General features: G+C 46.0%; 1 protein-coding gene across 1 annotated transcript; it reads left to right on the top strand.

Moving 5' to 3' along the window:
- The first annotated feature begins 32,284 nt into the window (after positions 1-32,284).
- Positions 32,285-40,779, top strand: PRSS23 (serine protease 23). Its single transcript, XM_063325324.1, has 2 exons — positions 32,285-32,457; positions 37,605-40,779. Exon 2 carries the CDS (start codon positions 37,618-37,620, stop codon positions 38,734-38,736), a length of 1,119 nt encoding a protein of 372 aa, XP_063181394.1. The 5' UTR covers positions 32,285-32,457; positions 37,605-37,617; the 3' UTR covers positions 38,737-40,779.
- The last annotated feature ends 31,082 nt before the right edge of the window (positions 40,780-71,861 follow it).

Genomic DNA, 71,861 nt, shown 5'->3' with positions numbered 1-71,861 from the left:
CTGGGTTTTGCCTCGGTAAGATAACTTGTCAGAAGCAGACTTCCTTATTTATTCCCCTGAAGATTTTCCTAATGTTAGGTAAGAATTAAGGACAGATCTTTTTTATCCCACTGAAGAAAACAAATCTTTAACAGTGATTGTGCCACTGCTTCCAAACACTGGAACTCATTGTAAATTAGGCCTAGGATTAATCTCTCGGTCTGTATCTACACGCATTTGCCTGGGCCACCAACTCCTACCAGGTGGAACCTGAATTTTGAGTCACACAGTCCCATGACACCAACAGCTACCAGCGATTCTCCTTTAGTTCAGTGTCTGCTTTCTCTGAAGGAGAGCTCTGAGACACGTGTTCGTTCATGCAGTAAAATTTTAAGTACCTGTAGCTTGAAGGCACCGTCTGTTCTAAGAAGTGAGCTCCTAAGAGACTTGAGGATGAAGGAAGCAGCAGATACTGAGACTGCAGTTTACCAGCCTGTTTCCTGGGGCAGCCACTGATAAGGAGCAAGGTCCTTGCATGGTTTAAACCCCAAGACGTGATTTCCACAGAGGCAAACAGCTTTGGCAGAACCATCGAAAATCACAGAATCACAGAATGGCAGGGGTTGGAAGGGCCCTCTGGAGAGAATCACCCAGACGGTCTGGAGCAGGGTCACCCACAGCAGGTGGCACAGGAACGCGTCCAGGTGGGGTTGGAATGTCTCCAGAGACGGAGACTCCACCACCTCTCTGGGCAGCCTGTGCCAGGGCTCTGCCACCCTCACAGCAAAGAAGTTCCTCCTCATGTTTAGGTGGAACTTCCTATGCTCAAGTTTGTGCCCGTTACCTCTTGTCCTGTCCCCGGGCACCACTGAAAAGAGCCTGGCCCCATCCTCCTGACACCCACCCTTGAAGTATTTATAAGTGTTGATAAGGTCCCCCCTCAGCCGTCTTTTTTCCAGACTGAAGAGACCCAAATCCCTCAGCCTTTCTTCTTCAGAGAGGTGTTCCAGTCCCCTCAGCATCTTGGTAGCCCTTTGCTGTCCCCTCCCCAGCAGTTCCCTGTCCCTCTTGAACTGGGGAGCCCAGAACTCAAGCCCGATCATCGATTGTTTTCCTTGCCTCTACTTTTCTCCACACCTTGCTCCTTCCCACTGTTTCCTACTACTCCAACGTGAGTATCTGAATACACCACGGACCAGCAAACACACTGAGTCTGAGCCTATTTCCTCGAGAAATGCAGGTGATGCCTATTGAGAAAGGGCACAGCAACAGGAGCGCGGTGACAGATGGCAGGACGAAGGCATGGAGAGGGAAAAGAAAAAGGTACACGGAGTAGTTTCTATGCATTGCCCTGATGGATCCAATAGAAACACCTAAAAGGAGTAGGGTATGGAAAGTGCTGAGATAAAGAACCAGCGTGAGCGAGTGCACAAAGAGCAATTAATTGAGATTTATCAAGTAGCTTCATCCTAGTGCCAGGGGAAGGGCAGGGGAAGGGAACGATAGATGAAGATAATGGTTTTGGTACGGGCTCTGTCACATCGGCATCCTTGTGCAGAGGGCAAAGTAGGTGGTTTCATGCTGTGGGACAGAACCGTGGCTTTGAGCTTTGGGGGTCGGGGGGAACTCGGGGGCTGCCCCTTCAGGCAGCCGACTGACAGCTGAGGAGGGCAACGAACGGGCTGCCTTACTGCAGCTCAATGAAACGCAGCCGAGCTGCTGCACGTGCCAGCATATGACAACTTCACCTGTCACATCCGCAAGGCAAAATGTGTTCACTGACCCTAACGTGAGGGCGGACCCTTTCCAAGGCACTACGAGGGGAGTTTCAGCAAACGCACGTTGATCAGCTATTCAGACAGCCGTGAAACAAGGCTGAGCTGCATCTTACCTGGGAGATGGCAAAGTCGCAGTGACCGTGTTGCTTCTATTCACATAATCATATAAACCACCACGGTTTTGGTTTTGACACTGACAATCTACAGTCAGTGATTTCCCCATGTATTCCATGGGCTTTCCTTGTAACACACACTGAGTAACTTCCCAAAATAATTTTTCCTTCCTTCTTTGGACCCTATATTAATAAAAAATATGAATATTATAAAAATGCCATGGGAACAAGGGAGAGAGACTGTGTTTCATACCTACAGCTACGCTTTTTGTGTTTGCTGCGAGCCCAGATCACAACGTATCCCTCGGGTATTATAAAACTTGGCGTGTAGATAAATCATAACCCCCTTAGGTGGAGGAGGAGTTAGGGACTGTAAACCTTTCCCTTTATGGCCTGTGCTCTGAGTAGTTTAGAAACCTCCCCTGTTTTTGTGCTCCAGGCAGATATTTGAGTTCAACCGAGCCGTTCCAGCAGAGGTTTCCTGGCGTTCGTGTCCCCTGTGCAATCCTAATCCACCTCAACACGAGGAGGAACTTCTGTGCTGTGAGGGTGGCAGAGCCCTGGCACAGGCTGCCCAGAGAGGTGGGGGAGTCTCCGTCTCTGGAGACATCCCAACCCCGCCTGGAGGCGTTCCTGTGCCACCTGCTGTGGGTGACCCTGCTCTGGCAGGGGGTGGGACTGGGTGATCTCCAGAGGGCCCTTCCCACCCTATGGTTCTATGATCCCCTCCGTTCCGGTGTCACCACGCAAGCAGGCGTTGGCGTTGCTGGTCTGCTGCAGCACCACTCACCCGCTCTGTTAGGAAGGGACTAGTGAAAGTGTGTGGGACCCCACTGAGGCACGAAAGTCCTCTGCGAGATTATCTTTATATTACCCGTGTCCCGGTGAGGTTGTCCAAAGCGTGCCCCTTGGCCTGTTAGTGAGGGAGATGTTGACCATCAGCACAGAAGGTTTCAAGCCTGTGCAACACCTTGGAAAAGCTGTTAGACTCAGAGCCCCGCCCTGGTTTAAGCAAACCACCTTCTGCTCCCTGTGATAATTGTCTAATTTCTCCCCCATTGTTCTAGCATTAGAGAACCACGGAGCCTGCTTTCGACACCAGCTGAAATTGTCCAGAGCTCACACATTTTTTATAAAACCATTTTCAACAACAAGTCTCTTCCCATAAAAAGCAGTTAAGTGTCACTCGTCCTTCTTTACTACATTCGTTCAGATTACGATGCAGAAGTAATTTTAAAAATGACTATTGCTTTGTCCCTGAATTTAGGGAAGCACCAAAGGGGCAGGAGACCCAGTGGCCCCCTACGCATCCTTCTCACGGCCGAGTCAAGCCTTCCGTTTACACAGCATCGTCTGGTGTCAAAAAAAGGCTCTAGCATTCTGTCTTCTGTTTTTAAGATCCTCATTTACTCAAAAACCAGTGGGTCTCAGTTCAAACTGGGCTGTTGGATACAAAAGTAATCGTGGCCAAATGCAATAGAAGACGTGTGAACTTCACACACACAGGGATGTTTGGCCTATGTACGTGTAAATAGTGCGTCTGAGGCATATGTGTGCTTAAATAGTGGGTTTGTGTGCCCTGAATCCTGTGCCCTTGAATGAACTTTCCCTGGGAGCAAAAGTGTAGGGTTTTTTATTTGTACTCATAATTTTTTTTTCCCATAAAAATATTTTAATGATTTAAGTCCCATAAGCCCAAAAGCTCCAGATGCAGATTTTAGTTGTTTGTCATAAGAACTATCCAACATAAAAAATGACCATCCTTTGAGCCAGAATGAGTTTGCACAATGCTTAATGTTCAAGTGAAGCAGAAGAGGTTTTCATTATAGTGAAATAAGTCCTTATAAAAGCGTCATTTGTGAAGCTCTAAAACCAGCAGTGGTAAATTAAGATTTTTTTGCCATCTGAAATGCTTTAAAAGGAGCTAGGTCTGTAGAAGGTGAACTCCAGTTCCCACCAAAGGCAGCAATAACCTTCCAATTGATCTCAGTGGTGCTTAGATTTTACACAGAGATACAGCTTTTAGCTTTTTCACCTTTTGACTTTCTGCAGTCTTGAATTATCACCGTCTTGTCGGTGACTCTTTTGGGAAGAGCTATGGACCTACCATACATTGACCAAACTCTCCTGCAGGGGTAAGTCAATAAAAGAGTCAGACACGTTTTTCCTAATTAATCCTAAGAGAGCAGTGAAACTGAGCACTGATTTTCCTAATTAATCCCAAGAGAGCAGTGAAAGTGAGCACTGATTTTCCCAGAGGGCCACACAAGACATTGCTCGCTTGCCTGTGACTGTTGCTAGATCAAGGCAAGACATGGATCTACCTGTCTGGCCTCGTATTTCTTCTACTGGGAGCATCCAGGTACTTTGTCAGGGCCTGGATGTGGGTGCAACGGAGGAACACAACGGAATTGCATGTATATATGGAAATTTATGTGTGTACTTCAGAACAAACTGGAATTGTACTGATTTCAGGAGGCAAAATTCACTGTAATCTCCCTAGGAATAGGATTCGGATGCATCTCTTACCGCTCTTTCTCCCAAACGTACCTATCTCTACGTGTTTGTGGACAGTACTTGCAGAAGGACCTTCCAGAGGGAGCAGACAGTTTGAGGTCAGAACATCCTCTTCTCACCTATATATAAGACAGTGTCATCAGTTACCCAGTTCTTTTTCAAACTGCTTGTCTTTCACTCTTTGTTAATGATTTTCCCATAAGAAACACTGTTTGCTTCTGGAATTACTTGGATGATGCCCACTTAATTGCCTTTTGTCCTTTTCACCTTGGGATGAACTCAGATATGAAGAGTGTTTTACCTAAAAGGGAGAGTTCTTGCAGTCTTCAGTTAAATATTTACTTATGCCGTTTTTGGTTTGCCTTGTCCTTGGTATTCCCATGTCCTTTGAGACATCAATAGCAATTCCCACTGACTCTGTAGGCACTTCGCTCCTCAAGCAGAGTTACTCAATACTGTTTTGGACACGTTTTCTGCTCCCTGACTGCAAATATTTTCATATTTGTGTTACAAAGGCCAACAGAGACCTCGTGGACAATTTCTTCCTGTTCTTAGAAAAGTACATTGGGTCCAGACTGGACTGCAGGAGCAGGCTGGGAGTATTAACCTATATAACTCAGAGTGATTAAGAACTGACTGAACGAAGGACCGAGGTCACCCTTCCCTCGTCAAAGCACATTTGCTGAATGTCAGAAAAACGAAGAGCAGCGCTGAGCTACTTTGATACCTCTCGGCTTTTCATAAGAGGAAGCAATGGAGAAGGAAGGGAAACCAGGGGAACACCACGGACCTGAAATACAAGAGACCTGAGATCAGACTCGAGATGACGTGTGGATGTGGCTCGGCACTGAAGACGCTGCCCCTCGTACTCTCCGTAGCAGCACGTTAGTTACTTAGACTGCCCGTTTTCTGAGCAGGGAGCGTTTTGAGGCTGTGGAAAGGAAGAAGGCAGTATGCTGAATGGGGAATTTCCCCAGCCTTGTGGTTAGGGGACGCCCTCAACACCCACGGTGTCTCTGCTGAAAGGCCTTCTCACAGCAGGGACTCGCTCTCCAGCTGCTGTTACCTTTGGTGACTGCTCCAAGTACCATCTTGTTCATTTTTATGAAACTGTTCTTTCTTCAGCTCTTTTACTTCCCACATTATGTTAAATAAAGAAATTGTTTAAGGCTCAGACAGAATTGTTTGAGCCAGCTTGGAGTATAATAGGTTGTACAAAGTGGGAGTAGTTACAAAAGGCCGGAGTGACTAAGGCAGCCCCTGGTGAGGACACCACTCACCTGGAATGTGGGTGAATTCAGGCAGAGAAGGAGTTTCAACGGGAGCTTCTCTCCTGCCCCAGCTGAGTGATGCTAAGGGATTACACGCACAGCAGGTGAAACACAGGCACTTCCCAGATGTCCTGTCCTGGCTGGATTGTGCACCAGACCAAGCAGGTAGATACGCTCTGAGCCCTGGGCAGAAGAGAGGAACGCCCATCCTGAGGGTCCCCTCAGAACCTCGTCTTTACTAAAGACCCCTAGTGATGCGGTGGTGGCAGGCTGTAGGAGCCTTTATTCGGACATCAAAATATTTCTTCTTAAGCATTAATGAGGACTTTTCCTTTGTTCTTAGGCAGCGGCTCACATGGCTCCGAGGCTGCCAGTGGCTCTCCAGTATTGGACTTCTGTACCTAAATAAGAATTTTGGTGCTTGAAGTCCATTACAAACCTAAATTTTAATGTCTGCAGTCCAGAAAGCCATTTCTGTGTACTCTAGCTTGTACGTGTAGCTGAACAGAGAAGCTTTTCCGTGTTTCCCTCCCTTTCCCAATGAGGATCCCTCCCTCTCCATGTGGTTGTAGCTGGACGCTCGGGATCTCCGCATGGGCTGGAATTCAGTAGGAACTGCTGGCTCAGGCAGCTTTCTGCCAGAGTCTTCACCTCCCCAAATGATTTAGCATTACCAGAATTGCTCGTGGCGAAAGGTAACGCCCATGCTTTCCGGAGTGCAATGTGTATCCTTTCTGCTTGTCCCTTGTCTAGCACTGACGTTTGTGTGGCACGCATACAACTCTGAAACAAAACAGAAATATGACAGAATTGTCTGGAAGGTGTTTATGAATTTCTTCCTGTGCATTAAGTACAACATTTCTACCAAACTCAGCCGTGCATGTTTTTATCTCAATATTTGATCTCACAGACCGCAGTGATGCTGATTTGCCTTTTTGCCTTTTACGGACTGATCAATCAGTCCACTGACCCCTAGGTATCCTTCTGCCCAGCCCGTGCCCACTGATTTCGGGGTTCAGTGGCCTTCGACAGCTGAAACAAGAGAGAATAAAGAATGCTGGCAAGAAGAAGAGTCCTCAAGTCAATCCTTTCCGGCATCCAAACTCTTTACACAAGTGGCACGCAGGAGCGAAGAGGTGTTCTTTGCCTCTCTGAAAATATCTGTGTCAATCCGAAGACGTGCGTAGGGTGGTGGCTGGCCTGGGCAATCCAAACCCTCCCATTTGGTTACTCATGTAAAAGCACCTCAGGTTAGAAGTTATTTGTGTTTACCTTGAAGATAACTGATCAGATTGAAGCCAAGCTGTCTTGAACAAGCCTTGAACACGCCCACGGGCAGGGAAAGGTATTTGGGAGGGACAGTGCTAAGCCTTCTTCACACGCATTTAATCTTAGGTGGCTGATAAAGTTTGGAAGTGTGGTGAAAACCTCTGGACACAGTCTGTGCTTCGACACAGCACCAAGCCCTTTGTGGAAATGTTGTGCTCTTCCCCTGAGGGGGATCAGGCTACTGTCTACATACTTCGGGCTTGCTTCAAAAGGTACCCAGCGATGCTTTTCACCGTTTGCTCAACTGGTCCACGGAGCTTGTTATTGAAAGGTTCCGCTGGCTACGCCTGTACTACTACATGCAACAGACCCGTGGCTGTTGCCTGGCGTGAAGCCAAAGGGCACGTTATGATTCATATCCACATGACTAAACTCTTTTCCCCCTAAAAACAGGGTGGCCACACCCAGCCTGCCTGTTGGGAATGGTCCCAAGAATGGGCTGTTCTCTACACCGCGCTCAGGTGTTGTCTGCTAGCCGACGCTAATCCACGTCGAGGGACCATGAAACGATATAGACAAGCGTGCGCCAGTGTTAGAGCCGGTGTCATGGCCCTGTTTAATTTACTAGTCTAGACATAGCCATTCAGATCAAGAGTTTAGCAGGGTCCTTGAAAGGGCCATTGCATTTATATGGCTAATAAGAATATCCAGAGGAACAGGAAAAATTATTTTGAAAGCAAACCCCAAAGCCAGATCTGCTGTTTTGGCAGTGATAAAGTACCAAGTTCCTCTGGGAACAGAATACGCAGAACTTCTTCTTAAGGGGTTTCTGGTATCCTCCCCAGCCACATCTGGTGCTGCGGGTTCTTGGGAAGAGGATGCTGGACACGATGGCCCTCTGCCCACGCCGCTGTGGCAGTCCTGGTGCTAACTGCCATGTGGCGTTACACTTTTGGTAAGAGGTATGAAAAGACTGTGGAAATACCTCTCAGGACCTCCGATTTCCTTGACTTGGTCCCTGATCTGAACAGGGCAACGCTCGGGGCTGGAAGCTGACGGCTGGCTTTTGCCCGGTGCTGCATCCGGATGAGCGGGTCTGCGCGCTGAACGAAGCTGTGCTGCTGCACACCCGGGCTGGGACAGTGACACAACCCGGGGTTTGGTTCGTGAGGCAGTTTTACTGCCTGGAATCTCTATACTCGTGGGAAGTATACTGCTAAATTGTGTCTAAGTTGTGTCATGATTTTTGAACTGAATTCTTCAGCTGATCTCCAGCTTAAGCTTTTTCTTATGTTTTCTTATTTAAATCTAAATAAACAAAGATATTTAGTCACTCCCATGCACACACACCATGGCTTGCCTCCCGGGTCCCCTCTCTTACCTTCGGGATGCAACTCAGGGTCTTGTTCCAAACATGGCTGTGGTGTGATGAGTTGGAGAGTTTTAACGACTTCCACTTGAGGTTCCTTTTGTGAAAGTCCATGAGAAGCAGCGGCTGAAGAAGAAAAGGCCGAAGCAGCTGTGTGGGAATAGCACCCCGGGCAGACCCAGCCAGCAGAGACACTTCCTAGCAGCCACCCCACGCGATTGCCCTGGCTGGAAATACCCACAGATTACGGGAAGTTCAGAGTAGCTGCGAACAACATCTGCACCGTCTTTCCTGAAGGCAGAATCTGGGGCACAGACATAGCCGTTATGTGAAAAAATAGTGAAGCCTGAGCGAAGAACCGGGCTTAGCGACCCCCCCGGAGTCCCAGTGGTGCCTGGAGCAGGACCCCAGGGATTCGCATGCCTGGTTGGGCCCCCAGCTCGCGCCATGGTACGGGCACAACGTCTCTCAGTGTGGGAATAACACGGATTGCCTAATCCCAATGGGAGACCCTGGGACAAAATGACTCAGACAAATGACTGCAGATATTTTATGTGCAGTCTCCGTTCGCATCAAAGATACAAAGATATCCTGGATAATACATCCCTGTGCCCCCTTCGTTATAAAGGCAGGTTTCATGTATGAAGTGAAATGCGAAGCCACATCCTGTATCTCAGCCCGACTGCAAATTCCCACCAGAAAAAGGGCTGTGGCAATGCAGAATCAGACCCAGGCAAAATCTTAAAGCAGTTTCTCGCTGTTCTTTCTTATGGGTGACGCTCGATGCGTTACTGAGGCTTAGCACAAAGCCTGGCCAGCACTTAAGCCCCTCAGCAGGATGCTTAAGTGGCGTCTGGGCTTTGTGCTGGGTCCCTGCACTAGCGGGAATTTTTACCAGTGGGGAGAAGGGTTGCTTTGTCCATATTGAAAAGTCCACAGCCAGCCTTCTCTGTAGTATGTCTCTTAATTTAGTTCTGATTTAATCCTTTGCATTGAGGGGATGCTGGTTGCCCTAAAGGAATAAAAGCTGCCATCCTGAGGCATGTGCCTTTTACTATCCGTGCAGTCCAAATAGTTACATTCAAATCAAACCAAAGCACTTAAAGAGCCAAGTCTAGAGCCGTTTTTCTTAACCGGCATGTAAAGTTTTAGCTCCTTTTGTTAATATTTTAAGGCAAGTTAAAAGCAGTATTTTAAACGCCGCGGATTAAGCACAGTAGCCTCAGACGCGTGAATACTCTCACACCTCTTACTTCGTATGATCTGCCTGAGCTCTAAGTGTAACCGCAAGCCTTTGAAGGTGGCACCAAATCCTTATAAGCTGCAATAGCTGTATTAGGTATGGTTCATCATGGAAATATTAAGGTATTTAAATAGGTGGCCACTTACGATGCTAAGTGTACCTTCACTGTGGACTGTATACACAGGTTTCCCTTCATTTCTATTCTGCAGCCACTAGCAGCTGCTTTTTGGATGCTAGGACATGAGATGCTGGCCACGTTGCCTTTGCATAGTGGGTTTCTAGTGAAAGACTCAAGGATTTGGGTGTACAATAGCTGACAAGTAAAAAGAGGAGCTGAAAAGCTCTGAAAAACTGTCCGCTGGAATATAAAACCAAAGTTTTGGTTTGGTGGCTTGGTAAATATTCCAGGAACTACCCTTCCCTCTATGGCATTAGGGAAGCAATCCTCCCTCGTTTTCCCCGTCTCCTTGCGGAGGCGGATGTATCTGGGACTCATTAGGGGGTGGTTACAGCAGTGGGAACAGAAGAGCTCAGATTCTAGTCGGGAGGCACTGTGGTCTCCCGGGTCAGGCAGGGGGCTGCGGCCCAGACATCCTGACCTGCATTCCCGGCTTTGTCACGCTGGCTCACGGGCAGGCTAAGGACAAGTCCCGGTACCCAGATATACCTCGTATGTTCGGTCTCCATAGTGCTCTCCAGCTGTGTGCAGAGGCTGGGAGATGCTTCGGTGAGAAGCACTATAAATGCAAAGATGCTGGCGTACGGGCGATGAGGGAGAGGCATTTTACTGAGCAGACCTACAGATATCATGATTGGGAAGAGAAAGGTGGAAACACCAGTCAGTAACTAGTCAAGGCAACACCCCTCAGAAGAGCACGATGTGGAGCCCTGACCCAGGTGACCAGTAACAGCTGAGAACATGAGCAAGCCAGCCTTGGAAGGTCCCAAGTCCAGGGCCGCGAGCAAGGGATTAATCACTGAGCGTAAATCCATAAATAAACAGCTGCTTTCTGAGAGTGCTGAGCACCAAAAGGAGGTTCTCTTGAGTTCCTTTGAAGTATTTAGCTTATATAGACTTACCTGCTCAACGTAGATGTTGGGCCATCCCTCCTTTCCAATGAGCAGGATCCTCACATGGCTACAGGATGGAAAAAGTTCATAGAATCATTTAGGTTGGAAAAGACCCTTGGGATCATCGAGTCCAACCATCAACCCCACTCTACAAAGTTCTCCCCTACACCATATCCCCCAACCCCACATCTAAACGAGTCTTAAACACATCCAGGGATGGTGACTCCACCACCTCCCTGGGCAGCCTGTTCCAGTGTCTGACCACTCTTTCTGGGAAGAATTTTTTCCTAATGTCCAGCCTAACGACAGAGTTAACGCTGTCCCTCACATAGCCGTGTTGTCCCACCACATCTCAGCTAACTTCAGACAGTTACCTCATACGTCTAAGGCTACGCCTCCACTAATAAATTAAACAGGCCAAGGAGTGTTATGGGGCACAGGGACTCGAACTGCTGCTGCACCATCAGAAGGGCCCCTGCCGTCGGTGTGGGGGAGGGTACTAGCCTTGTCCCAACAGTCTCTGGTCGTGACCTGGGAGCCCACCAGGCTAGGACCGCTCCCAGTCGGTGGTCCCTGCAGAGACACCTTGATTAGGAGAGCAGGCAAGTTTACTTGTCTGGATGGCGGCTTCATGGTGCCAACCGGCCTCGGGGCCAGAGCTTGGACGCGTTTAACTTACTAATGCAGACCAAGTCTAAGATCTGGAAAGATAAAGACACTTGCAGAGTCTGAGTCAGCCCACCCAGGATCTGAATTACTCCTGGAGGTGTCTGTCTGTCTCTCTGCACCGGACACTTAGGTGTTAGCTCCCTCGGCAGCTGCCTCGGCGTACAGCCAGGGCAGGGGAACCTGGGCACAGGAGGGTAGCCAAGGTGTATGGGATTAGACCGGGGGAATGTGTTTTCCCTTGTACTTTGCTGGATGATAAATTAATTAAATGATTGGTATTGTTTTTAACACTCCTATCCTAGTTCTCCCATCACTGTAACAATAGTATTTAGTGCTTTGACAGCTAATCTGGGTGTTTTGGAATAAGAATTTAATACTTTGCATCCACCCAGAGTCACGGAATGCTTTATCAATTGCAATTAATTGCTATAATGTTCTCAAGAGAACTCTGAGCAGTAGCATCCCTGTTTGATGAATGTGTAAACTGAGGTACGGAGAGCCGAAAGGACTTTTTGTCCTTTTTTTCCCCCATATAGCTAGTGAGAGATGAAGATGGAAGCGCAGCCCCTGGGCTCGGTTCCGACTCTTCCAAACCTGCCAGCCGAGGAAGTGTCTCCCTTTGTTGTAGTGAAGTTCTGCACGCCGTTTCATTTTACAGACTGTTAGCCCAGAATAATGGGAAGCGGGTACCCTGATGGATGGCAGGAAGCCTTTCTAATTTGTCAAAGTACAATTAATAGCTGGCTAGCTCAAGCCCAGCTCTCTGTCAGTAAATACAGTTTGGGCCAGAGTCACTTAAAGGTTCCTGTCCTTGTGTCTCCAGCTGGCAGGGCCACCTGCAGCTCAGTCTGGAAGCTGAATCCCCAAGCGCAGAAGCGATCCTGGTCCTGCAGAGCCTTCTTAGAAAAGATATCCCAGGCCTCCAAGCCCACGAGCCTTTTACATCTGGTCAGAATAAAGGCAGAGAGACAGTCAGCAAAGGGCGAGGCCTGATTTGTGTTTTTGAATGGACTTTTGTTGTCCTCAAGCTCTTCTCTGAGGTGAATGTTCTTGCCAGACATTATCAGCTTCAGTGGTTTGGCTGGGATTTTTGCTCCAGATTCTTTTGTCCTGTTGACTTTTGGATCAACTCTGCACTGGCTCTGTTTTGAAAGTTGCTTTACCCTTATTAATGTTTAACTTAAACAAGTATTAAATCTTAAGTCTAACATGGAAATGTTTTAGTCTCTGGACAGTTCCTTCCCTTGCTGCTTTGGAGCTGTGCATGAGTACAGCTTCACTTGGCAGGGTTTCTTCTCTTTGGTGCTGGTCTCATGACACTGTTATTACTGCTGCTTTAACGCAGTGGAAAACAAACAAAAAACCCCCCACTATGGTATTGTAGGCGATACTGTGGGCTCCTGTGAGTCAGAGCAGCCCAAGGTGGGGGGACAGAAGCCTGAAACTCATTTATTTCATACCATATTCATCCAATCTGCACGGAGGGTGTTTTGCGGCTGGGGACTTGATAGTAGATCTGGAGGCCAGGAAGGATCTAGATCTATGAGGAAGGAAAATGTCCCTTACTGTTGTCACATACCCCTTTGCAAGTCATCAGCCATTGTCTGGGCGTCAGATGCCAATTCTAATAGGAATGGGAGAGACAAACAGATGTTAGGTGTGTCAGGACAGTTATCCCCATGAAGAGTAACTTAACTCCCCGTGTTGGTATCTACTTTGTGGAGACTTTCCGGGGAAACCACGGACAGGCTTGCTGCTGTTTCCACTGCCCTGAGTTGCCCTCAAGATCTCATAGAGGGGCTTCTAAAGGCTCAACGCCCTGAAGAGCACGAGTCTACCACTTTCCTTTTCTGATGCTACTTTGTCCCATATCCTCCCTTTGTCTGTACCATCCTCTGCAGAAGACTGATATATAGTGGAGTTAAAAGCCACCTTGTCAAGGTCCTTGGTGGCTCCCCCTAATTATAGAATCATAGAATATCTCAAGTCGGAAGGGACCCATAATCAGTGAGAACAGAAACAGTTACAGTTCTCAGACAACAGACTTTGGTTAAAAATTCTGCCAGCCTTGATGGCAGCAGAGGTTGGACCCACACCGGGCTGTGACCGTCCCCTCCTTACCTCTGAGAGATTCAGACTGCTGTGTTTCCACGTAGTGCAACCTCTGCATGGTCTCTCCGGTCCCAGTTTGTAGAGGATGTCTGTGAGCACCTTACGGACCGTGCTCGCTCTATTCGAACTCGCACTCTCCACCATGCACCTTTAGTAGCCCAACTGCATGGACTTTGGTCTTCTCCTCGTCTCCTGCTCCTTAGGCAGTTCTGGACCCATCGCAGAACAGTGGAAATAGGAGCTAAGGCCTTTCCAAGTGGCTACGATCCTCATTCCATCCATATTTTTCCTGTGGAAAAGGCTTTTAGAGAAAGAATGACTAATTTAATCTTTATTTCCGGCACACCCACCAACAAACAACACTTTATTTGGGGCAAATAACATCTAATAATAATGGTTGTCTTCTGTCTGGTAGTTTTAGGTCCCCTGCCTTTGCTCCTGCAGGTGAGGGTGCCATCGACTCGCGTTGCTTCAACTCACTCCCCTGCTGTGTCTCCACTGGGACACATTTTGAAGGAAATGCCGTTGTGCTCAGCGAGGGAAAGGCAAAGCAGCCTGGGAGTGAGGAGAGGAGCTCCACACGTTAATCTCAGGATATTGTCTTGCTTTTCTAACTCCCTGTACAGCCCCAGCAGAAAGCTCTGCCTTTGTAGAAAGCCATCCTTCCTAGCGTCTGAGTGAGCTCTCTAGACCTTCCTACTTGGTCCTGTACAGCATGACCTACCTGCCCATCCACGTTCATGGCAGAGTCTTCTTAGATACCGCACCTAAAGCACATCAAGCCCATTAAGCCATAGGTAATCGAGGCTGCTGACTGCCTTGCGGGGCAGAAACGCAGTGCACGTGCCTAATGTCTACCTTGACACGGACCTGGGGGACAATCGAAGGTCCCGGAGCTGTGCTTCCCCTCTTAGCCCTCTCCAGAGCAGTGAGCGTGCTGCTCGTGGCCTGATGATGCTGAGGCTCTCTGGGTTCTCCCAGCCCTCTTCCATCCAGGGTCTGGGTGGATATGCTCATGGTTTTCAACAAGCTTGCAATTTATAGTGTGACATTCTCGAGGCATTTAATAAAACTAATACTTCAAGCACGCTCTGCTTAGTGCTGAACAACTGTCAGCCAGGTTTGTGCTCAGCAGAGCAACTACTCAAAGAGCACTGGTAGAGCTGTTAAGGTCGGGGAGTGACGGGTAAGTATCCAACTGCTACTGTCAAAGCAGGGCAGATAAGTACATTGCACTTAGATGGGAATTTGTCTGAGGTTCATAACTGAACAGCTTTGTCTTACAAAAGGATTTCAGGGTCTTCAGGGAGCATGGGCGGTTTGGTCTTCAGATTTATATCCCCCACTCTTCTGGCAGTACACGTGCCATAATACACAACAGGACGTTTGCCTGCTGTTTAGTCAAATAAAAGTCACTTTCTTTGATGACTGAGAGGGTCTCTTGGAGCCTGTCTGCTCCCTCCTGACTTCTGCTGCTGCTGCTTACGGGAGAGATCTCAGCCCGAGGGTAACTCTGGCATCTCTGCCCGGTTTCATAAAGCGGAGCCAGAAGCCAGCGGTATGAGTAAGGCAGGATCCCGTGTGACTGTGTAACCACTGCTTTCCATGGGAAGATATTTCTCACATTAGAAAGTCCAGCGAGTGGGTGGGGGGAAATCTATAGCAGTGATTTGGCTTGGGACTGTGGAAAAGATATGTGATGCGAGCTAAACTGCTGGCCTCTCTCACCTTTACTTGGCGTGGAAAAACTGCCGCCTCTTTCCAGCTCACAACTGGCAAGGGCTGCACCTACTAAAAGGTGCTGTAGTCCTGGGTTCCTCGTTGTGATTTGTATTTTAATACATGTAAAAGCTCAGAAACTCTGGCTTTTTCCTGCCTCTAAATAGAGAGACTGGGCAGAATCATTCCTCCAACAGAGTCGCCTGGAAAATGAGGAGGAAGTTCACTTGGCGAAGCGGAGGGGTGGTAAGTGGAACTGTGCACATGGCTCCCGGCTCCGTCCCGCTTGCTGAGATAACTTGCCAGCCTCCCTCCTCAATGACAATGTATTCCATTTCCCTCCCCACGACATGTGAAGTTTAAATTAATCAGAGCAGCAAACAGAGACAGAATCGCTATTGACTGATTTTGGCTGGAAGTACGTTTTCTGATTTCCAACCAAATTTTTCATGGAGGTTAAGACCGTTTTATGACACAACCGTGTCTCCCTGCTTTTATGAGAGTACAGCTGGATTCTACAAAACGGGTGTGAGTCCATGCTCCTAAAGTTTTCGTCTATATTAAAATAATAAAGGGAGTAGATATAAGGGCAATTTTTCTCCCTTTCTGTGAAACAGATGCTATTAGATCTAGCTGAAACCTCAAGTTTCCATTCCACAAGAAGTGCCAACATTTTAATACCAGTTCTATTATGTTAAGAGCAAAGAATGCAACTCTGACTTTAGCTTTTCGGAGTATTAGTATAACGTAACATAGAACAAAATATGCTTGGAGACAACAAGTTGTTGTCAAATGAAAAATTAGTCAAAGGAGTCAAGACCAAAATATCACCAAAGTCAGCACTGTTACAGAGGAAGCTTTCTATGTAGATGGAACAGGAAAAATATGCTGTTAGAATATTTTCAGGCAGTCATAGATGCTTTAACTATAGTTGCATTATGATATAGGTATATCATAATCTAATCTCTTTTTCTGGTGAAATCCAGATAGCAAGTCAAACTGTCCTTTCGTTTGCTCTTATACAGTGTCAACACAGTTTAGTGAGAGCTGCAGCTAATTTATATGTATATATGTGTGTGCTTGGTACAATCCATCAAAACGTGGATAAAAGCTTTCCACAGTGATACGTCTCCAGGAACAGTGTGAGAAGACTTCCAGAAAGAAAGTCTCCAGCTTTGAGGAGAAGAGGATGGAGGAATAAGCTGTCTTTTGGCAACGAGGATTTACCTAGGGGTGAGTGTGGAGGCAGCTGCTCTCCTCATTGGCACTGCCACAGCTCCTCTTCATCTCTGGATGAGACAAGCTGTCCCTCTGCTTCCCCGCTGGCTATTAGTCCCGCGGATGCCTCCACCCTTGCCTTGTGTTGTAGTGGGTTCGCAGGGATCTCTACACAGGGCACGGAACCAGCTGAGCTGCCAGGTTTTGAATCACCTGCTTTCACCAGAGGGATATTTTCAGGCCGCCTGGCCCAGAGTAGAGAATGTATCCCCCGAGCAAGAGAAATGCTGACATTTTAGACTGGTTGGCACGAGCCCCTGCCTGGCCACCGGCTCCTTGTCCTTCAGACATTCAAGCTCACCTGTGATTTGGATTTGATTGCTGTATCCCAGCAACTCCTTTTTGCCTGCCTGAGTGCCAGCTGCTCCCTGCACTGCACTGCACCCCGAGGGACTCGGTCAAATTGCATCAATCACCTGCATGTAACTTGGTCCTAATTCCCTTCTGGCACTGTTGTGCATCCTGCCTAGTTTGCGTGGCCTCTTTTCTCCATGCAAAAACCTGTACCTGTTGTGGGAAGCCCAGAGATGGCAAAAATAAGGGATCAGCACAGTTACCTACACAAATCTCATTCCATCATTTGCTTATTGCCATTCCCTTTCTTCTGCTGGAGACAGAAGCAGTGCCTGATTCCACTGAGGGTCTGAAATTCGCTGCATTCAGCTTTTTTGAAAAAATATCTTTTTTTTTTTTTTTTTGGACAAAACTACTATCCCCTTGGCCACCAAGGGACCTCTAAGTGAAAAACACTTTGCCAATCTGCAGTCATTCCCAGTTAAGCGCCAAAGGACCTCTTCCTTGGAAATCATTGGAAAACTGCAGAATTAAGGTGGCATCTCAGTCGTCTGCTTCAAACTGCAGAAGGCTCTTTCTGACGGCGTCTAGCAGGACTGGCATCCAAATAATGAGGAGGTTGCAGGAACCACCCAAAGCAATAAGCATGGTACTACATACTTCCTCTCCATTGCATTTAAACCAAAGCAATTAGCTGCTTCTGTCACTGGAAATTAGTTTTCACCTGTTTTAAATGAATATCATTGAATAGGCAAAGAGATTGGTCAGAATCACTTCTGACACATTTTAAGAAAAAGCTTAAATGTAAGCTTTCAAAATTTCACTTGGCATTTTGTTACGTTACGGCTTTGATAGCAGTATCTCTTCAAATAACACTTTGCAAAGCAGCTTTCAAAGTGAATTTCTACTCCGGGTTACTCTTTGCTGGAACAATGGAGAATGATACTGCCCACAGCTGGGCACGGAAATGATCACGGGCTTCTGGGCAGCACAGGGAAACGTCCCCTCTTCTGATGGCTCCAGGGGGAAAAGCCAGAGGGAGACACAGAGGGCTGGAGAAGACAAAATGTCATACCTGAAATGAAGTTGTAGCGAGGTGGGGGTTGGTCTCTTCTCTCAAGGAACAGGCAATAGGACAAGAGGAAATGGCCACAAGTTGCACCAGGGGAGGTTTAGGATGGATATTAGGAAAAATTTCTTCACAGAAGGGGTTATCAAACATTGGAACAGGCTGCCCAGGGAAGTGGTGGAATCACCATCCCTGGAGGTATGTAAAAGCCGGGCAGACGTGGTGCTGGGGGACATGGTTTAGTGGTGGTTTTTGTCAGTTAGGTTGATGGTTGGACTCGATGATCTGAAAGGTCCCTTCCAACTTAGGCAATTCTATGATTCCATGATTTCAGGGACAGTCCAGTTAAGGTTGAAGTGACTTAGGGACATCGGTGCAGGTGACTTGGAGGTGTCAGTGCAGGTTTAACTCCCTCTGCTTAGCCCACTCCTGTGCCTCAGGATCCTCTATCCCAGACCATCCCTTTACGAGACTCGCAGCTTTAATTTTTTGCTGTGGCTGCTCCTTAACAGGCTTTTAGGCTTCTAATACTTCACAGTAGTAAAACTCATACTTCTAGTGCAGAAAACCCGCCCTGCTTCCACTCTTATCATTTAACCAATGGCAGTTTCTTAGGTTGCCCTGTTTTCCTCTATAAATGCAATGCTTGCAAGAAGCAACTGAATGTGAGTCTACCAAAATAAATATTGGCATTCCCAGGCACAAGTGATTTTTCAGCAGAGGATGTCAGGAACTTGTCTTCTTGGCAGTGTCTTTGTAATTCCAGTTTTATCACTAATTTCGGCAAATGACCAGGAGGGGAAAAAAAAGAGTTATCTAGGAGAATGCAGAGGGAATAAACTGTGAAAAAGGAAAACGGACAATGTAGGCTGGCCTCTTGATGAGAGATCTGTGAAGCTGAAGAATAATCCTCCATGGCAAATGTCTCATGGAGAATTGGAGAGAAATTTAGTTTGCAAGAGACCTCTGGAGATATCTAGACATCCTGCACGCTGGAGCTCTCCTCGGCACTGAGAATTCTTGCCTTCTTCTCTATACGTCCTAAAAAGTGCGTACGCATGTATTGCAGCTCCATCTGAGCGCACCTATGCCCTCCAGCCAGGCAACCATCCCCCACACCTCTGTAACTGCACTGATGGTGTCGCTCCGCAGCTGCACAGGCCTCACGTTCCTCCTGTTTCTTTCCCAGACGGCATGTTAGTGTGCAGGAGTTCCCCAGGACGTCCTCTGCCTCCAGGGAGCGTGAGGGCCTCCCTCAGTGCCCTGTCTCCTTTGTGATTCCATCTCCATCCACAGAAGAACGTACTTCAAAACCTTCCTCAGTGGGTTAGAAAAGACGGCCAGAGGAGCATTTTTCCAGGGCCAGACAGTGACACATGGAGCTTCTCCCTTTTGTTCAAATCAAGTCCAAGGCAGCAGCAACCAGAGTTACTGCCAAATAACTGTTACTTACAACTGTAATCTAAATCCAGTCTTCCAACAGCACCACTTTTTGTCATGTTTATCAGCTGTCTCAGCAGAAGACAAGGCCAAGGGAGTGAGGAAGACCAGAGGGTGCCCTCACTGCAGCACAGAGAATGGCGCCACGTGCTACGGGCGCCGGTTGCTGGTGCCCCAGAGGTCCTTCTGATGCTCCATCACACCACCGACGCCAGAGGGAAATCACAGAGGTTGTCACCTAAACTGAGAGTCTCTTTTTAATTCCCACACTGGATGATCTCAGTCAAACTATGAAATTAATTAACCACCTGGAGAAAACAAACAGCTCCTCAGATAACTTTTGAAAAGAGAATTGGTTTAACCTCAGAAGCTGATGTTTTCTAGCTCTGTATTTCTTTTGCTTTCTGTCCCGCAAACATTTCCCAGAAGAAATAAAATCAGCTCCACAAATGTATTTCTCTCTCCTCAAGCGCATTGGAGACAAATTAAAAGTTATGTCCTTCACCAAATGTCACATGGGATCTCTGTCAGTCTCCTGAAACTCCTGTTAGGAATATGGAATATGAAAGAATATGAAATTCAAAGGTGAATAAGTACTAAGGTTAGGGATGTCGCTGAGAAACCTAATTAAATGAGAGTAATAGTGCCTACTGGATAGCAGTGTTCAGGCGATGTTGGCTTTATTCCAGGTTGTGCCACTAACAGGGTGTGCAAACATAGGCATAGACTGTTTTTTTCTATTTTGATTGCAAAACAAGGCGAGAAAGTATATTTTATTTTTCTTTTTTATAAGGCATAGCACAGCACAGTTACAAACTGAGTTAGGACATGTGGGTTCTGGAGAAACACAAATAATATATCTAGCAATACAATACAACACTATTCTTAATCAGACAGAGCTCCCATTTGTTTCAATGAGAATATTGCCTGCAGGATCGGGTCGTCAGGTCCTAATTAAGGCTCAGTCAGCTGTCAGCTCTCCCTGTCGAGTTCAGTACGGGGGACGCAACTTCATTGCACCCTCCTTCTGCCACTCGCCTACCCTCACAACACAACCTCCGTATTCACATTCAGAACAAGAGCGTTCGCGATGCACTGATTTAATTCTGACCAGGCCTGGCATTCCCCTGGCTTTGTTAACGTCTGCGCTCGCTTCGGTGCCGTCCTTTATTGTAAGCCTAATAAGTACATAAAGGCTGAGGAATGGGGATCCGGGCAGACTCACAGCAATGAGCTTCGAGGAGCTTGTTTGCCCGGGCAGACAGACTGGGTAAACAATTAGCTCCAGCTCAAACGCTCAGGTCCCGTAGAAGAACTGGATGCTTGGCACTGGCCACTCTCCATGGCATTCAAAATTTGGCTTTTCTCCAATCAAATATTTAAACATTTGTGATCGTTTGTCCAGCCCCACAGGCTCAGTTAGGAATTTCTGCTGCATTCTGGTTTTGTAAATGGAGATACAGTGATTATTTACCAAGAACTTAGACAAAAAATGTGCTTAGCTTTACAGCAAGGGTAAAAGAGAGTTTGTTTGAAAGTCACATAATGGAACAGGCCAGCAGCATAATGCTATAAGCAATGTACGCTTAGACAAAGTATGACTTGGAGCGTTGCTGTCACAGACCCTTCTGTGTTCATTGCTGGTAGCAAACAGCTGGCTTTTAATGAAACATAATAGAGAATTTGTTATTTTAAAACTGCCTTTCCACGTATAGCCATGCCTGTCGCAGTACAATGGAGAATTGTATCCTTATTCCTTCATGCTGGCAATGCAGGAAATATTTAAGAAGTGCTTGTTAAGTATTTATTTTAAAATATGTTCATGGTATGTGTCCAAATCAGTAAAGTTAGTATACTCGGAGTCATGCCACATGTGTGGTACCTTTTGTATCAGGACATCATGTTTGTTATAACCCTTGCCTTCCATAGTTTCAGATTGCTACAGTAAAAGATGCATAGTGTTATCTAAGTCGATCTCCTGTATATCACAAACTCCTTCGTTTCACCCTATTTCACTTTATCCAACCCATCTCTTCAGTTAGAGTAAGGAACTTACTCAAGTTCTCAGGAAGTTAACCTGCTGTATGCTGCAGGTCTGACAACCCAGCTTCAACATGGTAAATAAATAAATAAATAAATAAATAGAATCTGGTAAACAATGGATGAAAAATTCCAGGGAAATATTTTTTTTTGTAGGACACTTGAAGAAAATGGGGAAAAAAGGTTGCTTCTTTTCATTGTTTTTCACATGTCTGGGAATAGAATCAAGCCGTTCTTGTACAAAACCACTAAACTTGCTCTTAATTGTTTTCATCAGCCGTATATGCACAAGAAGTTTAGAACGGAATGGAGGGTATGGGGTGGATCGCTGTGGTTGGCTCAACCTGTGAGGCTGTACACGGTCCCATGAAGAACTCACAATCTGTTCAAAGGCAGCGGATGGTCCTTGATGGATATTCTGCAGGAGAGAGGCTTTACTGGACTTAAGAGGTGAATCTAAGGCTCAGCTTTGGATTTGGTCCTTCTTCGAGCAGGAGGTTGGACTGGAAGGCCACCAGAGGCAACCTAAATTATTCTATGGTTCTCTAAATAGATTTAGTGACTGCTGATGGTCTAAATGAATCCTAATGACAGGTCATCTCATGTACTACTGAGAGCAGAGACCTCAGCAGGGAGATGCTTAGAAGAATGTTCAGGGGATCTGGAAGAACTGGTAAATGCTAGGCAGAAGCTAGGTAAGTGCAAGGTAAATAGTTCAAGTTAAAGCTTTGAGAAACGTTGGCCTGCTTTTCCTCGGGAAATGGGACAGTTTAGGTGGCCTCCAAATCAAGAGAAAGGCATATAGACTTCTCTGGGATCAGGCTGGGGCGTTAAGCTGATAGAAAAAGAGCAGAGTGAAAAGGTAGAAAAAAAGCACGCACATTAGCACAAATTTAAAACATCATGAAAGAAATCAGTAAAGCAACCAAGAGACTTGCAAAGAAGAAAATAACTAATTTTCCTTAAGCTAATACTCAGTCTGGAAAATAGGCAAGAGGAATCTGCCTGCTCATTAATAAACATCAATTCGACCTAACTGATAACTACTGAATTTAGTGGTAGGATTTCTGTGATCAAACAGTTTAAATCACTTGTTATAACTAAGCCAGCAAGCAGTTATCTCAAACTAGCAGAAATTATATGTCAAAAATGGCATCACCTCTTTCTGTCACTGATAAGGGAAACCATTGATCTCAAATGTTTTTGAACCACAGGATAAATACCTACTTAAAACATCTCTCTGCAATGTATAGAGAAAGTGACTTAGTCTGAATGATGTATCCTGGATTTCCCACAGTGACAGTGGGACTTTCTGAAAATGACATACAACAGTTTCCTAGACCAAAAATCGACATGGAGAATATATATTAGCCTTGCCAGCTAACAGAGGTATCATTGCAGGAGTTAAATATTATTGCTTACAGCTGTTACTAAAATTAGACATTTTAAAATCAGGAGTTTTCAAAAACTTGTCAGGAAGGTCTCTTGTCCATTACCGTCAATTTTGAATTAGTCCTAAAGCAGAAGGGGAACTATTAAGGTCTGCAAGAAAGTGGAGGTGACACGAGCATTTGAATAGGATATATGGAATTACCCGGATAACTGTGAGCTTTTCTATTTGATTCCAATCTCAGATCACATAATCAGACTGATGATATATTTCACAAAGGATTAAAGTAATATAATTAAGATTTATGGAAGCAGATTTTCTCAAAGAATAATACTGCTCTTGATGAAATTATAAGTTTTAGAATAAGAGCAATTGTATTGATACAGTATACTTAGACTTCTAAGGCCTTTGACCATAACGCATGTCGATAAACAGCTGAAGTATGAATAGAAATAACTAGCCAATGATGAACTAAAGGCCGTAATGCATACCTCCACTGTGATGAATTTTAGCTCAAGACTGACTGTTCTTTCAAATGTCTTTCTGGCTCAAACGAGATCGGCGCAGGGGCCGAGCGCAGTGCTGAGAGGGGCTCAGTGCAGATGCACTGATCAGGGGCAGAGAAGTCCGGCGGGCAGTGCAGGTTGTTAGGCCAGGTCGCAGTGCTTCCTTCCGGCTATAAAACCCTCTTCGTGTGGGTAACTTGCCCATCAAGTGAAGACAGACCAAGCGTGTCGCAGCACCTAAGGTACAGCAAAAGCTGGTACTTCTGCCTGGGGTCTTTCCTCATGGCCCAGGTCCACTACTCCAAACAATAGTTATGTGGGATCCTCCTACTAATACCCAAGGATGAGGGCAGTGTCAGGACCTTTCCTTCTCCCGAGACTGGCTGAACTACCGTTGGAGAAGCACCTGTGTAGATTTCTAGGTCAAGTGCACTGCTCACTCCTCCCTCCTGTCCCAGGAAATATTCTGCTAAGGTGGCCGTGGAAGGATAACATGGAGTTATATGGGATGCATCTCAGACATGCTGTCTTCGGCTGTTGCCAAATGTAGGCTAAATCATAGAATCATAGAATCATAGAATCATAGAATTGTTGAGGTTGGAAGGGACCTTTAAGATCATCGAGTCCAACCTTTAGCCTACCCTGACAAGAGCCACTTCTAAACCATGTCCCTAAGTGCCCCATCTACCCTTTTTTTTAAACACCTCCAGGGATGGTGAATCCACCACCTCCCTGGGCAGCCTATTCCAATGTTTAATAACCCTTTCAGTGAAAAAATGTTTCCTAATATCCAATCTAAACCTCCCCTGACATAACTTGAACCCGTTTCCTCTCGTCCTATCACTTGTCACCAGGGAGAAGATGTCAGCCCCCATCTCTCTACAACCTCCTTTCAGGTAGTTGTAGAGGGTGATAAGGTCTCCCCTCAGCCTCCTCTTCTCCAGGCTAAACAACCCCAGCTCCCTCAGTCGTTCTTCATAAGGTTTGTCCTCCAGACCCCTCACCAGCTTCGTAGCCCTTCTCTGGACACGCTCCAACACCTCACTGTCCCTCTTGTAGCGAGGGGCCCAAAACTGAACGCAGTACTCGAGGTGGGGCCTCACCAGTGCCGAGTACAGGGGGATGATCACTTCCCTAGTCCGGCTCACCACACTATTCCTGATACAGGCCAGGATGCTGTTGGCCTTCTTGGCCACCTGGGCACACTGCTGGCTCATATTCAGCCGGCTATCAACCAACACTCCCAAGTCCTTTTCTGTCAGGCTGCTTTCGAGCTGCTCTGCCCCAATCCTGTAGCGCTGCATGGGGTTGGTGTGACCCAAGTGCAGGACCCGGCACTTGGCCTTGTTGAACCTCATACCATTGGTCTCAGCCCATCGGTCCAGCCTGTCTGCTGGACAAGCTTGTCTTGGACAAGCCTGCTTGTCTTAGTGCATATTTTCAATGAGGATGAGAAAGTTCTGTTAAATTCTAAATTTTATTTACAGGTCTGATGCATCGCTCAGCTTCTGGTGCGGTGTTGAGGTCCTAGACTCAGGTCCATAGTCACTATATCTTTATCTGATTCAGCTTGTGCGAGGCTGTATACATGTCATTAAAAATCAAATTTTTCCACTTAAGTCTCTCTCCTTGGTACAGAAGGGATCCCAACTTAGCTGAAAGAGGGCAGATTGAGTGCGTAGCTTTGACACTTCAGAAACAGGCTTTTTCACTCAGTACGTTTAAGAAAGGAAATATTTACAGACCACCAGTAAGTATGTGGTACGTAGTATGGAGCAGCACGGGGCTATTTTTAGACATTCGTCTTTGAGTTTTGAACAGCACTTAAAGGCACACTGTGTCAGAAATAAGTTATAAGAAATCCAGACTTGCTATAAATATTCCTTATGGGATGTGTCTCTGCAAGACACATCATCAAATGTTTTTTGTTATCTTCTAGGCTTTGAACTGTAGATGGTAGTAATTAGTGCCAGGAAAGACCTATTAGATTACCTAAACTGCTACATGGTATTCAGGATTGTTCCCTTTCCTAATGTTTTGCCTCACACAGTTTATATATCCTTAAGGAGGGGGAAAATCCCCTGGGATACTATTTCACAGCCAGTTCACACAGTCAGAAATTTTTCTGGTGACATTTAGCCCAAATATATCTTCTCTTATCTCATCGCATTATACTCTTGTCATTATACTCTTTAGTGCCATGTGAAATAATTCCTCCTTAGGGTCCTATATACTCTACACTGCAAGCGTAGACTGTTAGATTCATCATATGATAAACTATACAAGTTTTCTTTATTTACCTTTAATCATTTTGGTTGGTTTTTTTTTCTTTTCTTAATGACCTCCAATTTGTCTACGTTTCACATGGAGCTAGGCAGCCATAACTAAATACAGTCACAGCTGAGAAGCATAAAATCGCTATTATTACCTTGCAAATGAAAGATGTCATCTGCCACAAGAGAAGGAAAAGGATCATAGGTTAGTGAAACAGGTTGCCGATTTGGGACAAAAATCATCGCTGTTTTCATAGCTGGATAGACTAGATCTGAAAAACAAGCCAAGCTCTTGACAAGATGTGAACAAGAGCTGCTGAAGAGCAACTCTCTGATGAGGAGCACTTAACTCTGAATGGTGTGTTTCCATCTAACTTTAAAAGCCAAATGTCCTCTCCACATGAGCTGTCTAGGCTGCCTCTATTGACGCCCAAGGGAAAACAATTCCAGACTGCAGTTCATTCCATAATAAATGCAGCACCTAACATGGGTGGGATGGATTGCCCTCTGGAGACACCTCCTCTCCTCTGACTTAAAGATGGCCTTCCTTAGGCTGCTGGCTTAATTTTGATGTGGCTAAAATTAGCTGCGGTTAATCATCTTGTTTACTTGTTTCCAAGCTAATCATAACTGACCTCTCCTGGTTCTAATATGACTCTTCTTCGCGTTTCAGACCAGAGGCCCCTATCAGAGAGTCCCATGTGCTGGCTGTGATGGCTAAAGAGCCCTCCTGTATGCCCTGGACCTCTACGTTCATTCCCCTTAGGAGCACTGATTCACATGTGGACTCACAGAAATTCTACCAGCAAAGGTTCATTTGACTGAGAAATGAAGGCAGAACCGCTTATTAAAATAGTCCCAATCCCTGCCTCATTTTCCTTTTTCTTTGTCTCAATAAGCTGGGGAGATACACCTGCTTTAGGTGTCCCCATAGGCCCTACATCCATTGCAGGATGGTCTTGCCAAGAACACCACCTTCAACCCTTCCTCTCCCTGAGGGAAGTTTTACCTGCATAGGCTCTGCCTGTGCTGCCAGATGGAGCGTGGCTAGATCATAGTCTGAAATATGATGTGGTCCCTCATTTTTGAGTCACACCGCTAACTTCAGGGTGCCTTCATGCTGGGTGCAACATGACCAGGCATCAAACTAAGTCTGACATCAAACTCAAGCATCTTTTTGGAAATCCTACCAACTCTTGCTGTACAAGAGGACTAAGAAAGGCCCTTCCCAGCACCAGCCACGCAGCATCATTGCAAAGGCTGACGGGCAGGTGGTAAAGGTTGGAGCTCACCTGCTCTGCAGGCATGGGCTGACATAACCTTCTCCTCCCTGAGACAACCGCAGGGAGAACCTTCTCCTTTGCCGTGTGCATTGAACACAGGCTTCTCTTTAAACAAGCTGGGCACGAGGTGAGGATGATCTCCAACAGGAGCTGAAAAGCAGGCTATTCATACCCTCAACGATCTTCTCACTATACAGTAGCTTCATGGGCACATACGGCACTGATAAAGTGTTATAGCTCACCATTCTTAGATGAGCACATGGCGGATTCAAAACCGCCAGACGGAGCAGTGAAACCGACAGCAGAATCTAAACCTAGCAGAGTGAAAACAAAAATGGTAGTGATGAATGTCATCCAGTTTTGCATAACACTGAAGATTCCCATTTTCAGGAAATCCCTGAAGTTCTCAGGGAGTGCAGTTGCAGTGGATGTTTTATTTTTCAGGTGCTATTTTGAGATTACTTCACTGTATTGATATGCTGTTTACCCAAATGGTGAAGATGCAGTGTCTTACAAGAATCTCAGTCTCGTTGGAGCAAATCCAGATGCCTGTTTTATTTCAACAAGTTTTCACTATCATGAAATTAAAGGGCCACTGTTAGTTTAAATATCCCTGTCAGAAAAGTTTTCAGTAATATGAATAGCAGTAATTCCCGAGATCTCTATGGATAAGAGCATATATAGTAAATATGTAGCTGTGAATTTTGAATCAAGCTGAATTCAAAATGTTTTTCCTTATTTTCTTCTTTCTATGCTATGATATCTTTCTATGATAGTTTGATCAAAACTTTCTACATAATATACTCTATTTCAAGCAGGTATTTAGAGAATCCCACGCCCTGTCTGACAGACACAGATAATCCCAATAAGCCTTTCAATTGAGAATTCTAGGGGAAAAAACCAATTCAGTCCAATCTTTCCTCTTGTGTTTCCCATATAGTAGTAGATTACTATTTCAATAATTTCAGAAACTTTCTGTACAGCTTGGGTTGTCTCAGGCAAAGCTCTTTAGTTGCACAGTTACGTCTGCAGGTGGGACTGTGCAGTAGAAACCTTTCCTTGTTAGGATGAATTGCAACTACGTGCTCAAACACCCCTGTTCACCCAGGAAGAAGATGGACAGGCTGAATGGGATTCACTTCACGTAACTGTAGGCATCAAAAAGTTAGATTTAACCTCTCCTAACAGACGATGGAAGGAAATGAGTGCTTTTAAGGAATGATTGCCTGGCCTATCTTATATCCTGTTTTGGGATGTAATAAATCTCCTCCTGAGGTATCCCCTAAACGCCTGCAAAAGGAACCTAGAGTGGTCATACTTAGCTTTTAGTTGTCTTTATTTGGGCAGAGGAATCCTCTCAAAGGCTAAAGCCCTCCACCCTGCTCCACTGCGTCACACTTGCTGATGACAAGATTTTTGCCGACAGCAGAAGGACATTGTATACATCCAGCTGTCAGTTTTCCCACTTGGCAATCTTTCCATAAACCAAACAACTCAGATTCCCAGTCCTCGCATGCTTCCTTTAGGAGCTGACAGCAAAAGCATCTTGCTTCTGCAAACTAGGAATAAGTGCCTCCCCCCCGGCCTTGCATCCACAGTCTTGGAAAACCTGAGAAAAAGAGTTCATTCTCTCTAAGTAGTGTCATCTTGTGGTGCAACCTATCTGAGGCAAACGTCTGGCCATCCCCTCCCCGTCATCACAGCACCCAGTCATGGCACAGTCACCACTCTATTTATCATTGGGACACTGCACTGAGATAGAACGTGCTCTCACGCTCATTGCGCAGACCGGGAACCGAGGCAGCAGAGCCTTCCTGAAGTCCTGCTATGAAGTAGCGGCAGAGATGAGGATAGGACTTGCTTCTCCAAAGCCCCAGTCTGCATCATCCTTGCCTTCAAAACAGACTGTTTTCAAAGGGATAGAGAGTGCTTTCACCTTCAACTTCTTCCTCCCGCAGTTAGAAAGAGGTTTGGGAAACAGGGCACTTGTGAGCAGGGGTCTCTGTCCCAGGGAAGGGGGAAGGAGCCTGCGGAGTAGCTGCCATTCCAGTGGGGAACTCCAAGGCTTTTCTGCTGCATTACATCAGCAGCGAGCAATGGGAGGACTCATTTGAGCCAACTGTGGGTTGTCATTCCTCCTTCCAGACTCAGTGGCCTCTGAAATCACTCCATTGTCTGCGGCGGAATCTGGCGCAGGCCCATAATGCCAGGTTACTTCACTTCCCTGCAGAATAAAAGATTTCTTCAACCATGAGAAATTATCTCCTGACAGTGCCATTCATTAGGGCTCCCACCTGTAGACTGTTTCATTTTCAGCTTACTCGCAAGGTGCTGAAAAGTCAGCCTGTGTGTTATCACTTGACAATATAGTACAGCTCAGTTCACCCTTACGTATGTTGTCACTTGCTGCTCTTTGCCTCAACAATGGCTCACAGTAACACTCAAATCTTGGGCTTCACTCGCTTTTTAAAAAACCTAATGCAGCCCGAGTTCACCAGAGCTCTTGTTTCTTAAGAATTATACACATAGGGAAAAAAAATACATCTGTAATTGCTATCTTTGTCCTCTTTTGAATTAGAAAGTTAAACCATTAGATTTTTTCTATAGGTGCTGGGGAGAACTGGACAGTGATTCATTTTTTCTGCAGGCAGGCATTAAGACAGGCCAGGAGAACTGCCTTTTCTGAGCTTTGGGTTCAATGTATGCCCTAAAAATAATAAAAATCTAGAAGTTTTTTTGGCAACCAAATGCCTTGTAGCTAAATTTCAAACTAAACATTCTTCTCCACTCCTTTTGGCATGAAAGAAGTTTTGCCCGACACTTTCTTTAAGGTTCCATTCTCAGGAGGGGTCCTGCAGACACCAAGCCTTGTGGCTCCTATTCATCTCTCTGTGTTGTACGGAGAGGCACGTAATGTCTTATGATCTGTGTAACTGAAATACCGTGGAGTGGTAGCTGTAGACCAGCTCCCCGGGGTGGCAGGTGCTGTACAAACGTAACACAAAAAGAATATGATCCTTTTCCCGAATCAGAAGCAGAGAGACAGCAGTTAGTCACGGGAAGACAGAGTCACAGCAAGAAACCATCGGAAGTGTGGTGGGATGTCTCTATCTATGGACACTTTTTTTGGATGGGGTGCCTTCATCTTTTCTAGCACTGACTTCCAGCTGCTGCTCCAGATGAGGAAGGTCTGTGGTCCTGTATTGTACCATGGATAGCCCAGGGTAGCTCAGACCCCTGCAGTTAAGTGAGATAAATCCCGCCATGTGTATCTCTGCTCCCCTATCTGCTGTAAACATTTCTATCAGTGGCGTATCTTCAACGATTGTGTCTATTTGAATTTGTGTCTGGAGATCAAACAGTCCCCCTTCAGTCAGTCAGAATTTACGCACAGTCACTGTAAATAAAAAATTGGGGAAAACATACAAAGAAGGAAACAATTATGCCAATATTTATTCCTTCTTCCCACTGAGACTCTTGAAAACAGCTGTGTGATGCAGGAAGGCTGATACATCTGAGATAAAGCTGGAAAATGACATATAGAGACCTGTTCAGTGGAGGGTTTGCAGTCATCTAGAAGCGACTGCAGGGCAATCTGTACTTTGTCAGGAGAGTAAAAGTGATCAAGAGGCCTTGTTTGGTGTGGTGACCTACAACAGTCAGGAAGGCCTGTGCGAGGAAAGCTGGGAAGGCCCTGGAGCACACATGGCAGTTGTGACCGAAGAGGCTGTATGCCCATGGAAAGCAAGAGCCCACCTGGACCACTGCTGCAGCCCTGACTCCCTCCCACTACGTAAGCAAACGTCACAATGCTTTCACCTCCTATAAGACATGGCCCACCTCCTCCATCCATGCAAAACAACAGAGGTGGCAGGGCAAAGCTTCCTGAGCAGTGGGACTGCGTATATAATCAGGAGGCAAGTTCAGATAAGAAAGGGATCTGTGATTAGTACGCTATTGTTAATGGAGTCTTACTTGTTAGCTGCCTACTGATACTCCAGGTGTCTTCTTCACTGTTGCATGATCATTTCCTGGTGGCCCAAGAACTGATGTCACCAGCCCTTGCTTCCCCCTGACAGCAGCTGTATTCCCTAGCTGTATTTCTGTTGGAGATCATCGAATCATAGAATAGTTAGAGTCGGAAGGAACCTTAAAGACAATCTACTTCCAACCCCCCTGCCCTGGGCAGGGACACCTCCCACCAGCCCAGGCTGCTCCCAGCCCCGTCCAGCCTGGCCTTGAACCCCTCCAGGGATGGGGCAGCCACAGCTTCTCTGGGCAACCTGGGCCAGTGCCTCACTGCCTCAAATAAACCCAAAAGCTGTGTAAACCCTGGGTATGGAGACAAAAACCTGCCATATCCTTCTGGAGAACCATTGCAGATATAGGTAGTTGTAGGAATTTCACGCCTGGTCCTTCATCCCTTTCCTTGAATTCATCAGCTTCAGAGCTCCCCTTGGTCTCTCCTGCTTCCTGCCTGTGGCTTCTGGTGGGATCCTGCATCTTTCATAGTTGAGAAAGACTTGTCTGAGTAGTTATAATTTTTGTAGCACTTGCTTTTTCCAAGCATCTGTTAAAACCTTTCCACAGACCCAAATGGGGTTGGTCGTAGGCCCAAGTAGACACAAATTAGAAAAATCACGTCTAAGAATGTAAGATCCTGTGACATCTCAGCTCCTTGTAGGGTGCTTGCGTGGGGCAGAGCTTTCGCCATGCTTCAAGCTCTCTTAGTCCTTTGTAAGGGTAACAGCAGGGTGAAGAGGTCAGCAGAAGGCAGCAAATAAATCGATTCCTGTGAAATTTATATTTCCTTTCTGGGGTAATGGTGATCAGCTGGGAATTTTTGGCAAAACCTGTTGTGGATTTTTCTTGTGGAGTTAAAACACATTGCAGGGTTTTTGCCTTCTTGGCTCTGTTTTCCTCTTTTCTTGCCAGATATCATTATAAGGATTCAAGAAGGATGAGTAATTAAAACCCATGCAAAGAATGTGTCTGACAATTAAATCCAAAATATCTGCCAGATGAGGCAACATCGGGGACAGACCGCAGAGCTCCTGGAGCGTGTGCCCTGTGATGGCAGGAGGGACCCCGGGGGTTCACCCCACGCCTGGGGACCCTCCGAGAAGGGACCTGCCACACCGGGGACGCAGGAGCTTATGCCCTGTGATGGCAGGAGGGACCCCGGGGGTTCACCCCACGCCTGGGGACCCTCCGAGAGGGGACCTGCCATGCTGGGGACCCAGATGTTGTGGACAAAGAGCCTGCGGAGGTGCCACCACTGCACCCCTCACCTCCCGCCCAGCCCTGAGGTGAGGGGTTGGCGTCCCCTGAGCTGCCCTCCGTGCCGGGACACCACGAATAACAACAAGGATGAGGAAAAAAACATAGGGTTTCCCTCAGGAAATAAACGAAAACAGCAGTATAAGAGGGAAAAAATGGGGTGACGCCCCGCAGGGTGCGCTGGGGCGGCGGCGGGCCCGGGGAGGCCTGCGCGGAGGGACGCCCTGCCCCCGGCCTCGCCCGGCGCGGCCCCCCGCAGCGGTGCGACGGGCAGAGGGGGCCGGCGCCGCCGGCAGCGCTGCGGGGCGGAACGGGGCCGGGCGGCCCCGGCGGCGGAGCCACCTGCGGGAGGCGCCGCTCCGCCCCGCTCCGCCCCGCTCGGAGCGCGCCTCTGAGGGAAGGCGGCCGGCGGGAGGCAGGAAAGGAGGGAGGGATGGGACCGGTCCCGCCACCTGCCTGACGGCTCCCGGAGACGCCGCCGCCGCGGGGAGCTGGTACGTGCCGGGAGGGTGCCGCGGGGTGCGGGTCACCCCCCCGGGGGGACAAAGGGGCGGCGGGGAGGGTAGCGAGGGTCGTTCTCGCCCCTCGGTGCCCCGGGGCCAGCGCTTCACCTGCCGGCGGGCGCGGAGCCGGGGGGAGCCCCGGCGGTGCGGGGGCAGCGGGCGGCGGGAGCCGCTGTCCCGGCTCGGGGCCGAGCCCTCCTCGCAGAGCTTAATTTTTAACCCGGCTGGCATCAACGGGAGCGCACCCGGCGCCGCCGCTCCGGCGGCCGGCGAACAAAAGGGATAAGGCGGCTTCTCCCCGCCGGCCGGGGCGGCCAGCACCGCCGCTGGCTGGGGTCGGTGGCTAACTTGGAAAGGGTGAGGAAACAGCTGATTAAAAAAAAAAAAAAAAAAAATTCGTCTTTGCTGCGACTTGGGAGTCGTTCGGAAGTAGGTCTCCGGTTGAGCCGCTGCGGTGCTATGCTTTGGTTCATCACCGTGACTAAGAGCATCGGTATTTTGGGGGTTTTCTTTAAGAAATCCATCACCCGGTCTCCTCCGGGAGGCGGTTGCCGGAGGCTGCGGCGGCTGTTCGCCTCCTGCCCCCGGCGGCGCCGGGTGAGGTCCCGCCGCGGCCCCGGCTCTCGGGGCGGCCCCGGGGCTGAGCATCCCCCGGCGCTGCGGTGGCCCTGGGGATGCAGCTCCTGGCTTGCAGCTTCTCCTCGCTTGCAGCTTGCCCGCTTCTCTTCAAGTTGGCCATCGCTGTCTGTCTGTTAGTTTGCTCTTCAGTGGAACCGAAGCCTCTTTGCATCCAGGGAGAGAGAAAGAGGGAAGAGGGCGAAAGGAGGCAGTACAATTATTCTGTAGGAATTGGACTAAGTGGTAAACACATAATGTGATCCCTTTCCTCTCCGTGTGTCACTGACACATGTGTCAAAATACGCACTGTGCCCGTTGTATATGTTAACGGTCGCCCTTGGCCTGTCGGTATCAAAGTTCGCTTCAGGTTTTCTGAGACATCTCCTCTTACAGCGCTCAGCCCAGCGGGTACGGCAGTGTGACCCCCGCAGCATCGCGGGCAGGCTAATAGAGATGTCAGATTTCAGTGGCAGTGAGGCTTCTGTAATTCTTAAAGCGCGACTCAATTATTTTTGCTGTGTTTTAACAAGTTCTGTGACTAAGGAAAGCAGCCGAGGTATTTTGGCACGGCAGTGATTTAGTTCACCTTTATAATTTGGGTTGAGGCAGGTTTTTCGCTCTTACTCTCTTGGTTCAATTTCTTTTTTTTTTTTTTTTTCCGTGTTTTTTTTCTGGTTTCCAGCACTGTGGAAAAACTTTCTTCATTTCAAAATGTAATGGAGACGGTGCGCTTCACGGGCTTTCATACTGCATGTTCCAAGATTTATTGTTATTTAACCGTCTATTACAAGAACCGCCCCAGAAGTAGTGAACTCCTCCAGAAAAATTACTTGCTTATTAGAAAATGATTCATGTCCGTCCTGAACAAGGCAGTTCTCTTTCACCAACTTGTATCCCAAGGCGTGAATGCCCAGAGCAGGCAGGGAAATGTGTCTGTAAAGTGTTTTAGCGGCGTGGGGAGCCCCGGGGTAGCTGTCACTGTTTCCATTCTCTAAACAATTTTAATGCCATTAGCAAGTGTGATTATGTACAAACCGCTTTCTAGGGGGTTCCTAGGCTGGATATCAGAGCTGGGCTTTGTACTGAGTCGAAGGGTGGATTGAGTTTATGACACAGTTTAAATAGAAACAGAAGAGCAGTACTACAGTAGAGCAGCACGTCGTAATTCATTCACTATCGGTTTGGGATAGCCGTTCAGGGAAGCACTTGCTTCTTACCAGTTTGTTCAATTTGAGAACATCTTGCAGGGTCACCCAGGAATAAATAGCTGAACATAGAGAGTGGTAACCCTGGGGTTTTTTGCAGCTTTTTGGTTTGGTTTTAAACAAAAAGGAAAAGAGAAAGGAAAAGGAAAGAAGAGGCAAACCGGTAGGTCTCTCTTTAAATTTAGATTACTTTTTAAATTCCGTAATTTTTTTGCTTAACCATTTTATTTTTTGAAGAGGAAGGTTCTACACCTTCCTCTACATTTGGTGCAAAGAGGTACTACGTCCTAATTCGGCATCTGGTTAATAAGATGTACTAATTCTATTTATTGCAGCCCAGAACTGATTTAGTACCAGTTATGTCTCCAGATAAGACAAAATTACAAAGACGTCAATAAATGCCTTGGTTTGTGAGGAGCACTGTTTAGCTTCTGTGATCAGCTGTAAACTCACAACTGTATTTTATTGTTAGGTTTTAATAACATTTTAAATAGAAAAGTTCGGTAACTGATGAAAAGGGTTTTTTATCCCATATATCTGCAATGTGATCACAGCACAGAGGCAGCAGGGGAGGGGTGCGGGAAAGCTCGCGCAGAGGCATGGAGTAAGTCCTGCTTTGCTGTACTAGAGCACAGCGCAGACACAGATAACCATCTTCTGGAGCCTTTTTTGGGGGCCAGCTCGACTCCCAGCTCCTGTCTTGTTCTCGTCATCGGGCGGCTGCCCTCTGCTGTCTGAAACTGCCTTGGGAAGCGTTGGCGTTGCTGCAGTGGTGACGGCAGGGAGATGAAGGAGGGCAGGTTGGAGGGAGAGGTAATTTCCCTTCTCAGCCCTGGTGATGCTCTCGGAGGAAGCAGGGAAGCTGTTGGGCACGGAGTCCCTTCATCAGGTCGCAGCGCTGACAGGCAGGAGGCAATCTTGCAGCTTGTGCAAGTAACTACTAACAAGACGCTTCTAATTTTCCCCTGCCAGAGAAATAAACCAGCCAAAGGCCAGCACTGGGTCTGTTCGCATGAATGATTTTTGGATCCAAGAAGTGGCATAAGTGGTGCAATTTAGGCAGAGATTCCATCAACCAGGAAAGCTTCAAATGTAATTTGTGGGAATAACGTTGGTGTGAAGCAGATGAGAGCAGACTGCTCATAAATACGTGCTCTTAATGACGGGATCTGCTCTCTGATGCACAGCATAACTGTAATTCAGTCTGTTCTCAGCTTCTAACTGGGAGACCAGTAAACATTTCTGCGTACAGTCCTCACTGTCACGAGTAGGGCAGTTAAGAGCTATATTATATATATATGTATAAAAATTATGCTAGTGTATATTGTCTTTGTGGGGTTGGAGTGATAACATTTGTCCCTTTTACTTTCTTTTTCTGTGTTTTCCTAATCACTGTTATACAAGGAGTATATTTGATATACAGCAAGTGATGCCTGATAGCTTGCAAAGCCTAGTCACATCAAATATTAATCTCTGCTGTGGCAGGAGCCAGAGGAGCCGGTGGTTTTCCTTGAATACATAAGCAGGTCTTTTCCAATTTTGGGACATGCAAAATTACGCAATTCTGATTCGTGTTTAAAATGGCCTGTGTTTTCCAGCATGACTTGCCCGTTAGGTATAAAGCAATATATTCTAAAGAGCTTAAGCCTTCTAGGAATAATACGTCCCTTTAAAGATGTGCTGTTTGTTAATGAAAAAATTACCAGCAGAATGGTCACTTCTGGAAGAGTCAATACCTTTCTCTGTGGGCATCAGCAACATCAGCTCTGTTCATCTGTGTCTGTTTTTTGGAATGGAAATGTTTTGATATCCTGCATGAGTCAATTGATATTTTGAACATTGTGTGCTTTAATTATAGCCTTTGTTCCCAAAGAGGATGCTACCAACAACGGAAGAACCCAGGCCCAATATTTGAGTTGGACACCTTTGGACTTTAGCAGTCTGTAGCTTCCGAGGTCTTTTTCAGTGCAGCTTAGGGATGGAGTATTCCTACAAAAAGCATTAGAGAGAAGGATTTTTCTTTTTTATTCTTAGGTAGCTGTGGTCATCTCCTGCGTGATTTGCTTTGATTTACTCATTTGAGGTATTTCAGGAATGATCCTGCCGTTGTGATCAGTTTAACCTCAGCAGGGATTTAAATATGTGTAAGCTCAACATAATTGTGAAGTTTTGTTTGAATAATCTTTGTGTGAGGGAGATCCCGCCTGCCTTCTTGCCCAGGGCGCAATGCCTCCTGCAGTGATTCAGCTGTATGGCTAATTTTCAAATAAACTGAAGTTACACGTTTTCTTGACACAGCACTAGTGCATGCTGTTCTCTGCAGTCTGAGACACTCTGCCTGTGGTTCATAAACACATTTACAGTCCCATTTGCCTCCCTGTGCTCAGAGGAGGTTGGTTTGCATTTCTAATTATTCGAGTTTATAAAGGAGTAAGCCAGTATGTTAACTGAAAATTCCCTCAAGAATTGTAAACTTACTTCATTAGCTGTGTTCATTGTGTAATCATGTCACCCTTTCTCATGTAAGCTTAGGGGAGAGCAAATGCTACGTGGAGCAGAGACCCTCCTCTGGTAGAACTCATGCCAAGGGAAGCAAGTCTCCCGTGCAGTCACGTTCAGCAACCCAGCTCCTGTTCAGGTTACCTTCTTTGTCCACCCGCCTGTTCCTACCATCCACTTGATGTCTCTGGCAAAAACAGCAAATGGTGTGAGGTCATTTAAGGACCTCCCTCAGTGGAGTAAGAGAGTAGATGGGAGCTTTCAGACAATGCTGTAATCCAGATAAAGACAGACCCATTTACTCATTGCAGGAGCTATGGTTTATGAAGTGTGGCTGCCCCATCCCTGGAGGGGTTCAAGGCCAGGCTGGATGGGGCTTTGAGCAACCTGGTCTAGTGGGAGGTGTCCCTGCCCAGGGCAGGGGGTTGGAACTAGATGGTTTTTAAGGTCCCTTCTAACCCGAACCATTCTGTGATTCTACGAATGCAGGAATTTACGATGACTCGGAATTTTCTTTACACCGTGGGAAGGCAAATACCATAACTTTCCACCAATGTCAGCTGGGAGTTGGTTGCTCAGCACACCTAAGGGTTAAATGCTCTGTGTTTCAGCGTTAACCTGGGACTACTTGTTTCAAGGTACAGGTTAAGGCATTAGTTTAACATTGAGAAACTGAAGCACTTAATGATAGTTGACTCCATTCAAATCGCTTGACCCTTATTATATATACTTGGTTAGTATTTATCTACCTTAGCAAGGCAGATTAATGTTGCAAGATGTTTGGGTGAGTAACTGGACTTCTTTTGCTTTCCACAGACCGGCATTCAGAATGGCAGGCTTGTCCACTTTAATCCTCCTTTTGTGTGCTGCTAAAGATGTGATGCCCTCCAGTTCTCACTGGAAGCCAACATGGCCATCGTACAGAGTTCCAGTTATCCTGCCACGGTCTACCCTTAACTTGGACAAACCGCAGTTTGATGCTGAAGCCAGACTGGAAGTGGTATCTCCCTGTGGCCCAGAGTGCCACAAAAGTTCTCCGCTGCCAACTTACGAAGAAGTGAAGAACTACCTGTCCTATGAAACCTTGTACGCTAATGGTAGCCTCACTGAAACTGAAGTGGGCATATATATTCTGAGCAACAGTGGTGATGGGTCTCAAGGCAAATCTCGAACTAAGAGGCAGATCTATGGCTATGACAGCAGGTTTAGCATTTTTGGGAAAGACTTCTTATTGAATTACCCATTCTCCACGTCGGTGAAGCTATCTACAGGTTGCACGGGGACGCTAGTGGCTGAAAAGCATGTTCTTACTGCTGCTCATTGTATCCATGATGGCAAGAGTTACGTCAAAGGAGCTCAGAAACTGCGGGTGGGGTTCCTAAAGCCCAAACTGAAAGATGGCAGCAAAGGGGCCAATATCACCAACTCAGCAATGCCTGAGAAAATGAAATTCCAGTGGATCCGAGTGAAACGGACACACGTCCCCAAAGGATGGATCAAAGGCAATGCCAATGACATTGGCATGGATTATGACTATGCCCTGCTGGAGCTCAAGAAGCCTCATAAAAGAAAGTTTATGAAGATAGGTGTGAGCCCACCAGCACGACACTTGCCTGGAGGGAGGATTCACTTCTCTGGTTACGACAATGATCGTCCGGGAAACCTGGTTTACCGTTTCTGTGATGTCAAAGATGAAACGTATGACCTGTTGTACCAGCAGTGTGATGCCCAGCCAGGTGCGAGTGGATCTGGCGTGTACGTGAGGATGTGGAAGAGGCAGAATCACAAATGGGAGCGTAAAATTATCGGAATATTTTCAGGCCATCAGTGGGTGGACATGAATGGCACCCCACAGGATTTCAATGTAGCTGTTCGTATCACACCCCTCAAATACGCACAGATCTGTTATTGGATCAAAGGCAACTACCTTGACTGCAGGGAAGGATAAAGACAATGAAACTCCTAGAAAGCACTTATGACTGGTTTTAATTACTCATCTGAGGAAAGGCTAGACTTCTGCTGCAAATAGATGCGATCTTGTAACACCGGGATGTAATACATAGCGTTTCAAGCAAGCCACTTTGTTCTCAGGACAGGGGCTGTGTGCTGCTGTCATTACAGCTTGAAACTGGGGAGAAAGGAACGTCTGCAGGGTGGGGAAGGAGCAGGTGGACTTGCTGAATTTGCAGCTGAGCAACTGAAGATTAATTAGGGGCGGATCAGTAAACAGTACGAAATCAGAACCGTCTCCAAAGAATCTTATAAAAGGGACGCTGTTGACTATCTCATGCCTACAATGTTTGTTTTAATAAATCCTAGGATTAGTAGAAATGCTTTGATGTGAACTTTTAAAAGAAAATATTTCTATGCTGTTGGGGGCTGAAGAGGGGCATTTAATGGTGTTTGCAACCCAAACATTACAGCTTTGTGTTCCTGCATGAAAAAGGGAGTGTGAAAAGGGCAAGGCATGCTCTGTGGGAGATGAATGCCACACAAATAGCGTGAAGGGTAAATAACTGCATAACACTTCTAACCTTCTTTCGGTCTGAGCGATTTGAGACTTTACTAGTAACATAGTTAAGAAAAATGCTTTTTGAGCAAACAGGCCTTGATGTTGCAAGGACTTGACTGTGAAGATGATGCTGGTCGTATGAGCAGTGCCATTGCATCCTGCTTTGGGAAACAATTGGGCTTAAATCTTTATAGCATCTGGGGCATAGCCTTACACCTAGCAGGATCCCTGTGGATATACTCTTGTAGAAAATGTATGGGGACAGAGGCTTGTTTTCTGTTATGACCTACTTAGATCTTTTAAGAAAAATCTCATGTGAGCAACTCAGATTTTCAGAGGGGAAGCCTGTCTTGGGTTCTTGCTGGCCATCTGAATTGCTGCCTGCAAAGCAGGTAAAGGGGAGAGCAGGACAAGGAGTCAACTGAGTTTCCTCCCTTTTTGTTGAAGATCCACGCTGTTCTACCTAAAAATGCACCAGGTAGAGGGACCCTAGATTTTTAAGTGTCTCTCTGTCGTATCCCTTTGACAGTGTAATTTGTATGGCATCTTGACTTCAGTTTCTTGTGTTGTTTGGGGTAGGAATCCTCCCCCCCATCAAATTGTTGAGTTACAAATAATTCGTGGCAAATGCACAGTTCAGTAATTCTGCAGCTGTAATAGAGCCACATTGTAGGGTGCAGTCTGAGTTTGCTCTGAAGTGATGCTCTGCTGTCTCTTACAGATAAGTGACTTACATTTTTACTGTAGCAGGACTGTAGTTGGAAACAAGAACTGTCTTTTATAGGTAAAATCAGTCCAGCCAAATACTTGTAGCTCAGCAAACAGCATCGGGAAGTCAGCGTGGTCTGTACAAACAGGGTTTCTCAGGTGGATTGTGCCACTCTCTTGCAGCAACATGGTTAAGTACATGCTGCCATGCCAATATTATTTTCTTAAGTGGGAGGATAGACACTGGTTTCAGTTCCAGTTTCTCTTCCATCCATCTCACTGTCTCCTGAAGCTTACCGAGTTGCCCATGGCTCTTGGTGTTGTGGGGCAAATGCAAGTCCCTGGTGTGAAGTGGCAGAGCTGGGAAGGAATGAATCCAAGCAGAGGTTCCCTGTGCTATACAAGGAAAATGTTAATTCAGCTAAGCCTTTTTTACACTCTACTAATTACTATGGCATTTGTAAACATATGCCTGATGGTGCTTTATCTTTGTGATGGCTTTGGCTCTAGTTCTGAAAAACATTTTTTGCTAGAGCTGCCTATGATTATTATTTTTATAGGTGCAGCGTACAAAAACATGGACCCTCTTGTGGGCTTTTGGTGCACTCAGATACAAGCAGTTACTAATGCTTTGAAATATGAATAATCAAAATATGTATCTGATGGTCTTTTTCTGCCTTTTATTTTAATTTTCTTTACTTTATGGCTGTTATCTGGAGCACTTTTGTTTGAATGTATCACAGTGAATAAAGAAAAGTTATGGAATTTCAATGCAGACATTCTTGTATTTTTACTGTGCTTGGGTTGCACTTTCAGTCTCGTTTCAGTTACTTATTTGGAAGGACGTTCAGATACAGAACAGATGCATTGATATCCTCAATGCTCTTTATTCTCCTTCAGTTTTCTTTTGTCCCCACGTCTTATAGAAGTTGGTGTGTCTTTTTCAGTAGGCTTAATTACTCAGTGTCTTTGGACAGTAATAATCAATCTTAGCTTTCATGTAATTGTTGCCGTTCCAGAGCCAGTCATGAGCCCAGATTAGTTAAAACTGAAAATGACCTATTAGACTAAAGAGTCACATTTTTTTATTAACTTTAGGGTCAATGACCTATGGAGGAATTTGAACCAGTCAGTATAACATCATAAATCAGGTCCATCTTCTTTTTCTTTTAGTTGATGCAGTCAGAAAAAAGTTCCTCTGAAGCCAACAGTGAGACCTACGTTTTTTTGAGGAGCACTGGAGTGCAGAAATGTTCTGCGTTTTGATTTGGGAATTGCTGTCCATATACCCTTCCTGGTTTATGGATGTGCACGCTACATCACGTGGGCTTGAGAACATCAGTCCTGGCTTGCGGGCCATATTTCCCATCCACTGGTCCTATGTTCTCGACTGCTTTGTTGGACGGTAGACTGAGATCTTTTATTCTCTCAAGGTGACTGGCAGAGTGGAGTCGTGTAGAGGGCAAACGAGTTAGAGTAATTTGAGCAAGTTGTTGGTTTTTTTTTTTTTTTTAAAAATACGTATGCAGCAAGTTTAATGTAATCAGCGGTGGGAGAGTCTCTTTTTACTGTACACCCTATGCAAACAGTCCAGATTGCTTTTGGAAAGAAAAGCAAATCTCAGATAACGTGGGCAGAATTGTTGTGCTAAAGCTCAGCATTGTTTCGCCTGCACCCACCTGAGTTGGTGGTAATTTTGCCGACGTATTCATTCAGAGCGGGGCTGGGCCATTGCTGGGCGGGTTTGGAAACTGCATTCGGAGTCTATGTATGTGCTTTGGTGCTGCAAAGAGGGCTTTTTAAACCAGACCTTTAAACCATGAGAAAGACGGCCATGCAGCCAACATAGTTCATCGAGGAGACACGAGTAACTAAACTATATACAGGCACAACACTAGAAATTTCATTGTCCGGCTGATCATGAATGCTGAGAGTCTGCAGAGCTGAATCGAGTGCCTCATTATTCTCCTGTCTTAAGGCAGAACAGCAGATGGGTACAGAGGGGCTGTTTCAGTTGTGAATGGAAAGGATTACAGTCTTCTACTCCTGCATCTTTAAGAGGTTGACGTAAGAAAAATTCTAGTTAATATGATATGACTCCCTCGGAGAATAGTGCTGGAGAGGGAAACGGAGGTCTCGAGAAAGCACAGACCATGCCGGGCTCCTCCAGAGCACACAGTGAATTTAGCCTGCTGAAGACTGCGGAATACCATCAAGTTTCGTTCTCAGAGGAAAGGTATTTTCCTTGCATCTGTAATTGTTTTGCAGCTGAATTCCCAGGCCTGCCTGTTTAGAGGGCAGCCCTCGTCTTAAAACGTTGCGCGCTGAACTCCGAGCAAGTATAATACATGCTTGAAATTCTTTTCCGTGTTTCCACTTAATCTGCCATTTGTTAGCGCGTTTTGGTAGCGTGCCAACGCAATATGCACAGGCCTGGAGACAAGAAGTTTTCAAAGAGTGGATCAAGTATGATGGGTGGGCAAAAAGCTTCTTTGGTTCCCTGGAGCAAAAAGGAAGCGCGGACAGAGAAGAGCAGCGAAGAGTGAAAGGGGCAAGACGAGTTGTATCACAGGAGAGCAAGAGTCCTAGGGAATGGGCTGCTGCGTATATACGCGCATGGATGGATGTGCATGTCCGTAGGGTTTTTGTGAATAGTACTGTTAATTTCCATTCCCTGTTCTACTAGGGACAGAAGAAAAACTTATGAGATGAAGTAAATTAAGCCTCTTAAAATGAGCGCATAAAACCAAATCTGAAGCCAGTGTGCAGCACGCATGAGAAGTTTAGGCTGTGAGTTATCTATAGGTACACAGGAAAAGCATAAATCAGTGACATTAGAATTAGGAACCTGATCTTTTCCACCCAGAAGATGTTTTTTCCTGTCTCACATACTGACTATTAGGTTGCGTGTGCATCGTGCCTGCTGTTAAAGGTAGCGTGGGCTTTTATAGGTAAATGATTAAACAAGAGAAGAGAAAAGAAACATCTTAGCATGCCCCAAACGCTATTAGCAACACTGATTATTCCCAGGATAAAATTATCGGTGGTGCTTTGGGTGTGGATTGATTTTGAACTAAATGAGAATAGGCTGAGTCATGAAGCAGGCTCATACTGCTTTTTTATCTAAAGATCTCGAACAGTAATTAAGTGATTGTGGCTCAAGGGGAGACAATGAACGTTCATCTGCAAACTTTTTATGGACAATGTTTATTTCTCTTACAATAAATTCCATTTGAAAGATAAGTATGCATCAGCAGAGATCTACAAGAAGTTAAACACTTCTGTTGCTTCACGAAGCAAATGATCATGATATAAAGTACTCCGTTTACATAGCACGTATAATGGAAGTATCTGATACATGTCAACTGACATTTGCTCATTTGCACTCGTTTCAGTTTTGGAAATCACTGTTCATGCCAATTCGGTGAGTAGAGAGTATTTTTCTGGCGAGCCTGGCCAACTCCAATACAAAGAGCGTGTTCATGGAATATTGACGTGCGATGGGAGTATGAACATTGTTAGCTCTTATTGGAGTGACAGCAGTAATAAGGTATAATAAATTTTTCCATCTTATCCTAAAAAATGACCTATAACTATTTTAAGCCACATAATCATGATTTGGTGATTTGTCACAGGTTACACACGTGAAGATTTTTTTAAATTATTTTTTTTTTGCATCTCCTTACCTGTGAAGCCAGATGTATTTACTGCTATGGGCAGGGCAGAAGAGGGCAAAAACGTTCACATTTGCAAAAGTTCATTAAAGGCTTCTCTAACATAAAGTCCCACTTCTGAGCTGAAGTTGAACTGTATTTGCCATCATACAGAAAGCGGTGTGTTTAAATGGGGTAGTTTAGATGAGTTTAAGCCTGAGCTAGCTAGAAAACAATTCCTTTTTGGTATTTTCCCACCATCTGCATCCTTCTTTTTCTGTTCCTGGCCATCCTTGGAAAAGAAAACTTCCCATGGTGAAAAAGAGTGGACATCCTTAAAAATGAGGAGATAAGGTGCACTTCGGAAAACCTCTTCAACTGGTATTTTTGTGCTTTGCTGCTGCAAAGAGGGTGCCTACCCAATGGCTTGGCTGGTCTCGGCGTTCTGGGACAGGCAGACGGCACCTGCTCTGGTTTTGGCTGAAAATTTCCATCTGGGTCAAAGAAACTTTTCTGATAAAAACTTTTTTGAAATCAGGATGTTTCAACAAAGTTTCGGTTTCTGTGAATTACTATACAAGGTTATTTTTCTAATGAGTTCCCAATCAGACCCTGGTTCAGAGAACTTGTCCTGTGGTGGTGTTCTGGTCCCCATGGGAAGGATGCTTCGAAGATGATATTATGGCTTATAGAATCATAGACTCATCTAGGTTGGAAGGGGTCTTTAAGGTCATCGAGCCCAACCATTAACATAACACTGACAAAACCCACCACTAAACCATGTCCCCCAGCACCACATCTACACATCTTTTAAATACCACCAGGGATGGTGATTCCACCACTGCCCTGGGCAGCCCGTTCCAATGTTTGATAATCCTTTTGGTGAAGAAATTTTTCCTAATATCCATCCTAAACCTCCCCTGGCACAACTTGAGGCCATTTCCTCTCATCCTGTCACTTTTTACCTGGGAGAAGAGGCCAACCCCCCTTGCTACAACCTCCTTTCAGGTAGTTGTAGAGAGCGAGAAGGTCTCAACAGCATTCACCAAATTCTCTTGTCCAAAAGTCATGTTTTACCTGAATTTATTGCAGTTTGGTTCATTCTGAATGGAGCACAGAGGGGCTTGTTTCGTTGTTGGTAGGGAAAAGAGCATGTGAGAGGTAAGCACCACTGCAGAGTAGGGTCAACTGGCCGTGGGACCAGAGGCTACAGAAACAGGTGGAACAACAGGGGTTTTCTATCCTCTGGATCTCACAAAAGCTTCACTCAGCAAAGAAGCGTGGGGTGGAAGAAAATGTCACACTGGGCTTCATCCCGCACCCACCAAAGTTTGCTATTGTCTTGGGTGGGAGCAGGATCCGTGCGCAAAGGGATCTGCCACATGGCTTAAATGTCACCAGGCGTGTGGGAGCACTTCTCTTCAGCCAGCCCTTCTGAGCGACCATTGTGGCAATGAAAGGGCAGGAAAAGCTTTCCCAGAGCATGTGGGTGGGGGAAAGGCAACCCTTCATGCTGGGAAGGCACCAGATGTGCGGGTAACTGAAACCTCTTTTCTCTGAAATAAAGGCTTGGGCCGAGTGAGCTCCGCAGGTGGAAGGAGAGCAGCTTTGCTCGGCAGGACTCCTCCCCATGCCCAGAGATGTCTCTGGCCGCAGCCGAGCGGGAGGGGGATTGCCACACTCTCACCTTTATGGATGAACCACTCAATACCTGCCTCCTGCTTCCTGTGGGGATTAATTATTTAACAGGAAGAAGAATAAAAAATAAGACAATAATCTGAAAGAAGCTGTGAGATGCGTTCGATTCATCGTACCAATGAAGTAACTGTTTACAAATGGGTACCCAGAAATACTCATATTTTTTCTAAGTACCGGTGGCCACTGCTGTTGTTGCCAGTGATAAAAAGATTAACTGGACCTGAGCTTGTAGGTACTGTGGAGACATCCGCATTAGAAACTCACGTTTCCCAGGCTTCACTGTAAAAACAGACTTTCTGTCTCCTTGTTTCCACCAGACCTCATTCAGGAAACACAATCCCCTTTTAAGTGCATGATCTTAAGCTTTGTATAATGAAATATCTTGAGGGTATTTCTCAGTAATCGGCTCCCTGAGTTCTTCCTGTGAGATATTCTGCCGCTCTTCCCAGCTTTGTGTCATCCGTGAATTTCATTAATGTGATCCTCCTTCTTGTGCAAATGTTGCTGGGGAATATATTTAGTTAAGACTGGCTAAGAGTGATGCTTGAGAAGCTGTGCTCGTAACCTCCCTCTACCCTCATGGTTCCCCTTTCAGCACCTTTTGTCTCTGCTTCAGCCAGACCCTTGGGCTAATAATTCCCTACATGGCTCCGTTTCAATTGCTTTGCTGAAATCCAGTTAGAGGAGGTCCACCAAAACCAATTATTATAAATTAAACCGTTGCTTGAGCAATGCTAAGAATCTGCAATAAGTTATGTGCAAAATAGATGGCCTATTTCATCGCGCTTGCTTTAATCTTTATTTTAATGTTCACCAGAAATAAAAACTTCAATTAAGGTTACAGTTTTGGGGTATGGCTTTTTGTGTAATATTATCAAAATAATTGGGGGTCTTATGGGACAAAATCTCAAAGTTGTCTTGGGTTCAAGCTTGTGAAAAAGTTGTGTACATTCATTTGTATTAAGCACTAATCCGGACCATAAACTCTGTCTTGGTTCTCTTTCTTCATAGAGCTGATTGTTTAGAAGCTGATAAACCACAGATAAAGCCTAAGGACAGAAGTGTGGTTTTTTAGTTCTCTATAGCTGCCTTATTTGCATTGATACTAATCCGAGAAGTCGCAAGATCTTCATCATCATCATGACGATAAAACAGCTCATTCTTTTGATGTCAGATAAAACACTATTTTGATGTGATTCTGAAGCCAAGAATCATAACATCTGCTGTCATAATATCTCCCTCTACACTTGAAAGGGCTGTGAGACATCTGGAAATAGAAGAATCTTTTCTTTTGACCCATAAAAAAATAGCGTCGCCCTCTTTTTCCTCCCCATTTTGACTCTTGCAATCTGGAAAGATTACAAAAACAGTCTGTGAAGTCAGTTTATGGAAGGCTTTAGCAGAAATCCTCTGTTTGAGGTATGAAATATTTTGCATATTTGAATGAAAGAGTTAAATCCGGAAACAAAGTTAGGAATATTGTCAGCACTAGGTCATGCAATCCCCCACTACTTCGGAGCCGCCACTGGTGGGAGGGGCACGGTTCCCTGCATCACCACCTTGCCTCTGCCACGGCCTCGGAGGGGTCTCCAGCACCAGGGGTGACCTGGCGTGGGCTGGGGGCTGCCAGGACACCGATTTCCCCCACCGCAGGGCAGCAGGGAGAAGTCCTGGGTAGCCCTGGCTGTTTGGCACCCAGCTGGGATTTGTGGTTTCCGGAACCATCATGGTGTAACTGCTAAGGTCGTGTACCCATCTGACCTGAGAAAATCCTGTTTGATCGCTCTTAGGTTCGACCAAGGTACTTCCATATCTCCTTCTTGGGTTATTGCGGTTTGGGTTTTGGCTTTGATTTGCTCATCTCTGTTGTTAGCTGTTCCCAAATTGCCGTAATTATGTCTTCCCTTGTGATACAGGGAGAATTGCAGCCTCTGGACTGATGTGCAGGGAGACTTCTGGCTACGTCTGTACCAAGCACCGGCCCCTTCACTCTAGTTGCTTGCTTTCAAGTGCCTTATTTTTCCAGAGATCCTGGTGCTGAAGGGACAAGCCGTAGGAAGCCACATGCCCAGCAACCCGCGCTTGCTTTTGTGAAAGACCTGTAGGTTGAAGGTGAATTGGGAACAGGCTGCAGGATTTAATGAACTATTTCACATGATCCCTCTGAATGTAATACATATGGCGGCTTCAGGTCTCGCAACACTTCACAGGAGACCAAGTACAACTCTTTAATGAACACGGAAATCAAAGTCTGCAACTTCTGAGTTCTGCGTGTATTTTTGCTGCTTAGAGCATGGTACGTGCCTGCGAAATGTTCTTACCAAGTCAGAATATAGTAAAAGAGAAAGCATGGCTTGCTTTGATCTTGGGGGTTCTTGCACTACTTGCCACTGAAGGTTTACATTTGTTCTTCATGCACTGTATGCAATTTGTTTGGCTTTCAATAAAAATGACAGACAGAATTAATAACAGCCCTGATATCTCATCAGGAGATGCATTCCAAAAATATCTGTCTATCTACGCAGCGAGTGTATGAAAGCCTATATAGGATCCTTGTCAATAAAATTCTTCTGCTTCAGGCAGAGAGACTTTTCATTAGTTTGGGAAAATACTTTCCTCATTACGACGCCTTACTTTCATGCATCCAGAGAGATATTGAAGGTAACTGATTATTTCTAAAGAATAAACCTTTTACACTACTACTGCCTAAGTTTGCCTTTTGTTTATTAAAAAAAAACATTAAAAGAATGTTCTTTGTGGCACAGAATGAGAATATGTTGTAAAGCTCTGGGACACCCTGGAGAAAGCACGTGGTGGTGTTTTAATTAGGAAGTTTTATCAATGTACATCAACCTCGAATTAAAGCCACGTGGGCCAAGAGGATGCTCACATTTCTGAACTTTGGAACAGTTGGGAGATTGCAAACTTAAACTGTTCTGCAGGGATCCATCTGGTACCCACACTGGCCATCAGCACACGTGGACCGTGGTCTTACAGCACAGACACTCCACCATTTGAGCTAAATCAGAAACTGCATCACTAGGTGGTTGGGTTTTTGCGGGTGGGCCAGCTGTGTATCCAGGGATGGGAGTTGTCTTTGTCCTTATACTTCTCAGACACTTCCTGCCAACGTAGGAATGGTTAAACTTAGGACTCGCAGATCCCAATCTCTGCCCTAACGAACAGAAATTCCTGTGTATATTTTCCTGCCAAGTTTTATCTTGTATGCTGCGCTCCTCTTTCTTCCTCATCACTACCATCTGGTGCTGGAGACATTCCACTTTGCGTTGTCTAAACTGGTTATCAGAGAGTTAATGAGTACCTGGGTAATACGGGAGGGAGACGTGCTCCATCCTTCCCGCACGTCCTGTTTAGTCAGTGGGATTTCCCCCTCTCCTCAGCTTTATTTGTGATGCAGTAAAAATAGATCAGCAGAGTTCTGTGCAGTATTGCAAGCTGAGTTTACCTTTAATCAAACTATGTGGTCTTTTTACAAAATCAGTGACAAAGCTGCTATTAAATACCTTTGAAGTTCTTCATAGCCTCCAACCTCAAATGCTCTAGCAAAACAGATCCATTAAAGCTTTTAGCTAAGAGATAAAGAAGGTGAGTAATAGGAGCTTGGAAACAAAGCTGGCTCCATTTCTTTTGGAGTGTTGAACAACTCTTCAAATACCAATGGGCATGAGCAAGCCCAGCCTAGGAAGGGAAGGAAGATAAGAACATGTTTGGATGCAATCCATTCTCAAGAAGACGCAAATGATGAGGGAGGAAGCAACCTCCTCACAAACAAAATCATAGTTTTGTGTCATCCACCAGCTGTGTGTGGGCTGGGTACCAGCAAGTTGAAAACAAGACCCCAGTCTCTTAAACTGCATGGGATTCATGTCTTGCAGGATCCAGTTGCTAGACTATGTCTATCCACAAGGTGACAGGTGGTGTTCAACCCTTCCTCTTGACTGATGACTGCCCAAACACCAAGAGCTTTTTCTGCTAAGGTCAAAGTCAAGAGGTGTCTATAAAAGTGCTAGACCAAGAGACTGGCAAGAGCAGGCCTCTGCCTGGCGACAGCCTGTCTAGCGTAGGGAGAAGCTGATCTATAAAACAGCAAAAAGCCCAGAAAAAAGAAAGCATTAGAGATTAAAATCATGAAGTCACGGTATGCAGGTTTGCTGTGAATGTGCCAAACCAGAACCCTTCTCCAGCCCTGCCCCATTTTAGTGGGAAATACTCCTCCCTGCCTATATGAAACATTAACTGCAGCTGCAAGTTCCTTGGAGAAGACAAGGAATACAATACAAAAGCTTCTTCTCCCAGGCTCACTCACCAGGCTTCTCAGTCCAGTCCCCATCTCCTTCCACAACCAGTTACCTCTGTGCTGGCTTTTCTTCCTCTTTTTAAGCCCACCCCTTCACCTGGGCTGGTTCCTATCACTAGGGGTCTGAGTTGGCTCGCACAGAGATAGGAGAGGAGGATATCCTGCCCGTGTGTTCCCGTCTTCAGCCTATATGTCACCTCTGCATTGACTCCACATCTCTATTTTTGACTACCTGTCTCGAACCAGAGCCCCCAAGTCACGGTCTCACATGAAAATTTAGATCCTTCTGAACTTCTCTGTCACTTCTTCCTAATCCCAAATTTCCAGCTGCCTGACAATCCTTTCCCTTTTCCTACTCTTATTTTAAACATTTTCACATTGAATTGAAATGCTTCTTTCTTGGTGCTCCTGGGAGTCTGGGTCACCCAGAGCAGAGCAGATACCAAGTCCCAACCCTCGGTTCCAGCACCAGCCACAGCTCTTCATCGTTGGGAAAGTCAATGTTTGTCCCTGTCGTCTTCAGCTGGAGCAGTCATAGAGTTCTGGTGGATTGGATGCCTTTGCAGTCAGGGTAGCGCCAGGCTCTGGTTCTCACCACACTGTCAGGAGTGTAAATGGTTTGAGCACATGGGAAAAAATGAAAGGTTTGAGCATGTGCAATAAAGGACAAACTCTTCAAAGACGGTAGCTATTTGCACAGAAGAAGCTTCTGTAGAGCAAATATAAGTTGTTTGTTTGTTGTTGGGTTTTTTTGTTCCTGAGAGCTTAGAGATTGGTCAGATTTAGGCAGACTTTTAGAAATCAATAAGAGAAATATGACTGCTGCAAACCCCTGGTCTGCTAAAATATAAGCTCTTTCAAATCCAGCAGCACTAGAACAGCATCTTTTTTACCCAAAATGTTGCTAGCTTTTTCTTTTAACCTGTGCAACAATTTCTTTCATCTCCTTGTTTCAACCCAGGAATGAGCGAAGTTTCCAAGAGTATGTCAGCAGAAAGCTGAACATCAGGAACATCACTATCTTACAGCTTGAGTTTGCCGAGATCTTAGAACCTTTAACCGGTATCTCGTAAAGGACAGTAGGAGGGAGCCTCAGTAACAGGCAGAGTCACTGAGCGGAGACACGTGTAGTTGAGAGCTGACAGGAGTTAGGGAGCAGAGGATCTGAGACAGGAGAGCTCTAGAGCTCTAGAGCCGCTCAAAGCATTTTGAAGGCAATACCAGGAAGAGCTGCATACGCAGTTGGATAACTGGAGAAGAAGGGGTCTGAAGGCAGCAAAGAAAAAACGGACAAAAAAGATGGACTGGACATCTGTTTCTTCATTACGGGAATTGTGGTTCAGCTACAGGCAGAAGTGGGTGGAAACCCCCTTTCCACCTCCCCAGTGAAGGAGAAAAGCTCTAGTAGAAGAGGAGAGAAAATCGGCACGGAGGAGGACGGGCATACATGAAGGGAAAAGAAAGGCAAGATGATTGTTTTCCCTGGGAAATACGGTGTTTTAGTTGAGTTAGAAGAGAAATTAACTGTAAACTTTAATAACTGAATGATATCACTACAAAGAAATTCTATAAACCATTTTCACCCTATTGTACAACTTCATCTAACCTACGGCAGAAGATGACAGCTCAAACAGCTGTAGAGCTTTCTGTCAAGATTCAAATGTAAATATCTGAAGCTAAATAATCTGGACAGATGTGATTTCAGATAGATTTGGTGTGGTGTAAATCTGAGACAAATTAGAGTTAGGATTAAGCTTTAAATGATCAGACAATTTAATTCTGAGCAAGAATTCTAACATGGAGGAAATAGTGAGATTTGACCTTCTGGGGATATTTACACTCTGTTGAACGGAATTCAAACCATATTGACCTGTCTGGAGAATTTAGTTGTAAGTGAAAGATAAGCTAAAACCAAACCATTTGTCATTTTATACCAGACCCAGAAGGAAGATAATCCAGTGATCAGAGGTTAGACTGGAATTCAGACCTGGATTTACTTCTCCTGTCTGTGTAACCACTCACGGATTTGGAAGACATTTAAATGTCAAACTCCAATGAAATAAAGAGAATTAGTCTGGGCCTTAGCTTCTCTGGATGCAATTTGGGCTGAGTAAATGCAGATGTCCACGATGTGATAAACACTTCTTCACAGTCAATGGAGAGGAGAAGCCATTTTGTAGGTCACAATTCAAGTTTCCCTAAAGTTGATGTTTAAAATAGGTCAGATGAATCACTGAATAATGTTGTTTCTCTCCATTGTCTCTAAAAGGAGCTGAAGGCTCTTAGCTCAGTTACAGGAGAGCAGAACTTTCCTGTTTTGGAAAGGTAGCTGACAGCTAAAACTGTTAAATTTGGAAGGTACTCAGATTCTGGTCTAGCAACATCAAAGTACTATAGATAGATTTAAAAGGTCAGCCTGAAACACACTTTATTTCCTCTTAAAATTCAAAGAGATGTGAGTCAGATGTGAGCTCCGCAGCACGCCATTAGGGATTCTGCCCATCTCTGAGAATTGTTCTGATTTTTTGGGATCCAGTGAAAGCCATTGATGTGAGGGAGAATTGGGAAGTCCTCAAAGAAAAATGCAAGTCCTAACCATGAGGCAGACCTGGGATGGGCCCCAGCACGGTCACTCCTTGCCTTCTGCCACTTGACTTACTGTGCCTCAGGCCAAATAAATTAAGGAAACTAACTAAATGAAGTACTGAAAAAAAAGTGAAATTGAAATTGTCCCTGTTTGGCCATGCCTAGCTCTGCACATTTATGGGCCTTTGCATCTTTTCGTTGTATTTTATAAGTTCACTTTTCATTCCCCCTTTCAATACCTTCACCCTTTCCTCTCTTTGCAAGGAGAGCTACCAAGCTGCAGCAGGGTAGGTTTAGGCTGGACATTAGGAAAAAATTCTTCCCAGAAAGAGTGGTCAGATACTGGAACAGGCTGCCCAGGGAGGTGATGGAGTCACCGTCCCTGAATGTGTTTAAGGCTCATTTAGATGTGGGGTTGGGGGACATGGTGTAGGGGAGAACTTTGTAGAGTGGAGTTGATGGTTGGACTCGATGACCCCAAGGGTCTTTTCAACCTAAATGATTCTATGATTCTGTGATTATATGAGTGGGGTTTTTTTATGCTGGCTACACCACTCTGGACACATGGCCCAGTATCACATCACCTGCTCTGGAAACCACCTTGAAGTCAGGAAACCTGTGCTTCATATCTCATTCCACGTTTGGTGTTGTTCTGACCCTCTGACCACATGTAACACAAGCAGAACCCACCACATTCACCAACAGGCATGCCTGCTTCCACCAACTCCCTTCTGTATTGCTTCAGGAACAGGAAAATTGCTTCGACCTTCAAAGAGGTTTTCCTGTTTTTGTGGCACTATTTGTAGGTGCCCGCCTCTGTCCCAAATCCCTGGGACCTTTACCAGAAAGGCCTCCATCCCTTCCTGTCCACTTGTTTCCTCTCAGATGCTTTTTGCAGCATTTAACTACTAACCATTTTCTTCCTTTATGTGTGACCTTTTCAAAGCCATGCAAGATATTGTAGCATAAATCTCAAAGCCACAGTACGTCTGCTTCGCCTGGGCAGCTCACAGCACTAACTTTTCCCTCTGTTGCTTCTTATCTTCTCCTTCACCTTACAAGGTTCATGTGCTCCTCCAGCGCTGATGCCATGTGCTGTGAAGCCCCCACATTAAAGACATGTTTCAAGGATAGCGCTGTTTTACTGAGCAAGATTTGATGCTGTGTTTGTGGGTGGAGAAGTTTCCCCACCACCACCTTCAAAAAACCTAAATCACATGAAAGGTTTTTCATGGTTGTTCTTCACAGCGTTGCAAGACTATTTAGGGGAAATACGTTGCAAGCCAGGTTTTTTGCAAATCTCGACATGCTTGGAGGATCCTCACGTGTAGAAAACTTATGATATCTGGGTGACTCTTATTCCAGGAATTTGGGCGATAGGATCCTACTCACTTCCACAGACACCACCTTGCTGTCCAAGACTCAAAAATCACTTATCTGTTTTTCACTGCTTTCTATGAGTTTGCACCTCATGAGCTCTGACCATGGCTCCACTCCCTCTCTTCCGTCACTCTTCCCTGAGAATTTCCTTCTCACTCATTGTACACTGTTGCCCGTAATTCACCTCTTCTTACTTCTGAAAAACCAAGCCTTATCCAATCTTTTTGATTACCTTGCCTATCAAAAGGAAGGAAGATGACACCAAGATGCTCTGGCGCATGGTGAATGAGGTTCCTAAAGGAGCCAGAGAGAGAGCACAGAGTTTCAAAGCAGTCCCAAACTGTTTTCATATAATAAGATCACCAAAATGGTCCAAAAGGTCTTTTGAATGCAAGTTTCACTAGAGCACAAACACCAGGAAATGAAGAAAGGCTCCTACATCTCCACTGGCCCTCATGGCATGTCTGGAAGCAAGATTTCAGCTAATTGAGGGACTTTCTGACCTGCAGCAAACTACACAGGGTCTTTGATCCTGCTTTCCTTTTCCTTCCTGCTCCTCTCACATCCCTCACAGTTTCCCTGTGGAGCTCAAGGACCCCAGCTCTGAGCTGGGAGACTCTCCTTGCCCCCTGTTTCCTACCCTTGGCATCTGGAGACACTCAATCATAGAATCATAGAATGGTTCGGGTTAGAAGGGACCTTAAAGATCATCTAGTTCCAACCCCACTACCCTGGGCAGGGACACCTCCCACTAGACCTGGTGGCTCAAAGACCCATCCAGCCTGGCCATCCAACTCAGTTGCCTCCAGGCAATGGGTAATTTTCCATCCACCTGCTCTGATCACTGAAAATACGATATGAACGGGAGCAAGCAGACTAGAGGTGTCCTGTCCTTCACAAGCCCGTTGCGTGATTTCGTCCTTTAGGCAGGAGATTTGTTTTCCACTGCCTCAGTTGCTTCTGGTTCCTACCTCGACATGCACTCTGATGGCAGCTCCCAAGCCTTTTCCCGCTTTGCAGACTGTCACTTGGCTCTTCCGTCCTTTTTCCAGTGGTTTTGGTGAATTCTAAAAATTCATAGAATTGCTATATTGCCTGAACTGCACAGCAAGCCTGGCAGCGCCTTTGGCTTTTACAACTTTTTGCTTTTGGGCTTTTTTGCCTTTTTTTTTTTTTTTTGTTTCGCAAGTCTTACAAGAGTCTTAAAAATCTTTCCTGCTATCATGTCCTTAGTAGCACTCTAATAACTTTAGAATCACAGACAGTAATGGTAAAAAAGATTTATTTCATCATCTAGTTCATCCCTCTGCTGTTGCACAATTATTCCCCGGGGAGCACTTCAGGCTCCCGTCCAAGAAGTTTTTATGTTTAGCTTCAACCTCTGCAAGCATGATAGTGCAAGGCTCATTGTCTGCCTTTCAGCCATTTCAAAAATTAATTTGCCCAAAGTACAAATAAAAGGTTATTTTTTTTCCCCTTCCAACAGTCAGGCCCGTAAACTGTTTAAAACATCAAAGCCCAACGGCATTTCTTCTGGCTCTAACTTCATTAGCCAGAAAGCATCTGCAACTGGAAATGAATCTGCAGCTGTGTTGATGGTTTGCAATCCAGAGTTAAAAAGCACTTCGCTTTCTCATAGCTCTGTTAGCACTTTATAGCAGGCAGGAGGGGAAGAGAAAGAAATCATATTGTAATTAATATGGGTAATAATTTTAGAAGAGTGATCTTTATTGAGTAACATCCGTACGTATCAGTATTTCAAGGAACTCCATATTTAAAAGACTGCTTAACCCTGGCAGTCACTTTAGGTAAGATGTGAATCGCAATTCCTTCAGATCAAGTTTGATTAGACACACTGACTTCATCAGCGGTAAGACGGAGCAGGGACAGGTGATTAACAGAGCTCTGTAAGGCAGGAGACAGATTTCTTCTCTTGAACTACCGTGGGAGAAACTACTTTTTCCTGTCTGTGCCTCTGTGACCCCTCTCTGAGGAAATACTGATTTGTGCCTTTTGCCTTATAAGTGGTGCACGTGATAGGAGGGAGCCGCAGGGACGTGGGCAACCCCCAAATCCTTATTTTGTTGAATATGCAGAAAATGCACAATACCGGCACCCGCCCTGTCCCTGGGGTATGATTCAAAGGGGTCACGAGCCATTTTATGGGATACTCACCCACACTCACTCACTGGGCTAGCGTGAGGATTAGTTCATGCTTATTGAATGCACTTTCAAGAGCTCCAGACATGTTAGTGACAAAGCTCACATGGCCAGAAATAGTAAAAGTTACCGCAGATGCAATGTGTTTTTCAGACCCTTAAGACAGATTAACTTAGAGATAATAAATGCCATGCAGAGGCTTTCCCATTGCTTTGATCAAAGATCAGGGGCTCTTTTATGGCAGAATTAAAACCCACAGGTCTGTTATTCCCCTCATCCACCCATCATCACACAGAGTTCGGCCGAAAAGGCACTCGGCCTGGAAGGTCACCAGATTTCCCACTTTCCCTCTTTCCATCGTTCGCACCCAGAGCTTGTTGCTATGGGGTTTGCTTTGCTCAGAGGGTTTTATGTGGGGAAAGTCCCTTGTTAAAGCTCAGCTTTTGGAGCACGACTGGCACGATGAAGAAAGGGAGGGCTGGCACAAGGTTCACAGAATCACCAAATCACAGACTGGCTGGGGTTAGAAGGGCCCTCTGGAGATCACCCAGTCCCACCCCCTGCCAGAGCAGGGTCACCCACAGCAGGTGGCACAGGAACGCGTCCAGGCGGGTTTGGGATGTCTCCAGAGACGGAGACTCCCCCACCTCTCTGGGCAGCCTGTGCCAGGGCTCTGCCACCCTCACAGCAAAGAAGTTCCTCCTCATGTTTAGGTGGAACTTCCTATGGTCAAGTTTGTGCCCGTTACCTCTTGTCCTGTCCCCGGGCACCACTGAGAAGAGCCTGGCCCCATCCTCCTGACACCCACCCTTGAAGTATTTTATGTAAGCATTATAGGTTAGAAGCATTAGCTTGGTCACAGCCCCACGGTGGGATTTCACAGAGAGGTTCGCAGTCCCATGGTCCGTTTTGCCATTAGAGGCATGATGTGGCCAGTTTGATCGCATCCTTGGGACACCCATGCAGAATTTTCTGGTGACGGGTCAGGTTTTGCAGGGTGGCAGAGGGAGAAGAGGACTCGGGTGAGGTGTGGGACGGCTCCATCGAGGGCGATGCTCCAGCAGTGGGCTGCAGGCGGCTCCTGCCCAGCTGCGCGCAGCTCTCAATGCTGCTCAGGTCCTGATGATGCAGTAGATGGGAACCTGAGACTTAGAAAACAATGTAATTTTAAAACAGTCTGTGCCCCTTGGAATGTACTCTCTCCTTCTGGGCTGAGCATTTGCAAAGTGTTACTTAATAGAGACATAATGTAAAATCCCAGCTCCAGACGCACCCGGCTCTTGGTCCAAAAATAATCAAAATCCGAGGCTGGAACCACATGCCAGTTTTGCAACTGGCTCCTTGACAGGAGTTGAACTATAACCACAGAATCTATCAGCTCAGCTCTTTGGGAGGTTGAAATCCAGGCCGGATTTTGAAATCTGGGACCTCTCTTCAGTAATTTACAGCATACAAAAAGAAATTCAATAATAAGCCTGGTTTAGCTTCCATAAAACCTTCGGGTCGACAAAGAAGCACTTCCACATGTCCGGATCTGTTGGGTCCTTCTCCTCTCTTTACAGTAAAATCCTTCCGCAGCGTGAAGTAAGACAAGTTAGTATTTTCCAGACTTTTTCCGTGCATTTTAAGCTAGCTCCCCTTCTCTCTAGGGAGGGAAGGGTCCAAAGGAAGGGGGCTTCGCTGAGCAAGGGGGCAGGTCTAAACACGGGCACAGGGGAGCAAATGGCATTTCTTTGCTGGTCTCGTGGATGAGCTGCGTAGTTCTGGGTTTGTTTTTGCAGCAGCGGATCTCTCCCCTCGCCTGGGACTTCTGGGACCTTTGTCCCGCAAATATTTCAGATCCGTAAAAAGCTTGAGAAGCGAGAGTGACTACAGGATATTAAACGCTTGTTGCTTTTCAAGGAGCAGATGGCACTTTCACCAAATGCTATCATTTTGGACATATTTTTCTTGTGCTGTCATTTTTTTGATAGCTTATTTTTGCTGTAGAAAAGGTCTGTGAAGCAGCTGCCAGTGGAGTGCTGGTAACTGGATAGCATCTGTACATTTGAAAATCTTCCTAAATGATACGCAAGGGAAGTCTATTAAAACATGTTTGTCTGGAGCTCAGAAGGTATTTCATGCAGGGTATTGTTCTGCTGCAGCCTACATCTGCTTTTTTTTTTTTTTGATTAAAACACAAAATTAAATTATTGTTAAGAAGAGTACTCAAAATGTTATTGGAACAAATTATTACCAGATATCCTGAGTGATGTGGTGGTTGTGCGGGAAGGCGCAGGCCTGCCTGCGCTGGACATTGCAGCTTGTGAAGAACAGGCTGCTTTGAAGCTGCGTCTCAGCGTATACACTCGTGAAATGATCTAGAGAAGATCGTTTGTATCTGCATGGGATAACAGCGATGAGAAGGACTAGCTTTTAGAGGTCAAAAGAGGCTCCATGTGGAAACACAAAGGATGCCACGTGGAATTATTTCATTTCAGATATTCTTGGCAACCACCACTTTTCAGCGTAATGTGTTTCATTGTCTAGAGGTAAGAGCTAGGAAGTCCCTCTGCAGCTCCCGCAAGAGGTCTTCCTGTTGCAAAGAACAGCTACTAAGAGTTCCCCAGCCATCATTTTATTGCCACTAACCCTTTCTCCAATTTTTTTTCAGCCTTATCGTAACGCAAGTTAGTATTAATGCTCTTAATTTGCTATTCAGATACGCTTCTCAGGTGATGATCTACCTGCACATCATCTGAAGCGAGTATCAATCTGTGTTTTAAACACATAAACCAATAATATCCTATGACTGAGAGCAATTCTAAGAAATGGGCCATTACAACCTTACCTTATTGCTGGATAAATTAGGCTAGAAATGGCATATCCAATGTTCCCAAATCTGAATTTGAGACTGAACGATAGGAATGCCCAAGTCCTCTTGTCTGAGCTGAGCTAGAAGAAACCATGAAAGTGCACGGATGTGTGTATATGAAGCTTTTTTGGTTTTGTTTTGGTTTAGTTTATATATAACATACAATTTACAATGACATAACACTCTATTTTTAACCTGATTATATCTATATGGAAATCCAAGCTTTCACTTGACCACTTTCTTCAGATCTTAAATTTAGATGGAGTATTGAGTTGGCTGGCCTGGAAACTGAATCCATCTTCATCTGGAGAATATCCATATGTCTTCAAGGTGCTCTTGAAGGTCAGATGTCTTGATTTGACTTGCAGTGAGGAGACCTCTGCCCGGCTGCCTTGCTCACAGGAAGGCTGCAAGCATGCTGAAGCTGGCAAGGTTGGTGAAGCAGGGTATGGAAAGCACTTTGGGATGCCTGCAAGAGCCGTCATTAGCTGCTCATGGGGTCGTCATGTAGGCTAGATATATGTTCCACTGGAGAAATCATAACTAGGGGTTGTAATCATAGGGAACTGAGGTAATTTAGTCTGGAGAAGAGGAGGCTGAGTGGAGACCTTATCACTGTCTACAACTACCCGAAAGGAGGCTGTAGAGAGGTGGGGGTGGGTCTCTTCTCCCAAGTAACAAGTGATAGGGTAAGGGGAAATGGCCTCAAGTTGCACCAGAGGAGGTTTAGGATGGATATTATGAAAAATTTCTTCACTGAAAGCGTTATCATACATTGGAACAGGCTGCCCAGGGCAGCGGTGGAATTGCCATCCTTGGAGGTAGATGTGTAGACGTGGTGCTGAGGGACATGGTTTAGTGGTGGCTTTGTCAGAGTTAGGTTGATGGTTGGACTCAATGATCTGAAAGGTCCCTTCTAACCTAGATGATTCTGTGATTCTACGACACTAAAATGCCTGCTCAGGAGCAGTAAGAGTGGGGCTGCTGCACGAGGGAAGACAAGCTGGAAGTTGAGGGTGATCCCAGCACGGGCAGTGCTGTCCCCAACAGGGCACAGCCACAGGTGGACCAAGACCAGCGCTGTTGACCATCCAGTGGCCATCAGACAAGTCAAGGTCAGGGTCCATCCAGGCAGCCTGGTCAGGAGCAGGAGGAGATGGGGCCAGAGATGGGACTGGAGACAAGCCTGCTTACGGCATGGGTCCAGGGAGGTCAGGTTGGACACGTCAATTAATTAAGGCCTATGATTGGTCTCAGAGTCCTGACACTGATTAGCAAAAGCTCGCTCGTTAGCAAGGCAGTGTGGCGGTATGCAGCCTCTGCTCTGCAGGACGGCTGCGCAACAGGCAGTGGGTGCTATCATTTAAATCTCTCCCTGACCTTCACACCTGCTCTGCTTCTGTGACAACTAGCGCTGTCGTCTTGGCCTGAAACCTCAAAAGCCCCGAGCCAGCGTCCTCGAAAGTAATTTGGATTCTTTCCACTGGCTTCAGTTTTGTTTGAGCCAGCCAGTTACTGGGACGGGCTCTTCCCTGTCTCCCAGCACTGCTGCCGAGCGCGCGGCATTTTCCATCCACTAGGAAGGTAGTCATCAGTGGAGAGGTTCGGGTCGGGTGACAGCCAGGGAGGTTTGCTTGCAAATGGCTGTAGGGAGTTCAATTATTAGGAATTAAGACCACACCACAGAGAGATGAAAACAAATCTTGCTGCAAGTGCAACAGGGTCTGTTAGCCAGAAAATGCCACTCTGCTTTCAATTAATTGTTGCTCTTCAATTAATCCTTTCAGTTTATTTCTTGGAACTTTTCTGGAATAACAAAATGACATGTCTAGGCAACCAAATACGTTTTTGCAGGGCTGAACCTGGACCTGATTGCATTTGGCTTTCCCTGGCTTCAGGGAGAGCAGGAGCAGCCGTGCCCGGAGCCCTTGGCGCACTGCCAGGGACTGCCCGGGGCTGTCCGTGCCCCGTGGGAATAATCCATGTTATCCTCTGCGGGCTTCCCAGGAGGAGCAGGATGACCTGTGGCTGGACCAGAGCTTCACCCCACATTGGTAAGGGAGAGGACTTGGGCTTCAGTTCCCTTTTGCTGCTGGGGCTGATTTTGTTCAGCTCCTTGGCTGAGGAAAGTCCCCACTTTGTCCTTGAGCTCGATAAGTAGAAGGGGCTTTTTTTTTTTTTTAAAACAGGAAAAAGCCACTTGGCTCTATTTGTCATTCTTCATTAACCTTATCTCAGTCCCTCTTTATCCTCTTTTCTCCCGTGTTGCCTGGTCACTGTAGCTCTTAATACTTCCTCTCTTGATAAAGATGTCTTGTTCAAAGGGTATTTATATCATTAGTCTCAACTGCCTTACTTGGCAATGCGACCCTTTGTGATTGGCTTCGTTGTTGTTTTCTCAGCCTCAGCCCGAGGGGCAGGGTTATAAAAATGTCCTGTACATTCGGTGAGGCCCACCCCTTCCCACGAAACATCTCCAGGCTTTAATCTGTGCCTTTGCAGAGCATCCCTGCAGGATCACGAGAGGTCGGTGTGGCTGGGCTGGGCGAGGGGCACACATGGCTTAGTGGTCAACTCTTCAGCCCCAGCTCCTGAGGAAGCTGGACCCCAGGAACAGCAGAGCAAAATGCAGAGCCAAGCAGCCCTGAACGCCAGTTGTCCCCTCCAGTCACTTCATTTTCTTTCATTTTTCAACACGTTGCCTATGTGTTGCCAGAGGCTATGCTCTGTTGAGCGCCCTCGTCATCGTATGTACTCTTTGATGTCCTTTACTGCGAGGGTGACGCCGAGTGCTCTGGGTGTAAGCCTGGCTTAATCTTGGTTATAGCATCGCTGCAATCGCTGGCTGGGCTGCAGACACACGCCTCCCCCTCCGTCAGCGTTCCTCACCCTTTCGGACATTTAACTCTGAGGACTTCAGGGCTGGTTTTCCCTCCCTTCCTGTCCTTTGTTATATAGATTAGATATTGCAGGGCTCTTTATGAACACAAGAAACCCTTGATTTCCAATGTCACCCTGCAGAGATTTAAAGGTCCATGTAACAAGAGTTAGTGAGCAGGCTTCTGTTGCAATTTGCCCATGGGAAACAGGTTGTGAAAATGAATGAACAAAAAAAAAAAAGGAGAAAAAAAAAAAAGAAAAAGAAACAAAACCTGAATAGTTCTTAAAAATATTTTAAAGCTTGGGCCAGTTCTAAGACGTGCCAGGGGAGGCTGCAAGGACTGGTAGGACAGTGTTTGTGTATGTTTGGTTTCCAAGACTGGCTTTCATGGAAACAGCATGATAGAAAGTGGTTTTGGTCAGGAATCTTCATACCTTTCATGCCAGCACTGTGCAAAGCGGCTGTCAGTGTTAGTGCTGGCTCCATTCTCCCATGGCTGGAGTTCAAACTTCAAACTCAGGATTCAAGCCTGTTACCTGTAGACACAAGGCATGGTAAGGTAATTACTGCAGCTTGAGAGTGGGTTGTGTTGTCCATGTGGACAGAGCTGGGAACTCTTCTGGCATTTTGCTTTGAGCTAGGGTGTTCACCTCTGGGGTTTGGTTCAGGGGTTTTTTGAGACCCTCAGTTTCCTTGCTGTGAAGAAGTAGATGTGCAAGGGAAGCGTGGTGTGCCCAAAGGAGTAACCTCTGTATGGAGTGGGTGTACCTGAGACGCAACTGGTTTAGTCGTAGCTTGAGACATCTTGACTACAGACGGTCCATATTTAAACGTCTGGTAAGGGATTCAGTTAGACACTAAAACACACAAGTGCCAGTGTGTACATGTGGTCTAAGTGTCTATGCTCCCTTTATACTCAATGGAGGTCCAGCTAACACAGACCATGGAGCCTTCAGCATAATTTCACTCACCCCGAAGGAGTCACCTGATAGTTGTCTGAGTCATTTCCAGACTCCATTGACTATGACTTTATTGCAGACACCGTCCGTATTTAGTTTAATGAGAGTATAGTCCCTAGCTCACGTGCAGACACCCACAGGTAGGTACTTCAATCCCACCCCAGTTTCCGTGGCAGTCCACACCTCTGGTGCCTGTTAACTTCTTGGAAATTTTGCAGGAGTCAAAATTTCAAGCAATGACATTATTTTTTATCGAAGTCCCACAGAGAGAAATTATCTCCCCAAATTTGAAAATCTTGACCACTGTTGTTATTCTCAGATTTCACCCTCTAGACAGTTTGGTTTGTCTGGTTCTGGATATGGAACCGAAACCTTATACTGAGATATTTCTCCAAGCTCTGCTGGCTTCTCCATGAATACCATCGTGTGTGACTCATGCTCTTTGGCATGGATAAGTAGCTAGATTTAAAATATGGTTTTGTACTTCTTTTGATTTCCAAATAAAGCCTAATGGAAAAATGTTATTTATCCCTGCACTTTATGCATTAAAAAAATGCACTGACTTGATTGCAATAAAAAAACCCTGTTTGATTTCCTATATTAAAAAACCAACAATGTTTTTACCAACCATTTTTAAGTCTGAAAAATCTGAGTAAGTTTCTCATTAGTGCAACCTTTTCTGATTAGCCCTGGCAGGGGAATGATTCCCTGCTGTCCCAGTGTCCTAAAGCTGGGCTTGTGCTACCTGAGAGGGTGTTTGAGGTGCATCTCAGTGGAGATTAGCACGAGCTATAAAGCTTCTGACCTTTTAAACACTAAAGCAAAGTCTGAAATCTCTGCTCGTAGGTATTCACAACTTTAAATCTCGGGCTGCGTCTTTAACCTTGTCTTTAATTAGACACCCGGGTAATATCACAGCAGAAATAACCCAGTGTGTCAGCACTAACGTACCCTTCAGCAGTAGACGCTGTTTGGCAGCCCAGCTTCCTCCAACACTTGCATTCCTTCTGCGTGCACTCACCTTCCCCACCGGTATCTAACGCTTCACCCCAGGCTCCGGTGGTGGAATAGGGAAATCATAAAGAAATGCATAAAGAAAAACACAAGATTGGCAAAGTTGCAGCCAGCACAGTCAGAAAGAAAAGGAGATAAATGCTTGGTCTGTACAACATGTTTTCCAAACCCAGGTCAGACGATGTTGGGTTGATTACCCTCCAGAAAAGGAGATCTGTCTTGTTTTACCATGCCCTGTTGTCACAGAATCACAGAATGGTAGGGCTTGGAAGGGCCCTCTGGAGATCACCCAGTCCAACCCCCTGCCAGAGCAGGGTCACCCAGAGCAGGTGGCACAGGAATGCCTCCAGGCGGGTTTGGAATGTCTCCAGAGACGGAGACTCCCCCACCTCTCTGGGCAGCCTGTGCCAGGGCTCTGCCACCCTCACAGCAAAGAAGTTCCTCCTCATGTTGAGGTGGAACTTCCTATGCTCAAATTTGTGCCCGTTACCTCTTGTCCTGTCCCCGGACACCACTGAAAAGAGCCTGGCCCCATCCTCCTGACACCCACCCTTTCAGTATTTATAAGTGTTGATAAGGTCCCCCCTCAGCCGTCTTCTTTCCAGACTAAAGAGACCCAAATCCCTCAGCCTTTCTTCTTCAGAGAGGTGTTCCAGTCCCCTCGGCATCTTGGTAGCCCTTGTCATCCCAGCCAGTGCCTCTGTGTGATCTTAGGAAAGTCACTAAACACCCTCTTCTTCTATTCTCTCTGTCTACAGAATTATCCTTTTCCCCCTGCTCTTTGCTTTCTCCCCTCGGTTACACCAGCCATGCAGAGGAACGTGACCTCAGCACCGTGCTAACGTGGTCGCGCAGCCTTCGGGTCAGAGCTGGCTTATGCCCTACCTGCTCTGAGCCCTGGCAAGTGAGTTCATGTCTGCCTGAGGTCTCCCATGCAGATTTATCCCAAGTGACCCAGCCTGAATACTGGAAGTCATTAATGCGGTGCACCGTGCAGGTTAATTCATCCTCCTTCGCTGAAGGCAGGTGGCGTGTGAAAAGAAGGCTTATTATCCAACTTTACTGACAGGGTGTTCAGCTACGAAATACCTCAGTCTCTTCAACATTAATCTTCTTGCTATTATGGGGGTTGCCTCATACTATAAGGACCTTGCACAATGCTTATCTCAGGGGGGTTCTTATCTGAATTGCTCTATATAGGTGTTATTGTAAGAGTGACAATTATAATACAAAGCTTTGGAAAGGATAATAACTTAAATGTCCTTCTTTTCCATGCGTAATGGCGTTTCTCTCATTTCCTAGTGTTTAGGGAAATTCATTTTTTTTCCTAGTAACTGGTTTTAGCTTAATTTAGGAAGTTCGGCTTTATGTGACATTGTCTCAGAGGAAGGACTAGTTAGATCAGCGTAAACGATGAGTGTTTTTATGGAAAATTAAATGCCTTCATCATTTACCTTCAAACGGTGAATATTCATCAAAAGTAAGCTGCATATATTTTAATCCAGAGATGACCTTGCAGCTGGGACAGAAACAACAATTACTTGCAGCGACAAAGACTGAGTCACATTTTGACAGAGCTGATCTGGGCAGGAAGAGTTTACCTAATTTCCTGAAGGTTCTCGGCGACTGAATTTGTCTGATCTCCTCTAATAGCCAGACTCCAGTGAGGAAAAAAAAGGCTTCTTTTTTTGTCTTAAGCTATTTTTCTTATTCCTGAGATAGTACCACTAAAATGGGCTTGATCACTGGTACCAGAAGCTGCCTGGGAGCCAGTGGGGACACCTGTAATCATGCAAACCCAAAGCATGGAGAAAGCAAGCTGAGTTGGACTTGTATTGTCTTCTCATTCAGATTCCAATAAGGAATCACAGCGGGTCAAATGGGAGGTCATGAAGGCGTGAGGTTATGGGTGGCCAAGGCCTCATCCAGGAGGAAATAAGGGCATTTCTTAGCTTGTCAGAGATGAAATAAGGTGCTTTTAGATAGTGTTGTCCTGTGACCAGTCCAAACTTTATGGGTTCTGAGAAGGACTCCAAGTTTTTCAACATGGGAGTAGCGTGCTGTGGAGGGGGGCAGATGTGTGCTATGGAGTGATGTGAGGTCAGTGTCCGAGTGAGCTCTTTAAAGCATTTCTCCTTTTTGAGCAGCATCACTTTGGTCTTGCTTGGGTTCATCTGAGCCATTGCCATCTGCAAGGTGATGCGCAGTGATGCTGAGAGGTGTGTAGTCACTTCTTGGCTGAGGCTCTGGAGTTATGGTCTCGGACACCAGTGTCACACTGATATGAAGGAAGGGAACAACCAGGGTGAATGTTTCACTGACACCCTCCAGCCAAGAGCCATGGTTTCACCTCACCACTGGAGAAAAATGGTTGGACCACAGCAGTGCTGGGGACTTGCTGTGGCGGTGCTGCGGCACAGGGCCATGGGACACCCCATCCCAGCAGAGGAGGGCCATCGGGAAGGGCATGCACATCTTAGCAGAGGCCACAGCCATGTAAAAATAATTTTTTCATGCCACTAGAGCAGTCCCTGTGTTCCTGATGAAATATTACAGGTTTCCCATTAGTTTTGCTACTCTCACAGAACCATAGAATCATAGAATCATTTAGGTTGGAAAAGACCCTTGGGATCATCGAGTCCAACCATCAACTCCACTCTACAAAGTTCTCCCCTACACCACATCCCCCAACACCACATCTAAACGAGTCTTAAACACATCCAGGGATGGTGACTCCAGCACCTCCCTGGGCAGCCTGTTCCAGTGTCTGACCGCTCTTTCTGGGAAGAATTTTTTCCTCATGTCCAGCCTAAACCTCCCCTGCTGCAGCTTGAAGCCATTCCCTCTTGTTCTATCACTAATGACCTGTGAGAAGAGACCAGCACCAACCTCTCTACAGTGGCCTTTCAAGTAGTTGTAGAGAGTGATGAGGTCTCCCCTCAGCCTCCTCTTCCTCAAACTAAACAGTCCCAGCTCCTTCCATCGCTCCTCATCAGATTTATTCTCCAGGCCCTTCACCAGCTTTGCTGCCCTCCTCTGCACTCGCTCCCCCACCTCGAGATCTCTCTCGTATTGAGGTGCCCAGAACTGGACACAATACTCAAGGGGTGGCCTCCCCAGTGCTGAGTACAGGGGGACAGTCACCTCCCTCCTCCTGCTGGTCACACTATTTCTAACACAAGCCGGGATGGCATTGGCTTAAATCATTCTCTGGGAAGTCAACTTCCACAAACAGCAGAAGAATTAATAAAACCAGAAACCATAACCTGAAAAGTTTCTGAAGATGTTTGAATAGTTTTGTTTTGCTGGTCCTGGAAGAGACAGTGGAGCCCCAGCTGCAGAAAGAAAAGAAGCATCAGCAAAAAGCCACGTGGCAGCTCATAAACGGAATTTGCTGCACACAGACCAAGGCAAAGAGGAACCCACCACTTTAAAAATGTGGACAATGAGGTGCAGATAGAAACTGAGCCAGCAAAAGAAACAGACAGAACTGAGCAAAATATTAAGCAAATTAAGTAAAGATACTATTCTGCCAAACCCCAAATGTTAGCTGAAGCTGGGGAAGTCTGAATGGGAGCAGGATGAAGTCTGGGATCCAGGTGGAATTTTGTTCATCTGAAAACATGCGAAACTTGGGGATTTTGTAGGTGGTGGCTATTAAGTGACTATGGAAACACGTAAACATGTCAGGCCCTTGCTTATGCAGCAGACCGAATTCCTGCGCGTACACAGGACCTTACAACTGGTCTGACGGACTAAAATAAACTCGCACTGCCGCTTCTCCTTGTGAGCTCTGCGGGGACAGCACAGTTCACAGCATTAAAGTGGGTTTCTGGTTTATGGATTATAAACACAACTGTTTATGAAAGTCCAAACGCAGATTAATGGTGATGGAAAAGTGAGAGGAAGACAAACTTTCAGATTCAGGTTCAGTTTGTAGACTGCAGGAGGAATGTTTGGGGTGAAATCCTGAACCCATTGTAGCTAATCAAAATTATGTTACTGGGTTCAGTGGAGCCACCCTTGATTTTCTCATGAACTTGGCTCTCTTGCTTCAAAGATAATCAAGGCACAGACAACCCCGACTTCTATTCCCTGCCAGTAGCTGCGCACAGTACAGCTGACTTTTCAGATGGAAATTTGTGACTTATTCAGGTTTGAAACAACCGGAATTCCTCAAGGAGAAAAAGAAGATTCCCGTAGTCTCACCTGGTGAAATGTACAGAGACCAGACTATAACAGAAATGTGGAAGAGGTAGCCCCTCTTCTTGTTTGGTTTTATTTTCTTTCTTATTTCATAAGGAGCATGTATGCGAATAATGCGAATAACCATCCCCGTATCCAGCGAGGCTCTCTGATGCCAATACCTCATTCTGTAAGATGGGCCAAAAGGGGTGGTTATTTTCTTCAACATGTTGGCTTTGATTTATCCAAAACTTAGTGTTATGATGCCATCTGGAACTAATAAAACTTCCCTTTATTTACAGCAATCTCATCTTGGACTATGTTTTGACTTTGACTGTATTATAAACAACTCTTTGCAAGGACTCATCTCCATGTGACTCCTGGCCCCGCTTCCATCGCAGCCTTCAGCAGCGTTGTGTCTGGCCTGGGATGCTTTGACTTATCCCCAGTTTGTACGGCTTTAATTCAGCCCAACGCTATTTCACGCTGGTTTCACTGCAAAAATTAAATATGCCTTGTGTCAGTTATGGCTTCATTGAGATTTTTTTTTTTTTTTACTGTGACAGCAAAAAAGGGGACAAGGGAGCGGTAGGGGACTCTACCAAAAAAGGGGAGCGAATGTTTACCGGCAGCCGAATGCCTTCCTGGCCTCAACTTGGACTTTCCTCACACGCGCTTTGATTTTGTTAATATTGTCCCTCCAGAAACATGTTGCTTTTTGGAAGCTGATTTGCCTGTATAGGGCTGAGAGATCTCTGTCAGAATGACTGTGGAGCTGGGAGATGTCTCCTTTTCGGGATGGCTGTTTCACTCTCTTTTACCATATGTAATTTACCAAATGAGGGTCAGGGTGTGTAGAATACAAGGAACTCTTATAAAAACATATATTTGTTGTCAGAGTCCCACAGTATTAAATGAAAAATGCTCTAGGCCAGGTTTACTGTCCAAGTCCTGTTCATACTGACACAAGCCCAATCTTGGTACTCCCCTTTGTGCTTTCCCACTGCTGCAAAAGGGATGAAAACTTGCCCGAAGAGTGAGTGCACGCTCTGGGAAGAGGCGGGAAGGGCCGTAAAGGCAGCAGAGCTGAAGCACTGTGTCGCTGCAAGGCAGCGGTCCCCGCTTTCGCCACGGCAGTCTGAGTATCCATTTAACTGCAATGTTTTATGCAAAGGGGCAGGAGAGCAGAGGGGTGACTTGGATCCGTATTGTCTCCCCAACTCTTTGTGTCCCAGCCTCCTGGTGAGCACAGGTTGGCTGGCATCGGGACTTCGACCTCCATGACTGCCAACAGAAAAGCCGGTGTCTTATGTGAGACTGATGGAGACACGGAGAGGCAGTGCAAATATTTAGATTTCTAATAATATCAGTGCTTCAAAAGACTTGCCTTTCCTCTAGACTACAAGTGACAGCAGGCAAAAGGTGACTGGCAAACTGTACTGAGAACCCACTTGGCATTTTATTCTTCATTCTTAATGTTTGCCTTTCTATCAAGAAAATGTTTTAAAAATAGATATGTTAGATTTGCAAAGGAACATTATTGACATTCCAACCCTATGATTCTATGATTCCATGATTCTATGATTCTATGATTCTATGATATGATGAAAAAAAGCCTGATAGACATGACCTGCTCGTCTCCTGTCACAGGACGGAGGTTACCTGCTGTCATCCCAGATGTTTTCTCCAATCCAGCAGAGAAGGCCGAACTCACCAGCAGCCCCTCGTGGCATGGGGCAGTGGAACATGGTGCCTGATGACCGGGACCCAGCTGTCTGGCTCCAAAACCAGGAGCACAGCAGGTGCAGGCCATTGCACACAAGCTCATCAGCCTTGCTTATGGCAGGGCTCGTCAGGTAAGAAGTTACACTGATGTGGATGCCCTGCATTGCTGAGGTGGTATTCTGTGGGGCTCTGCAGCCCGTGGATGTACAGACTTGGGGGGCTGTGAAATCACAGTCTTTCTGCAGTAATTCCTTATACAAAATCCTACACACTTGGATAGGACCAACGAGAACTCCACAGACCTCAACCACCATTGAAAATGGCCTGTCAGTAGACACCTTTTGGATCACAGAATCATAGAATGGTTCGGGTTGGAAGGGACCTTAAAGATCATCTAGTGCCGCCCCCTGCCCTGGGCAGGGACACCTCCCACCAGCCCAGGTTGCTCCAAGCCCCGTCCAACCTGGCCTTGAACCCCTCCAGGGATGGGGCAGCCACAGCTTCTCTGGGCAACCTGGGCCAGGGGCTCACCCCCCTCACAGCAAAGGATTTCTTCCTGATCTCCAATCTAAATCTCCCCTCTTCCACTTTGAAGCTGTTGCCCTCGTCCTATCACTACACACCCTTGTAAAAAATCCCTCTCCAGCTTTCTTGTAGGCACCCTTCAAACACTGGAAAGCTGCTATAAGGTCTCCCCAGAGTCTTCTCTTCTCCAGGCCGGACAACCCCAAGTCTATGCTTAGAAATGAAAAGAGGAAAGGAATAAAAGAACATTAGCTTAAATAGGAACAGATTGGTAGCTCCCCATTAAAGAGGGATATTCACATTCAAATCATACAGGCTTAAACCAACGCTAACAACCCGGAAAATCAGGGCTGGTGAAGCAAATGTATGTTGAAAGTAACTGTCCTTCTTTCCACCCTGCTCAGGCAATGAACAGCCATCTCCTGCAGTAGCCGGAGTGATTTTCAAGGATAACCCAGGCAGGGCATTTCACGCTAATCTAATCTGCAAGCGAGGGCTATCAGACACTGACACCCCTGTTTGCCAAATTCAGACTGACTAATGCTTCCCTGACCTTGGCTCCTGTTACCATATGAATCTGCGCAGCGCAGGAGAACTGGCAGCGTGACAGCAATACAGGCACTTCATCTTCAAGGCATTTTCTTTAGCATTCCTGTGAAAAGGGGGGGTATTAAGATGCCTGGTTTGCAGAGGGAGGAGAGGTGACAAAGGGCTGTGCCCTGGGCTGGGGGCCGGCGGCTTTCGGGGCTGGAATTCAGGCTCAGGAATTCCTAAGGAGAAAACATCTCTGCATCTCCTTCTGTTCCCCTGACAGTTCTTGCGGTCACAGAAACAACAGCCTAGTCCTTTTCTAATATTGTGGTGCATTTTTTTTTTATTTTTTTTTCTTATTAGAAAATAATCTCATCGAGGCAGGAATCACCTTCATTTAACATCTTCTCACAGCCTCTGCTTGCCTTGAGCCGGGAGTTGTGTCAAAGCGCATAGCTGGGATTAACTCCTTGTGCTCCTTTATTCTAATATAAAGCGGAATCTGGAGTGAAGTCTCCAGCAGAGTGGAGCAAGAACATTTGTGCTTTTTCTTAAATTTCTTTTATGAACTGTTCAAGACTCTCGGATACCCAGGAGATGCATTAAAATAAAATAAAAAAAAAAAACAAACCCAAACCAAACGTAACAAGTCTAAGATGGTATTTCTAATCTGGGATGTTTCCACAGTGTTTTGCTAGCCCGCTTTCTGGGGCAAAGGGAGGCGGGAATTTGACTATTTTTTTGATAAAGGGATAGTACGCACTGTTCCTCTCTGCTGAAAATAGTATTAACGTGAATTGGACAAAAGGATCTCACAGGTAGACTTCACGTAGAACCAGAGATTTATCCTCTATCTTCGATGGAGAGTTGTCATCATGTCGTCGTTTTTCTCTTTGGGACTGGGACGCGGGATCCGTCGCGGTTTCTGCGCGTCAGGGGCAGCCTCACCAAGAGCTCTTCCCGAGTGGAAGCAGTCGGGTTTGCTTCCAAGGCTTCCTCCCCGGGCCTCCCAGGAGCCGGGCTGGCCCTGGCTTAGCTTTCTCTCTCACAAGTGAACCGCTGCGGGAAAAATAAAAGCCGAGGTGTAAACAGAGTCTTTTCTTTTCCTCATATGATCCTGCAAAGCGCTGAGTATTTTGACCCCGCTCTAATAAAACACTTGCTTAATGCGATGCGCAGGGTAATTCCTTAGAGTTCACTGAGTATTCACTTAAGATTATGCAGATTTGGGTCGGCACTTTGCTGAATTCAGCCCAGGCTCCTCACCAGCGGCTGCGGGGAGCAGTTTGCCCGTCCTGGGGAGCCCACGGCCAGCGCTCCCCAGCCTGTTTACAACCACTCGTGTGTCAGCCTGGCTTTCTTGCTTTCGTGCAACTCCCTCTGG

The sequence above is a fragment of the Chroicocephalus ridibundus genome, chromosome 1 (assembly GCF_963924245.1).
Source record: "Chroicocephalus ridibundus chromosome 1, bChrRid1.1, whole genome shotgun sequence".
Taxonomy (NCBI): domain Eukaryota; kingdom Metazoa; phylum Chordata; class Aves; order Charadriiformes; family Laridae; genus Chroicocephalus; species Chroicocephalus ridibundus.
Note: the sequence above shows the minus strand (reverse complement) of the source record. Positions and strands in the feature narration are given on the sequence as shown.

What these genes read in the sequence shown, in the direction of transcription:
- PRSS23 (XM_063325324.1), top strand. Translation starts at nt 37,618, where the DNA reads ATGGCAGGCTTGTCCACTTTAATCCTCCTTTTGTGTGCTGCTAAAGAT.